This window comes from Scomber scombrus, chromosome 18 (assembly GCF_963691925.1).
Source record: "Scomber scombrus chromosome 18, fScoSco1.1, whole genome shotgun sequence".
Taxonomy (NCBI): Eukaryota; Metazoa; Chordata; class Actinopteri; order Scombriformes; family Scombridae; genus Scomber; species Scomber scombrus.
The window spans coordinates 20,426,471-20,496,383 of NC_084987.1; the positions used below are offsets into that span (position 1 = coordinate 20,426,471).

Sequence of the window (69,913 nt, forward strand, 5' to 3'; positions counted from 1 at the left end):
TGGGTATGTTTCCCAACCAAAGCCAAACATGCATTAAATGCTAAAAACATACTAAACCCTCATGGTTACCCTGCACTTCTACCTGCTGACTGACCATTCTGTTTCTGCTCTCAGGTATGGAGTCTTGCGGAATCCACGAGACCACCTACAACAGCATCATGAAGTGCGACGTTGACATCCGTAAGGACCTGTACGCCAACACCGTGCTGTCTGGAGGTACCACCATGTACCCCGGCATCGCTGACAGGATGCAGAAGGAGATCACAGCCCTGGCCCCATCCACCATGAAGATCAAGGTGAGCTGACTGCTTCAGATCAGCAGATTGTTGCTGTTAACACAATTGGTCAAATGCATATTTGAGCAAGTTGGTCTTGTATTCTAATGGGTCTCTTATGTTTTTTGCAGATCATTGCCCCACCTGAGCGTAAATACTCTGTCTGGATCGGAGGCTCCATCCTGGCCTCTCTGTCCACCTTCCAGCAGATGTGGATCAGCAAGCAGGAGTACGATGAGTCCGGCCCCTCCATCGTCCACCGCAAATGCTTCTAAACAGACTGTTCCTCCTTCCCCTCCCCAACCAAACGCCCAAACAACTTCAGCTCTGTGCAAAACAACCACACACCACATTTCTCATACACACTCAGGCGCAGAGCCTAGATGACCAACTCATTGGCATGGCTTCAGTTATTTTTGGCGCTTGACTCAGGATTTTAAAAAACTGGAACGATGAAGGAGACAGTAATGTTTTTGGCTAGGTTAAAAAAAGCACCCCAGGGTTCTGCAGTTGCATCTGGGGACTTAAAAAATGTACATTTTGTTTTTCTTTGAGTCATTCCAAATGTTTGTTAACTGCATTGTTCAGACACATGATTCCAAATGTTAACTGCATTGTTCAGACACGTATTCGCCTCTGTGAAGGCTGCCCAGTGGTTGGCGCATACTTAAACATGGTTGTAGTATCGCTTGTATGTAAATTATGTCTGGGTTTTTTGTACTTTCAGCCTTAAAAATATCTTGGTCCTGTTAATTTTTTTTTTGTTTTTGTTATGCAAAACCCAATCGTGACCTCTTCTCCCCGCTGTTGGAGGCGTCATCCCCGGGGTGGTGGGGTAACGGGTCTCGAAGTGATGGGGTAACATGGGGTGCCAGACCGGTGGGGCCAACCTGTACACTGACTAAACAATCCCAATAAAGTGCACATGTGTTCCGATGTGATGTCTGACTATTGTCTTCCTTGAAATGTTGAGTTTCATTAAAGTTACTGTGACTTCACTGCTATTGAAATCTGATCCTTTAAATTTTACAACAGGTTCAAGTAGCAATGTTGCTTCAGTGACTACATGCTAAAGTGTTGTACACCACACATGTCTAGTGGTCCAGTAAAAAATAACTGCTCTCACTTTGACCATAAAATAGCCTATTACAGAATTGCTTATTTTTTTACCTCACATTTAACATTTCTCAGCCTTTACATGTAGGCTTTGTAACTAACACTCAAATTTGACAAAGTAGGAAAAAACCAAGGGTAAAGTCAGATGCTGTATAATAGCTACTTTAAAATATGCACTTAAGCCACATTTGAGTTCCAAGGACAGTGCTGCTCCACCTCTTTATTCTAGTTACCATGAATAACATGAAGTTTAGAGGTTGAACACATTTTAGACAGTTGAGATCCACTTAGAATTTTGTCCAAAGAATACATGAGAGGAGTTATGGTCACATTTTGTGCACCACATAGAGGCAGTAATTTATGTTGAATTTACAGACATGACATGCAGTAGATTAAACTGCAGACTCTCTGAAGCACCTTTTTGTCTCACCTGTGCTCAGCTTTGAGGGCTTCTGCAGTTCACTGCAGTGAAGGAATGTCTGAAAACCTAACTACTTGCTAATGGGAGTTCAATTTGAAGGCTGTGCTACATATACTGTAGTTAAACTGTTTCATTACAGTTAAGTGATATTACATTTAGCTGTATTAAACAGCTGCAGAATAAATGTAGATATGAACAATCACAAGAGAAATTCAGGATTCTGAATGATGTAAGAAAATAGTATAGTCGTGCTGAAATGTTTTGTGAGATGTAAAAGTTCATCTAAGATCAAGGATCTAATGTACTTTAATCCTATATTGGAAGTCTGATCTGATCCTTACACGTTGCTTCTTAGCATACTGGAGCTAACAAGGGCCAAGTTCCAGGGCACAGCCTAGGAAATGAATGTTCCAATTTATTAAAGGGCTAAGTACAGAGTACTGTAAATGATTAACAGACATGCTCTTATGTGGACTTCCTCTCAGAGGTTTATCATCTCAGTCTTGGGCATGAAGGAAGTAAACAGTCACATACAGGATAATTAAAACATCACAAGTATTTTACAATATCTTAGATTACACAGAGTGGCTTTGTGGCTTTTCCAAACCACCTGATCTAGTCTCATGAGCACAGCCTTGTCAACAGTTCACATCCTCATCGCACAGTACTTCTCCACTTTTATCAGCCTTTATCATTTTTAGATAAGTGCAAAACACATGACCACCATTTCTTTATTTATGGTTTATTTGATAAGGACAGTTACAGTGTACATAGACAAACTGAAAACAGCTGTCCGATGCAAGTATCATCTTGTTTATAACAGATGTTAATTTGCAACAGTGGTCCCCAGAAGGGCTTTTTATAAAAAGAACAGATTAAAACATTGAGGTAAAAAGTATTTTAACTTATTAAAGCAAGATACAATCAAATACACATTTAGTAGGAACATAGCCACAGAAAAGAAGAAATGAGTAGTTATGTTGCTGAATTACCTAGGATTTGAAAGCTACTTTGCAGAATGAAACTTTACAGCTGTTGCTTGAAGCTGCCCTGCTGGATCTTCTGCAGCTCTGTAGTCCCTTGATATATTTGTAGAAAGGCAGAGCAGCAAGTCTGTTTAAACATTTAAACACAAGCTTTGCATAATGAAAATCAATAAAGTTTGCCAAGCATAAAATGATGGTACCTTATTTGCCTTTTTGTCCAAGATTTTCAAGGCTCGATTGTAAAGACTCTCTACAGCTTTGGTTCCTGACTGTTTGGCCTGGGACCAGGAGGTTAAACCATAGGACAGATGTGAGAATATCAATGAATTTAGGATTCTAGCACAATGCTTTTTATTGGAAAAACATATACTTTGTTTTCTTAGTGTTTAATGTCGAGCCAAGCTGATACCTTTTCTATATCAGGAGTCAATATAAAAGAGTTGTTGCTTCTGCTGCCTCTTCACTGATGTTTACATCTGTTTACATTGATCTATATCTTACTCGGCTTCAGGCTTTACAGTGATCTATTACCTGCTGCTAAAAGGTCAGGTCAGTCTGCTTGAATAGACCCCAGTGAGGTCAGTCACACATGATATTGACAGAGCTGAGATCAGTCACTAATTGTCACAAAAAAAGCTTTTGTTCAGTCGTCAGGCGTCTCGCCGTGACTTCATTTGTGATCATGCTCTCCTCGAGGTCATGAGGTCACAGATTGTTTATTTCCTAGCGATGATGTAAGGATGAGGATGTTGATATTAAAAGTTTTCATGATGGAAATATCTTTCTGTTTACAACATAGAACATGTTGTGTTTTTTTCTCTCGCTGAGGACAGGATAAAGATTCAAATACGATGATCACAATGACTTCAACACTTTATATTTGGACTCAGGCTCCCCCTATGATAAAACACAACCACATTAGATCTTGAGTTATGGACTCGTTTTTAGTTTGATATCTTTATAGAAACACTGAAATCAGGATCAAACTCTGAGTTAACAGCAGTTGCACAGTTTAGACAGCAGATGGCGTTAAAACTCCATTTAATCATGCCATAAAAAGTGATGCGTGACTCTGTACTACATGTGCACCACACGTTCATTTTCTGTCTCAACCCATGAACTCATATTAAAGCTTATGCAAACGTCTTCATTTAAACCCATGTTTTATGTGTAACGTGTGTGTTAATGTGTTTACCCCATCATAAAGTTGAATTTGAATTTGATGTTGATTTAGTGAGTGAAGGACTAGTGATAAAAGATAAAGCGTGCCACTAAAGCTGATGTTTTATAGCAGCTTTCCTAGAATGTTGGAAAAAGATCCTCTGCTGATACGAGGGCACATTTCCTGTCCACATCTAAAAACGGATCCACACCATTTGCATATTACAGAGATGGAAGAGGATAAGATGGATGGCGCAGCCCCACCCTCATGTTCTATGCATCATATCCTGTTTCTGTGTATGACACTACACATCCAGCACCAGCCAAAGTCACACTGAGTCCATTAGTCAGGCTGTCCCGGTTTCATGCAGCACTCCGGGCTGCACGAAGGCACCTGGTGATATATGATGAGCCTGGAGGGTTGTTTGAGGGAACACGGAGGCCTGTGCGCATGCATACAGAAGTGAGTGCTGATATGAATTCATATATGCATCCATTAAGTCAGGCTGCTTGCTGCAATCACACACACACACACACACTCTGAAGATCAAGTGGGATTGGTATTGGAAATTTATTCCATCTCACTGCAGCTCCCTCTGTGATTCTGCTGAGACTGCTTCCCTCTGATATCCTTTTACTGCCACGCCAGCAAAACACTCACTGTGCCTGGCATGTGTGTGTGTGTAGTTTACTGTACGTGTGTGTGTTTGTGTGTGTGTTGGTGCAACCATACTCCATCTTTTCTGCACTTGTCGAGGTTATAGTGCACGTGTGGGTGCTTGTTTGCCTGTACAAGATTACAGGTGTTAGCATTGCAGGTGTTTGTGAATGAGGCACTCTAGCTACTAGGTTCAAATATGTGTGTTACAGCACAATATCGTCCATTGAGAGATGACACAGGGGGGGGACCAATTTGTCAGAAAATGAGGCTGACAGTGTTCTGTACAGCTGGGAGCTTTACAGCAGCTCCATTGGTCAGGTCATTGAGCCACCCAGCATGCAGTTCTCCTCATTCCCCAACAGATGGGGTCGCCACACTGCGCGAGTATGTCTGTCTGGTAAAGTAGGTGAAAGGCAAATAGAAGGCTACCACAGCTGACAGAAGGAGGCCAGCAGAGAGTAATAAGAGATGTTCACAAATAGTAGTTCCTCTTTTTTATTTAAGCCTCAGAGTGATTTGCATTCTACTGAGGGTGACATGTTCACTGAGGGTAATGCACGGTTATCCCTGTGAATATTATTGTTTTTGATTGACTGACAGCAGACATTAAGTGTTGTTTTTTGTCAGCAAGGTTCTGACTGACAGGAGGAGGCATTGAAAACTGGCCATTTGGCTCATTTCTGATCTTTTGTCTTATTTCTATTTTTACACATCTCACAGTCAAAAATCAGATTGAAAGAATTAAAGAAAATCAGAAAAAATTTGTTTTTCTTTTATCAGATTTAAAAAGGAAAGGATACTGGCTGTGTCAGGGAGGTTAAAAGGTGTGGAGGTCTTTTTCTTGCGGTTTCAGTGGCCCTGACTCATTACCGCTGTACATTTATCCAGCAGCAGATGTTTGTTGCGTCAGTGTTTTATTATAGCTGTGGCTGGGCTGGATTTCTCGAGAGAAACCTGCAATTTCTCAGAGTTCTAACCGCACCACTCAGGCACAGGAACAGGCACCAAAAATACATACCCTGTGCATGCAAGCTTGCTCTTGCACCATGCATGCGCGGATGACAACCCGCCGTCCTCCTCCTCCTCCTCCTCCTCCTAACCCCCACATCCCCCATCTTGGTTCGCAGTGGCAGATGGGAATCACTTTGCTGTGACTCCCATGTGTGTCCTTGTCTCAGCAGCATTCTCCACAAATAAGAGTGTTTATTCTGAATTGATTCAAACTGAAATCAATTTGCAGTCTTTTCATTGTTTTTTTGGCAGGGGCATGAACACATAGAGTTACACTAAAGGATAAGTTCACACATTTTCAAGTCTGTCTTAAAACAATAGTGAGGTGCCCAAATTAACACTGAAAGACATTTTGTTTTGCTCTCTGTCATTGTTCCTCCTGCTGATAATGGCTTTTTAAATAACGCACTCAGTCACTGTGACTGATGAGGTGCTTGAGATAGTCTGAGTTAGACAAATCAAGATGCTTCCACAGATGTAGACTTTTCAATACAAAATCACCCTTTTGTTTTCCTGTTGAGCTGCAGGGATGACAGCAGCAAAAAGAGGAGATTTTGGTACTAGAAGAACAGCAACTTTGAAAGCTATCTACTTGATTGACTAATCAAGGTGGCTGATGTCTCATATTAGCTTCAGATAAAGTTTTAAATATATTTTTGCATGGAGGGAGGACTGTGGATTTTGTCCCTCAATCACTTGCATTAAAAAGACATTATGAAGGGGATCTCTTAATTGTCAGTTTGAACAGGAGGAACAATTACAGCAAGAAAAACACGTGTCAATGTGCATTTGGACACCTGACTATTATCTTAAGACAGACTTGAAACATTGTTAACCTACCTTTTAATATAGCAGATGTTGGGAATTTTAACTACAGGTCTTGGACTTGGTTTGATGTGGTTGAAATTGGGTTGACGTATTTATTTGTGTCGCATGTGTGGCTCAGTGCTGCTAACATAAACTACTCTTTGTAAGGTACGGGAAACACATGTAATCATATATATGCATGCATCTCACACGTTGCACATTCAAACATCCCGATACAACTGAGTTTAATGTAACTACGACAAATGCTGAAACCAGAAACACCATCACCCAGATATAAAATCATAGAAACTGGGAATAATTTGTGGTGACAGACAATCAGCATCTAGATTTTCTTTATACATTCATGCCATCTGACTACTTCATGCTCAGTTGTATGCCTGTCAGGGTGGAGTGAGTGTTTGTCCTCCAGCAGTAAGCTCCTCACCCTCCTCCCTCCTCCCACCTCCAGCAGTCCACCATAAAACCCTGCAAGGCACTGTCTGATGATTGACAGGTACCCCATGAGAGCTGTAAATGTGTGTGTGTGTTTTTTTTTCATGTGGGGGTTGGTGTGTGTATGTGTGTGGTGATGTCAATCATCTCAGACTCAGCGGCATGTTTATTACATATGTGTGTGTTTGCTTGTGTGCGCATGCACATGTTTGGTCCAGCCCATCAGAAAACATGACACTGCAATTACCCTTCTTTACAATCATGTTGGGATTTGTCTTGCTGCAATGCAGTGGCTGTACAGTGCCTGTGCAGAGCATGAGATAAAGTATGATGAATGATTTAGCCCTTTGGGGTAATGCAGGCACTGTGTGTGTGCATGTGTGCATGTGTGTATGTGCGTGTGTGTGTGTATGTGTGTGAGAGAGCAGTTTGGGTGGGGTCATATAAGATCTGGACTGTTGTTTATTGCCTCCTCTTATTTGTCAGTTTATGAAGAAAATGTATTGGGAATGGGAGCATGCATTCATTTATGTGTGGCGAGGCTTTAAGGTAGGTGCTTATGCAGGAGGGACATCTTCCAGGATTTATTTATTTATGTATTTCTTTTCCAGGGAGGAGTGAACCCCCAGCTGAATTAATCAGTGCTGTCTCTGTGCTCTGTCCCCTGTGGGTTAATGCAGCCACACACCCGGAGAAAAGCCTGGCTGCCAAATCAAATCATTTACCTGATCCTTCAACTGATAAGACAGAACTAACCCAAACCTCAACAATGATATTTGGACAGTGATAGGGCTTGAGGTTGATGTGAGATATGTTGCCCAGGTAAAGATTTAAAAAAGGGGGTAAAAAGGAGGAAGGAAAAACAGAGATACAGTCAGGGATTACAAATGTTCCCATTCTGTAATGTTTGGTTCCACAGAATAAAAACAAAGTTGGTGGAATGATAAATCGGCTGTGGTGTTGTATTGACTCAGCAGCGTTTCAGGCTATAAATCATGCTTTTCAGTACTTTTCCACTGCAGCCCCACATAGAGGACAAGCTTTGAGCTTCATGTTGGACCATCCTCAAAGAACCCAGTTGGTGTATGAGCTATAAAAAAACATAATCTACCAAATGGTCCCATCTGTTCCCGCTGTAACGCATCCCTGTGAGGGGCTTAACCTAGAAATAAACAGATATTAGATATCTGTGTTATTACGTCTCATCAAAAAGGTGAGAACCTGGATATAAATCACAAATCTGTTCTAGCATGAGTTCACCCTGCTGATATGTGGGTGGAGGGTGCAATTAGGAGTTTTGAACTTGTCTTTATGGAGTTATTTGTCAAATGTATTTCATTACGTTGCAGATATTCATGTTCACAGTATGTCAGGCTATCATTATTTAGGACAGCCATGTTGTGTCATTAATGACATAAGTCTGTGGTGTAAGCAGTAATGCAGGTCATGCTGCTGAGTTACAGCCGTGCGTAAATGTGCTTAAAATGCTGTTTTAATTTACACTAAACGCACTTAGAATGATTGTTTTTCATTTTTAAAATTCTGATTTAATTATGATTACGTTGATTAATAAAAGTGCAAGAATTACACCACCTAACACAAACAGCAGCCATACCCACCTCAAAGTGGAGATAACCCCCCACGATCAGCGCAGTATTTGACAAGAAAAACAACACCGCAAAGACGAAACCTGCCTCCTGCTTGTACCGTGAAAAGAGAGCAACAATGGGGCCCTAATCTGAAGGCATTGTCTGAATTCCCAGTCGGAGCTATTTGGAGAACAAAGGCGGGCTTGGTCCCCTCGGACAGCCTAGGACGGGACATCACTCTGATCTCCCTCCGCCTGGTAATTCCCTCCCCGGGTCCCGTCAGGGGTGACAGCCGCTGCGAGCAGACGGGTCAGCGGGGTGAGGGCTGTCGCTGCGCGGCCTCTTTTTTTCAGGTCGCTGGTGATGTCGATGTCCGATTGGGCACAAAAAAATAAAAAATAAAATACGAACATAAACCGAGGTGTGGCCATCGCGAGCTAACCGAAACACCAGAACAATAACAACAACAACCCACCGGGACCATAACTCCGGTGCTGCTGTGAGTTGCGTCCGTGGCTCCACTGTACTCTGCCCTCTCCTTCAGCGGTGTAGCTCTCCTACGTAGCGCCTCCTTTCCTCCAGCGGAGGGTCGCCTTGAAACCTACACAGTGAGGAGGAGGGGCTGAAGAAGTGGAGCTGTGGCTGGGTGACATGGGCAGCTTGAAACCGCGTCAGATTTTTTTAATCAACATTTTTTGCAACTATGTAACACGGAGCGGTTCACTTCAAAGCAAACTTGTTGATAATAAAAATATAGCCTTTATATATATTGATATATATCCACTGGAGTCGGTGCGGGCGAGGAGGAATGGAGAGATAGGGGTTAGTTCACACCAAAGGTCGACCCCCCCCCCCCACACACACACACACACACAGACACACACACCCTCCTCCTCTCTCCCCTCTGAATTTTAGCATAGCAGTAAATGAGTACGACACTTTTTCTCCTCTTCTAATGCAAATGTGTGTGTGCCCGCTCAGCTTCGGCCCACATTATGCGAAAGGAGACACCCTGCGTTGCTTCACCCTGTTCCGGGCATTTGCATACAGAAAGCCACCCCATTATTCCTTGGTTAGAAATAGTAGCGGGGAATAAAAAATGAAGCGGTCATGAACAATGACAAGTCTCAGTGTGTTCCTGGTTAATATGATAGAGGTCCAAGATGCCTTTGACCAAGTTAAATCCGTCTACAGCTCCAGAAAAAAGCACTGTGATGATTATAAAGATGGAGCAAAGGTCTCCCAAACTGTTACTGTAAACTCTTCATTTATGAGCCTAAAATGTTCAAATCGCTTGATGTGGGCTAAGTGAAAGGGCCAACACACTTCGTGGTGACTAGAACAGTCAAATTAAGATTATTGCTATTGCATGGACGTCCTCAAAGCCTGCATTCATCATTTTCTGGTAACCCATAACCATAATTATTAAAGCCCCAGTTAGGTCTGCCAATTATGGGGCAATAATTCGCAAATGCAGTCGCCCAATTTAATGAAATTAAATAATTTAGTTAGAATTAATAGAGAGGCTTTAAGAAATTCACAGATTGTTATCTTAAGTTTTTAATGTTGATGTTTCAGGCGCATTTATTTTGTTCTGTTAACGTTTAGGGTGGGGGTTGGGGAGGGGGTTATGGAAAGTAATTTACTCACTCAGGTAATTATCCACTTCCTCCTAGTGAGAATAAAGTAAACTGAGACCACATTAAAAACAAGTGCAATATTTTACAACGCCCCCATATTTTCCGCTTCCCAATGTTTGCGCGTCTATTATAATCAGCGTGTAAATGGGAGGGGCGTGTATGGTGGGGGTGGGTGTGTGTGTGTGTGTGTGTGGGGGGGGGGGGTCGCCTTGAAGCTAGCCCCCACCACCAACACCACCACCGCCGCCACCACCACCACCATCCCCACACCCTTGAGTTTTGATCACTCAGTCTTGAAGGGAGAGGGGACCTTGAAACTGCTCAACCTCCTTGCTCCATAATTGGTTTTATAGTGTTGGCGAGCGGCCAGTGTTTTTTTTGGGGTTTTTTCAACGCTGGGTACTTTGATTGACACTCCGCGTAGCCAATCAGAGCAGAGCTTGTTTAAGACGTACAGGGCTGGGCTGGGGTTGGGTGGGAGAGAGCGAGGTGGGCGGGGCTTGCAAAACAATGCTGTGTTTCATTGCTGAGGAGTTTACGGACGCGTCAGGGGCTCTCTCTCTCCCCCCTGTTATCCCCCAGTTTACCTTCGGACGAGCCTGTAATGGACTCCTCCAGTTCTCCCAGCAACCTGGACGGATTTTGAGAATCGTTTGCATTTTTAGCTCCTTCCTCAGATTTCCTCCTCTTTCAAGTAAGCGCTCGGCATGTTTTTTTTCCCTTCTTGTTTGGGTTTTTTCTTTTTCCAGCTGAAGTGTCAGACTTCTCCGCGTTTTAAAGCGTTATTTGGTTTGTAAATGTGAGTGAAAAGGGCGCGGAGGTTATTTCAGACGACCTTTTGGATTTTTACGGTGCTGTTGGCGGTGTGAAAAACCCTACCGTGAGACGTTTACTCCGAGAAAGTTTTTTGCTTGTCGTTAATGGAACCGTGAAAAGTTTGAAACGTGGCTGTGACGCCGTGCTCCTCCGCCGCCGAGCCGCATGGATCACAGCCGAGGAGGATACAGTGTAACTCGGCCCCGGACTCTGTTTAAGAGCGCTCAGAGGCAACATTTGTGTTTCGGTGTATTTTTTTTTTTAAGTGAAGAAAAGGTTTATTGTGATTTCGTGAACGAGCCATTCTTCAGATCCCGCCCGCTTGGATATCACGAGTCATGGCTGTAATGTGCTCGCTTGCAGCCTTTGAAGGTTAACTCGACTTTCGCCTTGTTTTAAACTTAAATCCACAGCGTGTTAACTCCCAGTGTTTAACTACACTTCATTTTTGGGGCTCTTTTGGATATGTTAAAAACTAGCTTAATAAGATTCCCCAAAGACACACAATTTGCCTTCAGCAATTGCTTGTTGTTGTTCTGCTTAAAGTAACTTTTATAGCATTTTTTTTTAGTTTTTTAATATTAATCTAAGCACATAAATAGCGTATCTGCGAAGATTATGGTCTTGCATCTGTTTTAAAGAGTCACTAAAATAGCCCTTTTACTGAATTAAGGCGCATTGCTCGGGTGGATACAGCTTAAACAGAATTATCCGTCCATTTATAATGGAAGGCTAAAAGACATTATTATACCATAATAACGCTTCAAACGTGGGTTTAGATGGTAAACCGACGATAACATTGCATATTAAATGAGGTTTTGGTGTTTTTAAGGGACTCAAGTGTTTACGGGCTAGATTGTGATTTCTTTCCTTGGACAGCACCCATGTCCAATTGCGAGGTAAACCGGACTAAATTCGCATCTGTGGGCAACAAAACACCGCTAAGCCCGCTGATTAATGATGCAGGCTTTTGCAACCTTATTTATTTTTAACCCGTTTGAAATTTATATTTGATGCGCCTCCAGTATTTATGGTGTATTGGCTTACAGGGCCTACATTGCTGGTTTACGGTGTAGGAAAACAGCGGGGTAATCGGAAAAGGTAGAATAGGTTATTAAAATTTGACCGTGTGCGTTTCCATCACGGGATCGCGGGGTGTCTTCATGGCCGGAGCAGAGCGGTCTCTCCTGGCTGTTTCTCTGGGAAGCGGAGCTTCGGAGCGGCTGCCTGCTCGGTGTGCAGTGGGGGTGGAGTGCCGCTGCTCGCTCGCTCACATATTAGATCATAATATTGTAGATATAAGTTAAAGCTGATTTAAGACCTATATTTTTGGTACATCAGGAGCAACTCGTAAAATAATACTGCCGATCGGCTAATAGTCAATGTTGAGTTTTTTAAGTGCTTTTCCAAACTGCGTCATTGCATGTATGGGCCGCCTGTTCGCTGAAAAGAGAAGAAATCCTAACTACCAGTTCCCAACAGTTTGCTCAGATTGTGTATCAAGCGATTTTTTTTCTCATGTTTTATTTTCTAGGTCAGCAGGATGGCTGAAAAGGAGCCCGAATCGCCTGGAAAACTAAAGACATTATTATAGCCAGTATTGGCTCTTTCGGAATAGGGGGCCTATCCGAACGGACAATTTCTTTTCTCAACTTTCCCCGCTGTGGATAATGGATGGCAGAGATTTTGGACCTCCCCGATCCGTCCACGTACCACCTCCGCTGTTGGCGGGGCTCGCGATGGAGTCACACCGACTCGGAGCAGCAGCAGCAGCCGGGAGGATCCCTCCCTCACCCGGTCACTTGGGCGCGAGTCATCCGCCGCCTCTCCACTCCGGAAAATTCATGCCATCGGCCATTAACCTACATCCACACCACAGTAAGTACATGTTGTTGGACTGCTTGAACGCTATAAAGTGAATGCTATAAAACGCAACCCTTTAATAATCAAATATTAAGTTGATATAACGCTGCGCAAAAATGCGCACAGTTTGAGGCTCCCAGTGGCAGCATGTGCGGTCATTGCTGGGATGTCGCTACGGTCTTGTGTGGGAAATGAACCCAGATGTAGATTTTTCATCAGGAGGAGTGGCAGTTATAAAGCTGTGACAAGTTTCAGATGTGAAAGTATGGTATCGTGTTAAGGATTCCCAGCCTTTGCAATGAGCAACACATAAGCGGAAAATTACTTGGCAGTTTGCAACACACACACAAACACACAGTCTGCTTTTAAAGCACAAACAGGGCTGGCTGTTGAGTGTTGTGGTGTGAGTGTTGTTGCAGCAGTGTGCAGGTCAGGGTGCAAAGGGCTTGGATTGCATGTGGACCATTAAACCGTCATTCCTGTGAGAGCAGATGCAGTGTGTGTGTTTGTGAGAGTGGGGGTGGTAGAAGTTGTGACCTGAGAGGGATGACAGACCACTTCTTGAGTGTTTGTGTGAATAGGAGGATGGCTGTGGTTAAGTTGCCAGTATTTGGAGTAAAAGCCACTCTTGTGGAGCATTTGGCAAATGGCTGACTCTGCCCCTTTTCCCCAGTATTTGAACCAAATCGGTAGGGCATCCCTGCTGCAAGTACATTATGGAATCTGTGTGTAAAGTAAGCTTGTATTTGTGGTGTCTTTAAATATATATATGTGTGTGTGTGTGTGTGTGCTCTTAAACATACATGTCAGGTCCACACTGGGAGGTTTCATGTGCAGATAGAATGTGGTTTAGTGTACACTAGGCTGAGGCTCCTTAAAGTGAACCCCTATGTGTTTGTTTACATCACTCACTACATGCCCTGTGTGTGTGTCTGTGTGTGTTTTATTCTATTAACTCATATTGTTGTCAACATTATTTTTGTTAATTTAATTGCTTATTAACATTATTTTTCATAATGATAATTGTGCTTTGGAAACATCTCTAATCTCATGCCAGTAAAATCCATTGAATTGAAGTGTGTGTGTGTGTGTGTGTGTGTGTGTGTGTGTGTGTGTGTGTGTGTGTGTGTGTGTGTGTGTGTGTGTGTGTGTGTGTGTGTGTGTGTGTGTGTGTGTGTGTGTGTGTGTGTGTGTGTGTTACCTGTCAGTCAGTAGATCATCTACAGTATGATATTCCCAGCTGAGTTGGTGGTTTTCCTTTTACTTTCACTGCCTGCACTGTGATGCAATGTCTGCTCCTGCTATTAGTAATGGAAGCTTTGAAATAACATTGTGCAATTATGTGTGTTTGCATACAGTTATGCGGTCAGTCAAAAAGGGGAAAGTCAAGCTGTGTGTTGCGCGAGAGGAAAAATAGGTGCGCCGTGTCTTTTTGGAAAATGGAAAGTCTGACAAACGCTCTCATCGAGTTACTTACATCCCCCCTGAAGTCATGTAGCTGCAGACACAGATACAATTACAGTTCCTCTGGTTTCTTTTCAGAGGTAAACCCCGGAGATAATAATAATTCAGCTGTTGAGCTGCGTTCCCTGTCCTCATCGCTTGAACGTGGGTTCTGTGCAGCGCTTGTCATTTGGAGCTGAAGGTAGTAGAGGTCTGGATAGAAATAGAGGCTCTGCTGGCGGGGCAGGGCTCTCTGATGAAGCGTTAATTTGTCACACCGGCAGAACCCACACACTCTACTCACACAGGCACACGAGAACCTGTCAGAGATGAAATCAGCTCACAGCGGGTAGCGTCGGGATGATTGATGGGTGTATCGTGGCAAAGAGATGTGCAGGTGATGTGTAGTAGATTTTGCAGCTACTGGAGTAACATGGCAATATTTTTCCACTGATCAAATCTGACTTTAAAACCCCTGCAAAATACCACTTGTTGGTAAAGTGTGTGTTGCGATGCCGTTTCCCCTCCTGTGGCTCCAAAATGAGCTGAAAACTGCTTGTGGTTGGCGTGTGTGTGTGTGCTCAGACTTGCTTGTGTAGCCAGAGGGTTTGGAAGTAGGTTTGTGAAGTGGAATTGACCCAACCACTGTTCCAGCCCAGATTGGCAGTTTAAACACTCTTTTTTTAAAACGGGACACATTTTATTCTGCCCACACACACACACACACACACACACACACACACACACACACACAGTGACCTTCTCGCTCTCTGATTTTCATCTCCCATACACACACACACACACACCACCAGCCTCCGCCCACAAAAACACGCCACTGTACGACACAGGTCATTTAGCTTTATGGTGCTCTCTCATATCAATTCCCAACACATTACATTAACCAAACCCGATTGAGATCTCAGTCCCATGCTTGTAATAACACCACACAGCCTTGTTACAGGATAATAACCTGTTAATTGCAGATGTTCCTAATGTTCCCACTTCTTTAATCTCAGTAAACGGTATGAATCACGGGAGCCCAAGTTGCCCCGCTACTGTTTTTGTTTACATGTGTTTGGTGGCATTCAAGACACTTCTTAAACTGTTGTTTTTGGCTGAGCTCTTGATAGCAGGGCGGACTGTTTATAGCTGCTAACACACCCTTATTTCCCAGGAGTCTCCTGTAGTTATTATTATTTTTTAGTTCATTTTTTTTAATAGGATTTCCACCTGACTTAATGGAGTAGAGAGTCTCCCTTATTTCCACATCTCAAAGTTGGCAGGTGTGTGTGTGTGAGGCAGCTAAACATTTGTTTTAAATGCACTGTGAAGCTAAAAATAGTTGGACCTGTAAAGAGTGTAAAAACATTATTTTCCATCAGCAAATCCCAGCTTTATAACCCAGCGCACCCGTTCCTATGTGTTCTTACAGGCTACGCCTGATCAGGATGGATGGATTGATTGATTGATTGACTTTGTTGTCCAAATCAGTGGAAATTTGTCCTGCTCATGGGTCGATTTTGGGTATCTGTGAATTAAATAGTACAGTCTAGACCCCTCTATATCGATAAACTTGACATATCTTGACATTGCACATCACACCTTCTAGAAACATGCAAAATATACAAAATACAGTAGTGCAGATGGGCAGGCAGCAGCGGAGCAAATCTTATAAAATAAATGTTCCCTGATGTGTGATCTGTATGACACAGTGAATAAATCACTTTTCGTATATTTTCCGTCTGGCCCCTTGGGACCCTGAATTGACAGCTAAATGGGAGCAAACTTTTGAGTGTAGTGGGTGTGAGGTATGTCCCTGTTTTAGCCTTTACCGCGTACAGAACAGTCAAATATGTTGCAGAGTTATTATTGTTTTTTGTGACATGCAGGGTCAGGTCTTAGTCACTGTTTATAGACCTAAAATGGCTGTAAATGCTCCTCTGTCTACTGGAGGTCTGCTGGAGCCTCCATCACCAGATTGAGGCCATCTGTCCTCTTCCCTCCCTCTCGCATCCGACAGCAGCAGAGGTCGGACCCGCCGAAGTGCAGCCGAGCAGAGGAGACGAGGCCCGAGATGCTTCTTACTGCCAAAACTCTTATCATCACTCCTAAAGGTGGAGGCGGGCGCAGAACATGTTATTGTTCAGGGTGTGTGTGGATGTGTTAAGAATCAAGATATCACACATGATTTTTAAAGGTGAAGATCACGTTTTTGGCACCTTTTGAGCAACCGTTTTGATGCCAGGCGCTCTTCTCTTCTGCACTACATTTTGCAGAGATCGGCGTGGCTTCTGTTTTGTCTTTTTTTCCTTGTTTTTCTTTGACCAGCAACTGTTCATGTCTTCTAAACAATCAAAGCAATGTCGCTGCAGCTGCAGAAAACGTAGCGCACATCACTTCCTGTGCATTGGCGTCTTTTTTCCGGGTGTTGAAGGCAGAAACCCTATAAACTGGGTGTTAGTTGAATCGCTGTGCTGTTCTATCAAATCGGCCGTTGCGGTAAATGATTACTTTAACTGTGTGACCTGATGTTAGAAGTTTTAGAAGCAGCATTTGGAATAAAATGAGGCAAACATGCCATTAAAGGTGGTGTATCTCTCTCTCTCTAATACACACACACACATACTCAATTTTAGTTTTCACAAGGGAGCGAGATGAGGAAGATGGGAGTGAGACACAGAGGCAAATGTAGGTGTTGCAGTGAGTGCCGAGAAGGGAGGTCAATAGATGGAGATGAAAACAGCCCAAGACAAATGGAAAAGGAGATCTAAATGGGCACGATCCCCGAGGTGGAAAGCAGCGTTTTCTTGTTTTTGAAGGATGAGAGCGTGGAGGTTGTTGTTTGTGTATGAGAGGGAGAGAGAGAGAGAGAGAGAGAGAGAGAGAAACAAACACTGAGTGGATGAGCGGATTGAGCTCTTGTGTATGGGAATAGGAGCATGTGATTGTGCTTAGTGCAGTTAGGGCTGGGGTTTCCCCCTGGGACTCGCCGCAGAGAGAAAGGAAGAGATTTATCCCGACCACAACACATTCATACACAGTTAGATAAATGTGGTAGCCCTTCAAATGTCCCCCCTCTTTCACTCTCCCTCACACACACACACATACACACACACACAGATGCACGAGTGTAAGTATAATTCATGCAGCTTGCGGGGCAGGCCAGGGTTGTCTTGGCCGATACCAATTTGTCTTCCACGCCACTCGGTAAGTGTGTCTGTTTACGTTAAAATTAATGTGGTGAGTGTGTTTATATATGTATTCAAGACACAGACCCCTGTGTGTGTTTGTGTATGTGTATGTGTATGTGTGTGTGTGTGTGAAGATGTTGCTCGGACACGTCCCCCTCTCAGATTAATTGAATCCTTCAGGAGAGAAAACAGGCTCCTTAAGAGAAAGCACAAGGCACTGCTGCCCTGCTACAATAAACCTGTCAAAGGCAGACAAACGACACACACACACACACACACACATACACACACAGGCATATGACGCACACACACAGCTGTCAAACATAAGAGTGATAGGCCGGTGTGTGTGTGTATGTATGTGAGAAAACGAGCGTGCCGCAGCATGTCGAAATACCCGAAGCATTAGCTAACTGGTTGACTTCTGCCAGAACCGTCCCTTAAATTCAAACAACAGCCTCCAGCACACAGAGGTCACACACTGCGTTATGTCTGTTTGGCTGCATGTTGAGTCTGTGCGGTTGTATTACATAAGATTATACAGTCATAAAATTCCTCACAGGATACTTAGATGGAACTCACAAGCAGGTACGACGTGAGGAAAAGTCACATTTTTTACGGTTACCCATAATCTGTTAAGCCAGTTGAGTTGCTAAGACGACCTGCACTTTAGACCACTGATGTTTATCATTTATATCCATATCATACAAAGATGAACTGATAAGCCGTAAGTCAGTAAACAGAATAAATGTCACCTTTCTGTGGCTTTGAGCACAGACATCAAAGGAACAGTTTCGATTCCTCTTCATTTTCTGTGAGTTAATCTTAATTTCCTTCACTGAGAAAAAAGTGTTTGTATTTCATCACACATTTATTATTATTTCTCAAATAGACACCGAATATGTTGCTAGACCCAAGCGCCACATATGTGAATATCTTTCTCACTGTCTTCAGTATTCGTTGCATCTGTGTGACAACCCAACTGTGCATGCCATTCAGCCCGTCTGCGTGTGCGTTCCCATTTGCTGGTATGGTATGGTGGAGTGTGTGTGTGTCAAAATAACACCTGCCACCTTCACGGGAGATTCCTGAGCGCGACAGCACGACACAGCAAGGCTCAAACACACACATGCGTTTTCCACCCGACCGCCAGAGCAACTTTGGCAACAAGTTTCTCAGGGCGGCAAGAAATAAAACGCTCATTCTGTGTCTCTTCTGTCATGTGGTTGAGATGAATATCAAAGAAAACCAATCTATGGTGTTCTGTGCGGCTGGGTGTCACTTTTTATGATTTGTTATTTATCAGTTCTTGAAGAGATTATTAGAAAGAGTGAAATGTGTGAAAACAGGGGAGCAGAGACACGTCAAGCGAGCAGTTTGAGATCATTGGGTGTCGGCAAATGTAATATTTTCATTCAAAGGAAATGATAAAGAAACACACAATATTCTGTTATCGCAGCCACGATGTGCATCTCATCTGCGGTGAGATGTTTCTAGAAGATTCACATCAAAAAACAGTACTGCAGACAGCAGTTCTTCATCTTGAATGATTGAAAGTCAGTCTGTTGTTTGCAAATGTATTTCCTTTGCAAATTCATTGCGTAATCTCTTTATCAACAAACAACACTGACAAGATAAAGAGCCATCAGATATTAACATATTGCAATGTGGTTTGCAAAACTAAAGGTTTGCATGTTGTAACATGAGCTTGTCATAAACCATGTTGAGAAATGGATTGTCTTCAGTTTGAGCTCGCAAACACAAACAAAAATAGTTTCCTCTTAACAACTCGGAACACAAGACACCAGTTGTGCTCTAGGAATGCAAATTTGAAGCAGTTTTTTTTCGATAGTATGACTAGTCAGTGGTGTTAACGGGAAATTTTGGCAGCTTATAAATAACTAACAGGCGGGTAACTATTTCTGAAACCGGTCTCATATTGAGAAAGACTGTTTCAGTCAGCAGCGATAAAACAGGCTGCAATGTAACCTGATGGGGCAATAACACCAAGCCAGTGCACGTCCACAAAAAGTGCATCTCACTACACGATAAGGGGCTGTTTTAGGCACGTACAACACATAACTCTACATTATATTGAACTCAGGTAGTGCTAGAATGGATCGAATAATATTCAGTGTGTCCTACATTTTTTCTTATTCCTGCAGCTAAAGTAAGAAAGAAGCTTACACTAAAGCTACAGAGTACAACTGTCCCAAAGTACAGAGTAGTAACACTGTCCTGTGAGAAGCGGCACTAGGAGCTCAATTTCTATCACTGTATCATCAGAGACCCACATGATACAGAATTCAAAGGAGTTTTTCATCTGATTAAGTCAGATTACCTGTAAGAAACTAATGAATACAATCAACATATACATAAAACCAAGAATTCTTGGTTCAGAATGATAAGTCGTGTCACATCTCAAAAAGTGAATGATTACAGCATTAAAAGACTGACAGCAGAGGTCTTGCATGAAATGTTTGTTCTTTTTCCTGCATGGCTGCTGGTAACCATTGGCGACCACTTTCAAAAGAAAATGCATCATTTCTGTGCCGTGTTAGAGGAGGCAAAACATTACTGTTCTGCTGTGACTTGTTAACATTTATGTAGATATAACATGGAGGATAAATGGACATTGTGTGAAAGAACTCCACTGTATACATATTGAATTCTGATATTATTAGCTTACCTGTAGTCATTTGCTGGTTTACTAGACTTGCTGGTTCTTCAGAGGCTCTTGTGGGTGTGTGTGTGTGTGCGCACCCCTTAAATGTGCTGGTGTGTTACAGCTGTACAAAAATGCCCCAAAAAGATCATCACAGCTGGGGTGAACACTCAGCTCTCTCAGCCAGCGTTAACTGAGTGGCTGCTTTTGTTCAAGATGCTAGTGTAGCATTAGCATTAGCCTCAGACAGCTAAACTGGACATCCGCCAAACAACAAATGTGGAATTTTTACACCTCTACGCTTCAGAGTTCATCAACACAACACAAGCGAGCAGAGGCACGCTGTGACTTTTCTCGTCGACGTGGGGAGGTGCGTTTGTTTTACAGTTAGCCCCGGTGTATTTGTCACCACCCATCACAATATACACCTGTACACCCAACTTATTAAAGAGTAAGAAACTCCACCTGGTGTGTGCAGTCTGTCAAATCCAACTGCCTACTACAGCAAACCTACACACACTTTCACACTTTACACCACACGTCCCTCGTCTTCTGCGTTATCAGTTAATATATTTATAATCAGTTGAATTATTAATAGCAATTAATGGATTATCAATTAATCATTAACACCCCTTATGTGCACATTCGGGAACCATTAACGCTCTTTGCAGCCTGAATGAACACACAGAAACACACGCTGTCAGATGTGTATGCAAATCCCACACATGACCCGCTTGTGTTTATGTGAGGACCCCTTTTTTGCCCTTGCTCTACAGGCAGGATTAATGGTTCCCAGTGTCAATGTGCCAGTTAGCTGCGGCAGAGACGGATAGCACGCCAGAGTTTTACTGTTTGAATGTTTTTCTTGTAGGGAATAAAATCCAGAGATCAATAGAGATTCCCCCCCAAGCTAACCCTGCTCTGAGTACCACTGATAGAAAACAGATGGGTTCACAGAGAGTTTGTGTGTGTGTGTGTGTGTTTCAGATTTGCAACAGTGTCTCTATCAGAATAGATCTCCAGCATGCCGCCTTCTTCCCCTCTCTGATATCTAGATACATTTCTTACAAGGATCTGAAAATGGAGGCTCAGAAACGTGTTGGGAGTCAGAGAGCGTGTTTCTTGGCAACTTGCTTATCCCAATATGGCAAACTAACTGTCTTGTGAAGTGGGAGCCAAATGGTGTGTGTGTGTGTGTGTGTGTGTCTGGGGTGGGAAAGTGGGATGGGATAGAGAGAGGAAGGAAAAGGGCAGAGAGAGAGAGAGAGAGAGAGAGAGAGAGAGAGAGAGAGGTAATGAAAGAGTCATTCCAAAACATTTAAAGAAACACTTCCCTCTCAGCTACCATTTGGATGTTGTTTCTGGAACGAGGAACATAAATGTTTTCGCTCGTTCTCCCCCTCCCTCTTTTTCCTCCCTTACACTGTTCAGGAAGGAGGAAGGGGAAAAGGGAATTTGGGATTGTGTTGGGTTTTTTTCCTGAACGCTGGTACAAAAAGTGTGTGTGTGTTTGTGTGTCTACTTTGCACACATGAATAAAGGGCCTGTAGGCGGCTGTGATGCTGAGATTGATCCAAACTCTAGTGTGTGTGTGTGTGTGTGTGTGTTGGCGAGACCCTGGTGTTTGGCCTGAAGGAATGGAAACTGCTGATATCCTACCAGGACCTTAGCATCCTTGACAGGTGGTGGTGGTTGTGTTGTCAGTGTGCGTGCATGCGTGTGTGTCGAGGGAATATGTCTACGTTTTGCTCCTCACACACACACACACACACACCAGGTAACAATTAGTAGGTGGGTTACAGGTGAGAGTAATTTGTTAAGACAACATTGTTGGCACGTATTGTGGCACATGTCGACACACACTGAAGTGAAGGATGAAAAGTGGCTGTAAAATGCATCTCTTAGCATTTTTAGCAGTAGATTATATTATTATGATCAGATTATATAGAAAAGTTGTAAGGAATTTAATTATTTTTTATCTCACTAGTCACAAAGAGCTCATTTCTTACAGTCACAGAGGAAAAAGTAGCAAAAATACAACTTTACTTAATTTACTAAACCTGAAACATGAAACAGTTAATGTCCATATCTATAATGGGACTGTAACCAATTTATTATTTTCATTATTGATAAATCTACAGATAATTTTCTTGCTAAAACATTTAGTCTATGATATACTTATAAAGAACTGTGGCAATAATGGCAGTGACAGTTTCTCAGAGGCAACAGAAATGTCTTCAGTGTACTAAGAGCCTAAAATATTATTATACTGTCATTTTCAATAACATCAGATGTTTGTATGTATGAAAAATAACTGGAATCAAAATATTGGCTAATTAATCAACTGAATAATCATTGCAGCTCAAAACCACAATGTGGACATCATCCATAAAAGAATATGTTAATAATAATATGATAATACCATGTTGACGCTGTCCCGTTGTCAATTTTTCATGAGCGAAGCTAAACGCTAATCCAAGGAGAGTTGAATTGAGGGCAGCTGGACTCAGCTGAAGATACTTGAAGACGTTTGGCTTCTCATCCAAGGAGCTGAAGAGGGAATTGAGGAAGCCTGTTTTGATTAGAGGTGAAATGTCTTCAAGCAGCTTCTAGTCCAGTCGCCCTCGATTCATTCAGCCCTCTATGGATCACCGTGACCTGCATGTCTAGGAATCTTCAGACTCATATTTTTTGTGGTAAATCATATTAGTTAATCCAGCCAGTTTTAATCGTTTATTTTGTTAAAAGTTATTATCTCAAACTATTTAGATTGGCTTTTGTTTTCTGCAGTAGCCATTCAGTGTACTTTACTGCAGCATCGCTCTGTGTAGTGGTTTTTATTGATAGTGGCAGACTCTCATTCCTGTGACCACAATCATTGATCATAAAATGCATCTTCAAATCAAAGACAGTCTTGTTTTTTATAAGACTTTTTTGGCTTTTTTAGACTGGATCAGTTTTAAATGCTGCAGGGAGTAAACATCCAACTTCTCAGCAACTCAACCAAATCTCTCTCTGTGCAGCATGAAATCAGACCGCCATCTCTCATGATCACGATGGAAAAAGGCCAATAATTGACTGAAGTTCTGTATTAAAACATCTCCAGTTTGTTTAGTCGCACTGTAAACAGATTCTGTCGTATTTCTGACAGAGCAGCTCCTCAATTGACTGTTTTGCCGTATTAAACTCCACTTGCTGTGTACCACAAGCGCCCACGGGTGTCGCCAAATCACCTGTCACCACTTTAAGAAGTAGGAACTCAAAAAGGAACAAACGATCAGTTTATCTGAGAAATTCACCACATGTGAAGATGCCCGGTTTCCTTTTTACTTGGAACAGCGGATGACTACATGAAGAAGTGGTAGTAGGTGAAAGCGGTCAGATAATGTCTCGCAGCATAATAAGCGTGAGTGCGTGTGTTTGTGTGTGTTGTGATGAATAATAGATGCTACTATGAGACTACACAGAGAGTAAGTTGCTGCTCCTCAGTGCTGCACACAGGACAGGGAGGTGTGTGTGTGTGTGTGTGTGTGTGTGTGTGTGTGTGTGTGTGTGTGTGTGTGTGTGTGTGTGTGTGTGTGTGTGTGTGTGTGTGTGTGTGTGTGTGTGTGTGTGTGTGTGTGTGTGTGTGTGTGTGTGTGTGTGTGTGTGTGTGTGTGTGTGTGTGTGTGTGTGTGTGTGTGTGTGTTCCCACAGAGTTAACGGACTGAGACTAACTGAAGGTTAATAACTGGCTGTGTGTTTGTTTGCGTCTTTTGCTTGTGTGTGTGTGTGTTCTCCTGCAGCGTCTCTGACTCAAAGGGCATTCACTGCAAACCCACACAGAACTGTTTGCACATGTCAGTGATCATACAGCGATGCAGTGCAGCCTCTTCAGCTACACACACACGCACACACACACAATAGACCCTGAGTGCACACATACATGCAAACATGGAGAAGCTTGAATAAATCTGTGTCTAATAGGACCTGGTGTGGAGGGATCCACCTACACAGTGGTTTTTAGAGCACTGCAATACTCCTGCTTGTGTGTGTGTGTACGCCTCTGTTAGTGATTAATTGGAAAGCTGCATTTGCTATTGATTTACAAAGGGTGTGTGTGTATGCGCCGGTCGCTGACGGACTGCGGTTTTAATGTACTGATTTAGATGCAGGGAAAACTCGGCAAGCACAGCATGTCTATCAGATTCCCACAGGACTAATACAGAAACACACACACACACTCGGCCCCTTCCCCCTCACCCTTATACAGACAGCACCCTTTCCCCTACACACATGGTTAGTTTTATCAGGGTAATGGTTGTGCAGTGCATTCAGTAATGGGCTGTGTGTGTGGGTGTGTGTGTGGGAAGGGGAGGAAACCTCAGCTAAACATGAAACCTTTTCCAGCTCTTAAGAGTTTTTGATTGAAAGAAGCAGAGCTGGTTCAAAGGTTCAAAGTTTGCTAATGGTCAGATAGTATGCAGGGCGTACTTTGTCTAATAAAAACAAGGCCAATAAAAACAATCGATAAAAGTACCATGTTGAGATATGGAATGTTTTACGAGGAATTTGCTCTGTGGATGTTGAACAGTGTGACGTCAACTCGCTTTGAATGTGAAGCGTGTGTAGAATGAATCATTCGTCCAAAGTTAAATAGACGGAGCGATGGTCGGTCTTGTGACATTACAGTTTCTGCATCATCAGGAGCAAGCTGATGTCATTTTATTGTAATATACACATTAGTGCCAACCAGCCCCCATATGTTGGAAACTGGAAGTTTGAGTGTTATCATACAGTCCTGAAATGGTTTACATGAGCTTCACTGGGTTTTCTGTGAATGTGGTGAAAATGAATTGAAAGAATGAAATCTATTGGCAGATTCTAATATACAGGTCTTAAATGGTGGTCATTTTAACGTTTTAAATCTAATATTTCCACTAAGTGCTGCTCTTCTTCTTCACTTGATGTTATTAAAGTCTGTTGTGGTGGATGGGAAAGTGTGTGGAAATATTAGATTCAACCCAGGCAACTATAGGAGGAGATCTGTAGGATCACTAAAAACCTTTCCAAGATACAACTGGCTGCCATACAACAGGATGAAGTAATTATGGAGTATTGTGGCTAATTCTGAATTCATAGTTGCAGTTCTCATCTTAGTTCAGTATCGATATTTAAATCAGACTTTGATTTTACGTTATTTCACACATGACAGTAAAAAAAACAGAAAACATAAGCATTTCTAGTGTCCATTAAATATCGATACATTAAGTCCAGGACTCAGATAAATATTTAACAACCCTAATGTTATAAATTGGCATTTAAAAAACTTGTCATGGATGATATGAGTTGGTTTCTTGTGTGTTTTTAACTTTTCATCTGCAGCATTTAAAAATCAAATAGATATTTTGTGGTTTATGCTATAAGTTAGAATATCTTTAAAGCTGCAATTCAAGTTGTGAAAATCAAGCTAAGTACAAGCAGAGTAGTAAGCCACAAGTGTTTTCACCCATTGATTGACAGTCATCAGCTCCCGCCCCTGTCTTTGGCCCTCTGTGATTGGTTAGAACGGGCGAAAACTTGAGAGGGGAATATCTCTGTACTGCTGCCAGGTTGTTTAATGACTCACACAGACGCCTTTGAGAAGAGCCTTGCACATTAACATATGCTTGAGTACATATTTCAGCTTTTTTTTTTAAAACGTACACCTTGCAGCTTTAAGTTTATGTGTTACATTAGGAAGTAGTCCAATTTCAAATTCAAATCAACACAGAGAAGCTGATCTGAGCCTCCAGACTGGACCACGCGGTACCTCCATTGCGGTTTTGAATCAGCGGTTTGATGAACTGTCCCTTTTTGTCTGAGTGCAGTCTGTCTGTGGTCTGTCTCGTTGAAATGGAGTGCACGGTGGCTCGGTAATAATGTGATAACAACAGGCTGCTCCCTCATAGAAACATCAGCGTGCATCGATTTTGCCACACACACACACACACACACACACAGCAAAGTGACAGCGCGTACAGTATATATTGATCGGCTTTGTCGTTTATTAGTTTGGTACTTGTGGTTACCAGGGTGACTGACTTTTTTCTTCTTTTTTTTTTTTAAATCCTAGGTGATGCCTTCCCGACAGGCTCCAGTCCCTTCCTGTCAGGTTTTCCGGGCCCATCCCCCTTGACCTCAGACCCCGCATACAGATCGGCCAACCCCAGCAGTCTGCAGATGGCGCAGCTCTGGGCTTCACATGCTCATGAAGGTAAATCCTATTTTGTTTCTTTTTCCCCTGTTTCGCTCTCCTTCTCTCCACATCTCACGCGTGCCCATGTTCTAATTCATAAGAAACTAGTGACACTTTTTTTTTTTCTCAAGAAATTCCTCTCAGTCGGCTCCCGTCCTGCTGTCCAATACCCAGGAGGCTCGTTCCTCTTCTGTTCCTCATTGCTTACACCAGCGGGATCCTGCTCCATTTCTGTCTCTCGGCTGGTCGCTCCGCACCTGGCTCTGTCCTAAATGCGTCTCTCGCTTCCCTCCGTCCTCAGCCGGTTCCTTACTCTCAGCTCTCTTGCCTTTACTGTAATCTGTCTTCCTCCCTCTTGTTCTTTTTTTTTTTTTCGTTGCTTTCTGTCCAACACATACTTTGTCTCTGTTTGTCTCTCTCTCTCTCTCCTACCCTACTTTTCCTCTAACATCTCTCTCCTGACCCAGCTTATCAACACATACACACACACATATCTCTCTGAGTGTGTTTTCGTCCTCTCCATGGACCTCTCCGTCCTCTCTCTCTCTCTCTCTGTCAGTAAGTGATTGAATCTCTCTCCCTCCTCATTCCCTCGTGTCCTTTTGTGTGTCTCCTTATCAAATCTCGCTGGCGGGGAAGGTCAGATAGAGAGGAATGCGCCTTCCTCCTTGTGAATTTTGGCGAGGTAAAGGGAAAGAAGGGCGAATGGATTCCATTTATTCATTTAAAAGCTGATTGCATCGCCTGCGTGACACAGATCTCGTTCAGTGCTCTCCAAACACGGCAAATCAGATCACGAGTGATTCCATTCATTTTCTTTCTCTTTTTTTTTTGTCTTAAGCTGACTTCCTTTACTTGAAGGACAGGTCACAACCCAGAAGATTATGTTTGATAATCAGCTTCTCATTATGAAACAAAAACATGTAGTAGAATATACTTTTCCTCACATGATACACGCTGTTTGACTTTATATTCAGTCACACTTTGGACTTAAAGTTGAGCCCGAATCAAAGCGTGAGCATGTGCAGCTGAACAGGCTGAAACCCTCCTGCTGTATAAAGAAGCTGCAGACTTTCTCTGATATGAATAGAAGCTTTCAGGGCATAAGAGAGATTCTTAATACAGTGGCAGCTAAAGTTACTAAAAGCTACTTTTCCGGGGAGAAGCTAAGAGACTTTGGATTAGGGGTGGAAACTATTACCCTGAAATAATATCACAATATGATAAACATATTAAAAATGATGCTGATGTTATCATGAAGAATACGATATGGCACGCACCTACTTTGGACGTACCTGGGATGCACCGCAAAGCTGTAAGAGATCAGTGTTTGCTGTAGTTAAAGGAAACTTTGCAGCAAAGCCATCCTGCACGCCTCTCCTCTCTCTTCACATCACTCCTCTTATATTTCTGTCTCTCCCACCACTGACACCCTCCTTCAGCGTCTCCATTTTCTGCCACTCAAAAACGGAGAGGAGACAGATTTATACTTCGCCTCTGCACGCAGGAATGTCGGCGGCGTCTTTTTGATGTTTCTTGGAACGGCCTGTAGTGTGGGAACGGGGGGAATGTCTCACCCGTCGCGGGTGGCGCGATGACACCGGCCCAGCGTCGAGAGTCGTAGCCAGCTCGCTCCTAACGCAGAAATCCAGAGCATTACACCAGGCGCAAAGCTTTGTCTATATTAAGACCCGGTCGCTGAGAGCAGCAGCTGGCTGTCAGGCAGACTCTCGCCCCCATACCCCCAACCCCACACTGACCACACCAAAACAGATACACCAGTGCAGGTGACGTGGAGGTGACTAAAACCCCCCTCATTCAAAAAATGACAAGACAAGAGCTCAAATATTTTAACTTGTGTGTAGATTCAGAGTAAGGTGATGAGTTTTCCTTCACTGATATAAATGAGGTAGACAAAAACACACATTTTAGGACCTGAAGCAAAGGTACCTGGCCGGATTCCATGCTGTGATTATGTGACACGCATTGTAACCGCTACCCAAGCACTCCCCTACTAACTGTTATTTTTATTTATTGATCAATCTGCCAATTCTTTTCTCAATCAGTTTTTCGGTCTATGAATGATAAAAGATAGTGGGGGGAAAAAGACTGATTCGAGTTGATGTCTTCATATAATATAATAATTATTATGAGTGTGTTTGTCAACCAACTTTTATATATAAAATGTGTCAAATTGTAAAAAAAGAAAAAAAAATCAATAATACTGATATAAAATACAGTAAAGTGGGGTATAATTGGAAGTAAGTACACTTTCAGTAGGATTCAATAAGTCTCAAGAATACAGACTACTAATAAGGAAGGTTTCATAAAATGAATTTACAGAAGTTGAATGTCATGTTTCTTTCCCAACAACATTCCAAAAACATGATACTCCAGTTTGTGACATAAAACCGTCACAGTAAAGCAGCAAATGGTCACATATGAGAAGCTGAAATCAGACAATGTTTAGATTTTTTTGCTTGATAAATTACTGAAACAATTAATTGATTATAAGAATAGTTTCAGGTTTGGTTTTCTGTGATTACAGCTCTAAATATCAGTAGTAACACTTTAAACCTCCAGACGTCTAATTTCTCCAAAGAAGCTGCAGTGTTTACCGAACTGAGCCGGAGAAGTTCTTGCATCATCACAGTTTCGTGATGTCATCTGTACAAACTGTTTTATATGACATGTTCTTTCCTTTCCGTACCTTCAGGCTACCCTCCTCTGCCGAGCAGCCTGTACTCCAGCCCCTACCTGTCCCTGGGGCACCTGGACCCTCCCTCACTCTCCCAGCACCCCCTCTACGAGTCTCACAAAGGTCAGTCTCTGTCACCCACAACACTCACAGAGAGAGAAGCGGCTAAATTTAGAGCTCGTACTCTCTCATATCCTGCACCGCATCAGTTGGGAGTAGGTTTTGTTTTAATTTTAGTGACGAGACTTGTAGGAACTGGTGGAACTGGGTCAACTCTCCAGACAGAAACGGGCGACATTTAGTCAAGAGCTGACCGATTTTGGCCTTGATTCTTTCTTCAATTCCAAGATGTAATGTATAGTAATTTTTATCTCCTCCCTGGATATAGCCGTTGTAGATCTCCTGTTGCTTCACATGTTTATTATGTTCACTTCTGCCTATGTGATGCGCTTCACTGTTATGTTGGTGTGTGCGTATGTTTTTTTTTAAACTCACGTGTTATGTTTTGTGTGTTTTTTAGAGAGTTTTTACCTGCCGGCCTCTTTGAGCCACCCCCCATCTGCTCCCCCGACCGCCCCGTCCAGCTCCACACCCCCTCAAAGGACGTCCCGAGACGGGGGCAGGGACAGGGACAGGCCTTACCGAGGGGAGAGGGAGAGAGAGCGGGACAGAGAGAGGGAGCGGGAGCGGTTGAGAGAGGAGCAACGGCCGCACAGCGTGGTGGACCTGACGCAGGACGGGAGGAGTGAGGAGGATCGCAGGACGAGGAGCGGCGACCGGGAACGAGAGAAAGAGAGGGAGAGGGAGCGGGACATGGAGAGAGAAAGCTGGTCCTTCCATCATCATCATCATCATCACCACCACCAGCAGCAGCAGCAGCAGCAGCAGCAGCATCAGCAGCAGCAGCAGCAGAAGTCACACTCCCACTCGTCCACAGTGGAGCCCAGGTCCAGACCGTCACCTACACAGCCCTTCCTCCCTCCAGGTGGGGGCGGAGGTGTGGGCAGGTTCCTCGGACCAGAAACAGACAGAGGGGGTCGGGAGGAAGAGAGTGGCTCCCGACCCCACCATAACTCTAACGCTAACTCAAACAACTCACACTCTCACTCAGACAGACAAAGGAGGAACGACTCTGTGGCCACGGCAGCTGGGACGCTCCACGTCTCCTACGCCCTTCCTCCCGCGCTACAGCCCTCCACCGCTGCTCTGCCTCAACCCCCCACGCCCAGAGATTCTATCAGAGAGCAGCGAGTCAGCGCACCGACATATGTGCCTTCTGTGGAGGTTTACGACGAGCGGGCCGGGCCTATCCAGATCGCCTCGCAGGCCCGCGACAACAAACACAGAGAAAGGGAACGGGAAAGAGAGCGCGAACGGGAACGGGACAGAGACCGGGAACGGGAGCGAGACAGAGACAGAGACAGAGACAGGGAGAGGGACAGAGACAGGGAGAGGGAGAGGGAGAGCTACAGGTTTCCTGAGAGGAGCCTGATAGAACATCCTCGACTCTCCCAGTCTGGCGATTCAGGCAATCAAAGAGAGGAAGGTTCTGTCATTTGTTCCAATGGTTCTATTGGTAAACGAGGTCAGGACGCGTCTTACTCGTCCAGTCAATCACGGTTCAGTCCAGACGCCAGGGACATGTCTAAACACTCGCTTCGATTGGGCATAGAACGGCCGGGGGCGGAGACTAAGTGGAACACCATCAGCCCAATGGCCAACTACGCCACGAGTCACATGGCTGCCCTTGCAGCCCAACACGGACACACACTCTCCTCCCCCCACAGCCAGCCGACACACACACAAATGTCCCACTCCCCTCACACAGCCCACCGGCCCAACAACCACCCCCCCCACTCCCACAGCCATTCCCCACAAACACACCCCTCCCAACACGGACACGGGCGTGCAGGTGAGGAGGGGAGTCAGAGACGCTACCTGGACCCGTCTGCGCTTTACCGACCAGGAGGGTCCAGTGGCGGGGAGCGAGGCGGGGAGCGAGGTGGGGGGGGCAGCAGCTCAGACCCCACAGAGGTTTCAGCCATGCAGAGTCTGATTAAATACAGTGGAAACTTCGCTGCCGAAGGTCCCGGATCCTCCAGGCTCGCCGCAGACAACCGAGGGCCCTTCGGCGGTCTAGGTAGCATCAGAATGGACGCTGAAGGAGAGAGAGAGAGAGAAAAGGAAAGAGAGCGGGAGAGAGAAAGAGAGAGGGAGAGAGACAGGGAAAGGTTAGCGGTAGGGTCAGGCGGGTCCGGGGCGTTGAGGGTGCCCCCGCAGCTGAAGAGAGAGCAGGAGCGGCCGGACAGCGCCCGCTCGTTCGGTCGGGAGGGGGAGGGCGAGGTGCGCCACCCTCCGGTCGGCATCGCCGTGGCCGTGGCCCGGCAGAGAGACAGCAGCAGCACCAGCAAACAGAACAGCGGACCCTCAGACACACAGAGACCCCTGCTGCAAACTGCTATTAAAGGTAATGATGTCTTTTATATCAGACACACGCTTCATCACTTCAGAAGTACAGTTTAGTCTCGCTGCTCTCTATCACTATCTTGTTTTCTGTGAGTCATTCCTGCATGTATGAAAACAACACATTTTCATCTGCTGTAAGTTTGAAACGCTTGAGTTCACAGCTGATCACTCAAGTCATATTTTATAGTTTGTGGAAAGTTAGCTCGAGTGTATTTTTTCCAAAGTATTTTCTTCCGGCGATCCACTGTTGCGTTCCTCATCTCTCCCTCTGCATCTCACCGCAGATTCTCCTTTAGTTAAACCAGCCAAGAGCAAATGATTCTTCATTTGGGTTTCCATGAATAATGAACGATTCATTTATTTCAGATCAGAGTCATATTTCCTCAGCCCTTTTTGACTTTGAGGCGCTCATGCGTGTAACGTGATTGGAATGGTAAAAACAACTTCTCACCCCCCCCCCCCTAAAATCGCTAATTATGTCACGGGATTTATTTTGTTTTAAAGGCTTCTTTTGGCGAGTCTGTGGGCTCTCTGCGCTGCATAGCAATTCCTGCCATAGTGTGCTCTATTCATGCACATCAAGGTCATTCAGCTACAGTGCTCCCTCTCTATTCCTCTGTCTTTCTCCTTGTTTCTGTCTCTCCCTCACTGTCTCTCCTCTTTTCTTTCTCTGCTCCAAGCCTTTTCTCTGTCCTCCCACAGCTCAGCCCCCCCCCCCCCTCTCTCTCTCTCTCTCTGTCTCTTGCTCTTTTCATTTGGCTGAATGTCTCTCTCCTTCCCCACCCTTCCTTTCCTCTCTGAGAAGGTCTTTGTAGAGGCACCTCCCTCCTTGTCTCACCTCAGGCCCCCTGCTCTTTCTCCTCCACTCTTTTCTTCAGCCTTCGCCCCCCCCCCCCCCACCACCACCTCACCACCTCCACCTCCACCCTCTCTGCATTGAACATGTCATTACAGAGTGCAGCTAAAAGCTACAAACAAGCCTTGAATTACAATAAGACCATGGGTGCGTTGCTAAGCAATGATCAGTCTTGAGAGTGACGGACTGTGTTAATGTGTGTGTGTTTGAGAGGAATATGAGGGATTGTGTGTGTGTTTGTGGGGTACAGTAGATGTTTGAGTGTGCGTGTACGTGCGCTCCAGTCGGGGGCGTTTATTCATTTCCTTGCTCGAGCAGAGTGATTGGTCTGATAGTCTAACAGTCCCTCGCTCCAGCAGCTCTAAATAAACAGCAGAGGGTTTACACAGAAAACACAAACAGACGGAGAGAAGCAGCAAGAGTTTGGGGAGGGGACGGGCTGACGATAAGAAACATGGACATAGATCGATAGGTTGATAAACGGGAAAAGTGAGGTATGGCAGGAAGTAAAGAAGTGGAAAGAGAGTGTGAGATGGAGGGAATACCAGCGATGGAGGAGTGGAGAGACGAGGAGAAAGAGGGGGCGTGCAACGCTAATCGCTGGCTTTCTGATGCATAGAGGATAGCATGTGGGACAGGCTCCCTGTAACCTTGGTAACAGTCTTGAAACCTCTCCTGCGGAGCATGTCAGGGATTGTTAAAGTCTCTTGTCCCTTTACGGGCTCCACACACACACACACACGCAAACACACTCACACTTCTAGCGCAGAACTGAAGGGTTCAGCACACTTGTATAAAACCTCTCTCTCCATCTCTGCTGCTCGGGGACCTTCAGTCAGCGTTGATGAGATGGAAGAGGGTTAACAGGAGAGAGCACGAAGAGGAGATCCTCATGTTTATTCTGGATTGCTTCAAGGAGTGAGGGGCATCGCCTGGTTCAGTGCTGCTGCTTTCCTCCTTTTTTTCCCCTGCTCTAAATCTGTCTTTGGCCGTTGGCCGTCATAGTAAGCAGGATGGTTTAAGTCTGTGTGTGTGTATAGTAAGGCAGTAGTGGTATGTTCACACATCTCCTGTGGCACTAGACTAATAACTGATAAGAGCTGACACTCAGAGTGAGAGCTGTCACTCCATTTGTGTGTGTGTATTTGTACAGTGTGTGCACACACTGTGCGTTCAGGCTGTGGCCCAACATCATATTTTTAGCTTCTCTCTCTCTCGTTTTGACACGCTCTGTTGTGTCACCATTATATAGCCAGTGTCACCTTGTCTTCTCCCCCTCTCTCCTCTGCTGTCATCCATTTTTCTCTCTCTTTTCACCCCACCTACCTTCCAGCTTCCACTTACCTCCAGTCCCTACCAGTTTATACTCATTCCTCTAAAGTGTATTAACATGTGGCTTCAGGGTTCAAACATCTTCAGGAACTTCAGTGATGCAGCTACTAAACAAATGTATTTATTACTGTTTTTTTTTTCTCTCTTCCCTTTCTACCTGAACCTGTCTCGCCTGCTCCTCCTCTGTCCCACTCATAGATGAGGAGCGAGGTGAGGATCGTGCGCGCCACCATGAAGACAGACTGCTTGCAGGCCGGCTCGAACGTGAGCAGGAGAAAGTGCTCAGGTGGGGGATCGAGGCTGAGGCAAAGGCATCTATTATTAATCATCTATTATCTATTTATGAAATCTATAAAAATGCATCTGGGGTTCTTCCAGAGAGTCCAAGGAGCTGGCAGAGTTTACCCAGATGCACCCTGCCCCACTCTCTAGCGGCCTGACACCCAGTATGATGACACCCAGCCTCATGACCCCCAACCTTATGGTGACAGGAGGGGCTGCCCTGGCAGGGGCGGGACGCTGGCCTCCCGACCCTTCAACTCTGACCTCTCACCATTGGATGCCCCGGCCTGGAGCCCCTCCAGTCTGGCTCTCCAGCTCACCATACAGTACGTGGACACACATATAATTTAAAAAGCTGCTGTTTCATATGAGTCAGATGTGTACAGATGCAGGAATTGTAATACAGTGAATGTGTCAGTGCCTTTTTTTTTTTTTGCCCTCTTATCAACTGAGTTATCAAACCTGCTGCGAAAAACAGACACTCAGCCAGATTAAAACACCAGCACATGGCACGCTCACAAAATCCTACATGCGCCCACGCGACCTCTTCTGATTGGTGCAGCAGGAAAGGGAGGCGCCCGCTGTCCATCCAGTGGTTCGTCCGGCCTCCAGGGGTCGAGTGCCACAGACATTCCTGAACTTTGCAGGACATTCCAGACCTGCTCCTCCTGCGCTCGCCTCCAGAAATAACAGCAACAGCACACACACACACATACTCAAATACTTTTGTAAGTTTACACATAACATCTGAAAACATGGAGACACCACCACACGCACGCACACACAGAGCTGCTCGAGGGCCAGTTCTGTCTAGACACTGAGGGCAAAGAAAACTCTCAGAAAAAGCTGATGTAACTTTTTTTTTTCACATTATTCCTCCATCATTGGTATAAATACTGGATGAAGAATGATACTGAGTAAATGTTAGTTTTAGCCTAGCTGAGGAAATGTTTTCATACTTTTTCACCCATTTCCTACCCACACCCCTTTCTTTGAATTCCTACCCCCGCTCCCATTCAGGCCTTGGTCCTTCTTCAATGCACCAGACCCTCCCCCATGGCTACCCACCCTCTCTGCCAGGCTCCATACCCCCTCCCTACCAGTTTGCCAGGGACCCACAGTCTGGACAGCTAATAGTCATCCCTACTGAACACCTGCCACACTACGGTATGACATCCTCTCTCAGTGTGTGTGTGTGTGTGTGTGTGTGTGTGTGTGTGTGTGTGTGTGTGTGTGTGTGTGTGTGTGTGTGTGTGTGTGTGTGTGTGTGTGTGTGTGTGTGTGTGTGTGTGTGTGTGTGTGTGTGTGTGTGTGTGTGTGTGTGTGTGTGTGTGTGTGGCCATGGTAGCAATGTTGATTTTATGACTTATAAAAGTACTTTCTGATGGGTTAGAACAAAAAAAATCATACCATGTTCATTTAGAGACAGATGTTAATATTAGTAATTACTGTAAACAAGTAACGCCAACAATATTGTAAGCCAACAATATTGTCAGCTGCCATATGGTGCTGTGAAGTGTGTGCCAGTGGTTTTTTTGCTCGACAGTACAAACATGAAGAGGGCGCTGTGATGCACTTTTACCATGATCATCCTCTCCTTTTTAAAGAGTAAACAAACACATGTGAAGCGTTCCAGGAGAGGGGCGGGTGATGATAAAAGTAGAAATGTCCTGACAGGGAAATGTAGTGGTTTATGGGAAATGTAGTGTTTATTTTTAGAAATGGAGCACTAACAGTACTGTCAACATGGCTTCATTTCTTTTATCTTTTAATACAATAAACATGATGAATGGATTTTTAAGTTGTCTGTCTACCCCCTCCCCCACTCCCACATCGCTCTGCAGCAGGTGATGTGCTGGAGCGCGGAGCCCCGGTGTGGTCGGGGATGTACGGTACAGGCAGCTCGCTGCAGCACGCAGCCCAGCTCCAGCTCCTCTCCCAGCAGCAGATGCTCCGACAACAGGAGCTGCTCATGATCCAGCAGCACACAGCGCAGGTCCTGGAGCTGCAGAGGAACGCACAGCTAGTCGTAAGTGGCATTTGTGTCATTACACGCATCAGTAACAAAACCTACATTCAAAGACATTTACTTACATACATATACACAATGAAGTATTGTGTGTGTATATATGCCTACATATTCACTCACAAATATAAAACGCAGCAGTGCCGAAGCCACAAAGCAACATGTGGTGAGCAGTGTGAGACTTTTCTGTGCATGATATTAGTGTCACATCACATCAAGACAGCGGTGAGACAAATACTTTCATATCACATACACACATAAACTCGAAAACAGGGGTGAAGAGCTGCTGTTAAAGGATACGGTGGATACTCTGTAATTTTTACTGTCAACAAATCCAATGAAAAAACAATAATGTGTCCACATTGCAATAGTTTCTGGCTCCCCTGCTGTCTGTGGCTCTCAGCCCCAAAACCATATTTCCTACTATGGTTGTAATTCTTTCAAAACACAAATAGTTTCTTCTTTTTTTTTAAGGCTCTGTAATTTCCTGACAGCGGGCGCTGTAGCTTTTAGTAAACATGGTTTAAAAAGGAGTAAATGGTACATTTGTTGGAATATTTTCAGCTGCAGATTAATACGCATTTGCAGGACAGTGTTTTTGGGATTGAGTCACAATAAACTGAAGCTCCTGTGTTCCTGCTATTGAAGGAAGCTTTCAGCCAGAACAACAGTGTCGCTCACTGATGTGTTTTTATTTATTTTTGGACAACAGTGGAGCTCTATGGCTGAAAGGAAAGAAGTAATCAAGCTTCGGTTACACAGTTCATTGTTTTTGTCTTTTCATAATAAGAAAAATATCCAATGTCACCCGACTCGGACAGTACACATAACCAAGAGGCGGTTATATAAGATGATCTACACTCTGCACACATTTTTACAACAAAAATAAAGTTGAAGAACACATTCAGCAGCCTGCAGCTACAGGAGAATGCAGTCATGAAAATCTGAACTATGCAGGCACACACTAATATTTAATCCCCTGAAGCTCAGTCTGTCAAATACTACACAGCAAATACAAGCCCCCCCTTCTCTGCTGTGTTTCAGGAGCGTTTGAAGGCCAGCGAGCACCGGTCGGAGATAGAAGACAAAGCAGACAAGCGGAACGCCGACCCCAAACCCCGCCCCTCCTCCATATCTTCCCCGTCTCCCTCGCCCGTCCTGCACCCTCGCAAGCCTCCCCCTTCGTCTCGCTCGCCAACCCCCTCTACGTCCTCCCTCACCCCGCTGCCTCCGCTCCCCTCGCCGGTGACCACGCTCAAGTCAGAGGAGGGGGCGCAGAGAACGTTGTCTCACCCACCGACGCCCCTGCCTCACCCGCCATCCCCCCGCTCAGCCTCGCCGCCCCCGTCCTCGCCGCGGCGGCCTAAACAGGAGGCGGCCGAGGAGGGGGAGGTGGTGGGGAGGAGGGAGCAGAGAGAGGGGCAGAAGCCGGCCTCTGCGCCCTTTCAAGGCCTCTACTCTGGTGAGTTTCGAAGATTTACGATGCGTTGAAAAGTCTGTATTGTTCTGAACACCTGTGTCTTGTAGGATGTTTGAGCTCACCTCTTAAATGAGCTTCACTGAAATAACATGATGGTGTGTAGATAAGGAATGTCTAATTGGAATCTTTCTATTTTTACTCCACTTCTATGACAGATGTCCCTCCAGGTTACCCTTACCAGTCCATCACTGCCCCATTCGGCTCACCTTTCCCTCCGTATCACATCCCAACACCCACAGCGGCAAACACTGAAGTCGTCCCGCCTCATCGCTCCCGATCTCCGGCCTCTCCTGTCCCTTTACCGTCAGCCCACCTCCATTCAAGGCTGCTGGACGCAGACATCAAGCCACAGAAACTCGAGGCATCAAAGACGGGGTCTTTCCTCAAACAGGAACCCGGCTTGGAACAGCATCAGCTGGACATGACGCCAGAACCTCTGGGTCCTCTTCGTCGGAGCCACAGCCCAGTCCGAACCAGCCAGGACAGAGAGGAAGACAGGGAAGCCCAGAAGCCTCAGCCGCTAGCTCTGCACGCGCCCAGTCCTCCACCACAGCAAGGCAAGAGACTGGAAGAAGTCAGAAAGGATGAGAAGGAAGGAGGGCAAATCAAAATGGAAGTGTCATCTTACTCATGTCAGGCAGCGTATCCTCTCCCTCCTCCACTGGCAGGAGCCGAGCCGAAAGCAGAGGTCATCAAGGAACCGGAGCGAACGCGATACCCATCATGCATCATTACAGACTCTGACAGCCAGGAATCAGCTCCGATGTGTGGGTCACTCGAGCAAGCCGCCAGCGTGCTCTGTGAACCACCACGGTCAGACACTCCAATACGCTCACACACTCCCAACCAGAAAGAAATCGCCACCGAAACTCCCGTTTACCCTCCCTCCTCCGACTCTCCGCTCCCACTTCTCATTGGTCCTGAGGATCCCATGGCAGGGATGCTCGCCCTGTTGACAGCCAGCGAGATGGCTCAGGCCGGCCGCCGCAGCCCGCCCGCCCCAACGCTCATACCGCAGACCGAAGACCTTCCTTTGGGTGCAGACTGCTACAGCGCCGGACCCCTGGAGATGGTGGCGTTGGAGGGGATGGCACTGCTCAGCCAGATGGCCCAGCGAGAGAGAGAGAGCATCAGCCTGGAGCAAGGTGAGAGGAGAGCTGAGAAAGTGAGAGATTAGAGAAAAATAATTTTTTTTTAATGTTCCTCTAATGTTTTAATATTCTCTGTATCACACCCAGATTTGGCATTAGAGGGTCTGGATTGTCTTCTTGAAGCAAGTAGACAAATTCTGTTGGAGGCCATAGAGAAACAATCCCACATTGATCTGCCCAGAACGCTGGACCCCAACAAGAAGTACAGCTGGAGGCAGAGGAAGGAGGAGCCGGTAAGATGAAGAAAAATGTTGCGGTCATTGAGGGTTTGCGAGACGTTGTGACAGAGTTCTCACTTGTTTTTCTGTACCCGTTTGTCTCCCCTCCCAGCAACTGTTCAGTAAAATGTCTCTGGACGTGTTGGACGCAGTGGAAGTGGAATACCGCGTTAGCCTGGCCGAGCTGCAGAAGACATATAAGGAGAAGCAGAGAGAGATGAGCAAGCTGCAGAGACGCAGAGACAAGCGGTGAGTGTTTTTCCATACGCTGTCAGCATGAATGCAGGCACACACACACGATAAATCTCCACCCCAGACACACACACACACACCTATAACTCTTTTATGCTTCTGTCAGTGAGCGGCAGCAGCAGGAGGATGAGAGGCGGAGTCTGACCCGACGGGGCAGAGGACGACCCAGAAAGAGGAAACACTTGGCCACGCCTCCCAAACTGGACAGCAGGCCTGGAAAGTGAGTGTTTTTGTTTAATTGTGCAGCTTTTTCTAGACGCATCTTCAGTTTGTTTTAGTTATGAAGTGCAAATATTATCATGTTTTAGGGTGGGTAGGACGGTGCAATACTCTGAGGATTCTGAAGCTGGCGAAGGGCAGAGGAAGAAGTTTCGGGTGTCCAGAGAAGAAGAGGAGACAGAGGTGGGAAGTGGAGGAGTGAAGATGAAAAAGAAGAAAAAGAAAAAGAAGAGCTGGAACGACCAGGAGCCGTCCACGAGTCACCCTCTGGAGGTAAGTCACTTGGAAGTTGTTTTTGATTTTGGCAGTTGTGTTGCGCCACTGTTGCGATTGATTAATGGAGCGTTTTTCTGTTTTCTGTGGTGCTCTCAGGTGTTGAAGGCGAAGCGCGGCCACGTGTGCGAACAGGAGCAGCTGGCGTCGGACTTGGACAGGGCGCTCTCGCTCTCGCAGCTCAGCTCGCTCGGCACGCCTCACAAGCTCAGCTCCAACTCGAAGGCGGACCGGCCGAAGGGCAAGTCCGCCGAGAGTCGGATGAAGGAGCGAGGCGTCCACTCGTCCGCCAAAGGTGGGAAACACAAGATGGCCGCCAAGGCTTCGGCTTCAGAGACCGTGCGGAAGGTGAAAGGTCAGAAGAAGGCCTCTTTGTTCTCTCCCATGAGATCAGAGCTCAGCAGCTGCTCCAACAGTGAGTACTTGGAGATAAAACACACAGCTGGTTCATGTCTCTTATGTGTTCAGATAAGAACTAATAGAGTCCAAGTAACGTTTTCAGACATCAAAACAGTCTGAGCTTTTATATGAATCACAATCACAGTTGCAGGTGATGCATACATTTACATTCAAAGTGAGTTAGGCCCATTAAAGATGTGATAAGTGTGGCAATATTCTTTATGATTCTTAAGCAGGTAAGTTTATTTTAGTGGTTTTATCTTGTGAGGCAGCTGGATTCAGCAACATCATGAGATCATGCGAGAATTCATATTGTCAGGCCTCAAGTTATGCATTAATCCAGCTGCTTCACAAGTTAAGATGGTTCGTCCAATCACTTGCCAAGTGCCTGTCCTTTTCTAAACAGTTCCCAAAGACGACTTTTCAGATGGTTCTGTGTAACAAACCATCTGGAGTGTCAGGTTAATAGTAGTTTGACTAAGTGGACCATTTTTTTTCTATTGTCAACAAATCCCGTGAAAAGACCCAAACCAACAATGAATTAATTGTCTGTGCAGCCAAAGTCTGATATATCTCAATTCTTTGCAGTGTAGAGCTCCACTGTTCTCAAAAAATATAAAAGAAACATGAGTGCGCCACAGTGCTGCACTGTGTGATACAGACATGAACATAGAGACTGTAGTGTATCTTGTCCCAAATACATCATCCTGCTGACTTACTCACTATAAATGTGTATTTATCCGCCGCTGAATATAGATCCCAATAAATGCACGTTTTACTGTAATGCACAATGGCTTAAAGCTGCAGCGGCCAGATGTTACATTACTAACTCTGACCTACATATTTGTGACCTGTTTTAAAGACTTTTCAGTTGGAAAACACATTTTCAGTTTGTGAGAACATAAAGACTAATACCAGCCTTATCCTTTAAAAGGGATTATTATTGTTAGCGCCATAGTAGACTATCCCACATTGAATACTTTTATTTCATTTTTCGAGGGTCTTTATTCATGTATCTATCACCTGAGGACAAGTCTTAGACTCTGGTATGTTTCTTTAAACCAAACCTTGCATGTGCTCTATCCTCCTGAGATCTGCATATTAGATGGGCTTGGCAGGATTATACACTTGCTGCAGGGTATTGGTTGAACACTTAATCATTGGCCCATTGTTTAAGGCTCGAACCCATCATGTCATCCAGTTTTGTTCAAAATATCACATTAATTCAGTTTCAAGTTTGCAGATTCCTCCAGCTTGCCATGTTGGGGTCAAACAGGGATCTTTCTTTCATGAATCATTAACCACACTCTCTCTGCACCAGACTCCGATTCAGAGGAGCACAATTCTGCTCGAGGGGGCTGGCCCCCTCTCTCAGGGACACGTTCCCACGGCAACCTGACCAGGAAGAGGCGGTCCGCGTCGTCGCCGACATCCCTGCTTTCCAGTCAGAAGTCTCAGAAGAAGAAACACAAGCACTTATCCCTGCTGCTGGAGGAAGCGGGCCTCAGCTCCTCCGACGACTCCTTCGACCAAGGTTACTGACCAAATCTTACAGCCCCTCGCTGTCCAGTCAGGCCCTACTGTGTCTTTGAGCCTCGTCACACAGCTTGTGTCTTTGATTGCTTTTCGCTAGGGCAGCTATTTTCAGACTGTGCTTTAGCTTGACCATCCCTACCTCTCTTGCTGCTGGCTTCTCTGCAAAGTTGCCTTTTGTTTTTTAAAGAAAAAGAAAAAAAAAAAAAGTTGAAATATTTCTATGGTGTTTTTTTATTGCCTGGATTGCAAACCGTTTTTTGTAGCATTTGTACATTGAAAAATTGTGTGAATTGTGAGATTTTTTCATAAAGTTGTATTGCCGTTTTGGTACCTATAAGCTTTATTAAAGGTGTTGATTTGATTGGTACAGAAAGCGAAGCGCTGTGGTCCTTGTGTCTGCTTCATCTGTCTGTCCGTCTCTGTCAGTCTGTCCAGCTGCCACTGCACCTCACACATCATTTAGAGTGCTCTGTTCCTCAAATATCCCATCAGCTGGAGAAAAAAAACCCAAAAAAAACACTGATCAGCTTCAGGCTTACATTTGGGAAACATTGTAGAAGATGAGTTGAGAGCACACAGAGCTTAATCTGATTGGACAGATGAGAATAAGTTTAAACGGTCTTAACAAAGAATTGAATGATAGTTGGCTCATTTTCAAATTTTTCTCAAGATGGTTAGTTACATTTGCATCCGACTAAATATTTATTGATGATGTGGTGGTTGATGATGTGTTACTACTCTATTCTAAACATGGCACAGTGGGTGATCGCATTATAGACATTTGGGATATTTGGACAATAGAGCTCCTCCTGTGTGTCTACTAAACCTTCAAATAACCCTTTTCCCTTTTACGTTGCTCTCTCAGACACCTTGCTCTGTCCTCTCACCTTTCCCTCCTCACCTTTGACCCCCTTCCTCCCTTCCCCTCCCGTCCTACCCATGATGCTTTGAGTGTCTCTCAGCCTGTTCCGTGTGCTTGTGCCGCTGCTGCTGCGACATTACAGAAGCTTGGCAAGGACTAGCGCAGCCTTGAGCCTATGCTACCTCGCTACGGCTAGTCTAAGCTACGGCTAAAGCGTTGCTAAAGCTAGACTGCTAAGGCCAGGCTGTGCTCTCGCCACCGCGCTGCCCCGCCCTGCCTGAGGCCACACCCCTGTCACCTGCTCTGTAAGTAGGAAGTGCCCCTCTTTTTTTTTTTTTGATTGACCGCTAACATGGACTATGCTGAAATTGAACTTTATACACAGAACATTAACGTATTTAGCTGTTTTTCTTTCTTATTTTTTCTTTTAGTTTTTGTACTTTTTCCACTCACAAATTAAAGCATTTTAACAGTATCCATGGTTACCCTCACTTTCCCTGCGTAATGTCTCCTGGAAGTTTAAGAAGGGAGACTTTTTTTTCAGTGCTCGGCTGGGACAGTTGAGAGTTGTAACCATGGTTACTCAAACTTCATATGACCATTATACCAAGGGGCCTCACAGGGCTGTCCTCTCAGTGCCTGCCTGTTGTACCGTCTGCCTGCTGCTGTTAACACAGTGGATTCACAGTACCACAAACGCACCAGATCTGGCTCCTTATAGACTGACATTTGTAAATGTGTATTTTATTCTGAAAATCTTCTCCTGCACTCAGTGGTGTGGTTGGATGTTCTTTCTACTGTTGTTGCAGTCAAATAAGCCACATAAAAAGTTGTTTTGGTTAAAGATCAACTTGACATAATCTCTTACTCTTTAAAATCAAATTTTAAAAAAACAATAGAAATCTTCATAAACACACACTACTAACAGCTAATTTTATGGCTGATATTTAACACTTTAATGTTCATGCACTAAAAAAATGAAAAAAAAAATTCTCTCTGTGGTGCTTGGCGGTTGAAGAAACCTGGTACTTTGCATCCACCCTCAATGTTAACACTCCTAACCCCTGAGGAGACGCTCCTCCTGTTCATCTGTTGGACCTAACTGCTAACTACCAGCAACACACAGCTAACCAGCAGTATGCTACAGTCTTTATGTGTGTGTGTGTGTTTGTGTGTGTGTGTGTCGCTGCCTTTTTGTGTGCTCCACTGGCCTGTCAGAGTTAGAGGAAGAAGTGGATCCCTGCAGTTTTTCCACTTTTCGCTCTCCATCACATCCTCTGAAAGGTTTTTAAATAATAAATTATATCTGAGTCAGAGTTTCAGCTCATACAGTCTGTGTGTGCGTGTGCGTCTCACATGCATGTATGCTGTAAATCGCAATTTTTCTTGCTGTATCTTGCTTACTCAGCGTTACAGGCTGCAGTGGTTTGGACAGTGTCACTATCCTCTTTCTGCTGTTGTTAATGATCAGCCTGTGTGTGTGTATCTGGGTACTCGTGTAGACAACCAGTTATTGTAAGGTCTTATGCTGAAGGGCTTAATTCAACCTCAGTAACTAGCGTCTTGTCTTGATGGATTTTCTTTTGTTACTTCATCTCCTCTGTGCTGCACTCCGTGTCAGTAGAAACAATAGAAAGTGATTTGACCTTTGGCCCAGACCTGCGCTGCTGCCACATTTGTCTCTGAGCTGAAAACTCTTTTGTGTTAAACAGAAACCTCTGAGGACGATGATGAGGATGAAGACAACGAGGAGGAGTCCGATTCGGAGGACGGTGGCTGCGAGGAGAGCGGTCTGGGTATGTTGGCCAGGTTTGCGGCTAGTGCGCTCCCTGTCAGCTCTGCACCTTTGAGCCTCCTCCATGACGGCAAACACCGCAGCAGGCAAAGCACTCTGGGTAAAAAACACAGCAGACACGGCAACAACACAAACATAAATCTCTATTCTCTATATTTACGTTCCAGCAAATGCAGCCGGTTCTGCTCAAACTCTGCTTTACTGATTTCACAGGTTCCCCTGACAGCGATTTTTGTGGTTGAGCAGGTTCAGAATTATGTTATTGATTCATTGTTAAATATTAATTCATTTGTAATTGTCACATCAGGGTGCATGTAATGATTCAGTCTTGAATTATGTATTAGTCTCAAATTGATCAATATTCCTATTCACAGAGTTATTGATTTCAGAGAATCTAACACCTTAGTTTATTACAGGCTTCATGTTTACGGGAGGATATGTGTTTGTGAGTTGTTACATCGTGTGACTCTCTCCTCCTCTCTTTCTCCAGGTTCGTCAGAGTGCGAGTGGTCAGACTCTGGCTCGGACCTGCGGCTGAGAAAGTTCCCGTCTCTGCTGCACGGCAAACGCTCGGCCCCTGAGCTCCCTTTGTTGCCCCCAGCAACCCGCCGCATCGACCAGACCAGCCCCACCAAGCGAGATGAAACGCTGCCGGTCAAACAAAAGCCTCTGACCAAACCGCGCCCCTCTCCCCGGTCGCCTCGGAGATTCAGCTTCGACCTCGCCAGCAGCTCCGGGTTCGGGGGCTTCAGCGAAGACGAGGGCTGGAACCGACGACGCAGCGAGAGGATATTCCTCCACGACGCCACCACCTCAGCCAGTCAGATGCCCGTGTCAACCTCTGCTTCCACCAGTCAGAGCTCCACCTCCTCTTCCTCCTCCTCCTCCAGCTCAGCCCCTCCTCTCACCCCAAAGCCCACCTCTAGACCCAAACCCACTCCGCCCAGCAGAGAGGTGAAAGATTTGGTGAAAGTAAGTCAATAATTCATCGGGTTGTTATTCACCAACTGAGACCAGCCTGAAAAACAAAAGAGGCTCTGGCCCCTTTTTTTTCTCCCTCATCTTCCTTTTCTTTTATGTCATCGTTTTACTCCTCTCCTCCTCCTTCAGACTTTGCTTCCCTCACATGCTTTTGTCTCCCTTGACACCTCTGTCTGTGTGTGTGAGAGTGTGTGTTTAAGTGTGTGTGTCAGAGTGCCAGCAGGGTTTCCCAGTACTTCAGTCACTGCAGCACTCCCCTGCTGACTGTGTCGTGTTGCTGACAAGAAAGGACAACTGCAGGCCGCCTGGCAGCATCCCACCCTCTGTGTGTGTGTGTGTGTGTGTGTGTGTGTGTGTGTGTGTGTGTGTGTGTGTGTGTGTGTGTGTGTGTGTGTGTGTGTGTGTGTGTGTGTGTGTGTGTGTGTGTGTGTGTGTGTGTGTGTGTGTGTGTGTGTGTGTGTGTGTGTGTGTGTGTGTGTGTGTGTGTGTGTAGATGTAAATCTGTCCAGCAGATCCTCAGTGCCATCATTCCTTCATTCATATGCATGTTTTAACTCTGTGTTGTGACTTTTTTTAACCAGAAAAAGAAGCTGAAGGACTCTCCTCTGCCTGTGAGCCCGTCCACTCTGTGCAGTCCAATCACAGACAGCCCCGTGTCTCTGAGCCTTAGCCCGGCACGCAAGAGCCAACCGAAAGCCAAGACCAAGGCCAGAGAGGTCAGTGGGATGATGGATGAGGTGCAAAGTCATTATCGATGTAAACTTAATTATCCTGGCAAGGACAAAACCAGAACATTTTAGTTATTAAGCATAAATGTGCACACACACTCTATACTTTCTAGACCACACAAACACACACAGACAGACGTGCACACACACAGTAACAATATGTTCCAAGAAAGAGGTTGCATTGCTTGTCTTGTAACATTTTTGTTTGGTCACTGAGAGAAAAAAGGAAACCTCATGTATTGTGCTGTTCATCTGCCACCACGCAGAGCTATCGAGAGTTTGTTTTGGAAACACTAAAGTTAGCTGAAGTGTTTTATTTGGGCTGTTTGTGGTGGTGGGTGAGACGTGTGTGTCAGCAGAAATAATTGTGTACTCACCCGCATAATTGTAATTTGTTAGTTTCACTTTCCAAAAGGTTCATTTAGTGAACCCGTCACCTATAAGCCTGGTAGTTTTGTTGGCTGACAGTTATACCTTGAAAAAAGTCAAGTTCAGTCCACATTTAGATGTTTGTGAGACAGATGTTACTCATTGATTTTTACAAAACATCTGCATTTTTGAGGAAAGCAACATTCAAAATGAAAGCTCTCGCGTGCGTTCTTGCAGCCTTCCAGGGGAGCGGTGAGCCGTCTGATGGAGAGCATGGCGGCGGACGAAGATTTTGAGCCCAACCAGGACAGCAGCTTCAGCGAAGACGAGCTCCTCCCGCCGCGCAGCAACAGCGTATCGGAGAGGTCCTCGACACCTGGTCAGTACACGCAGACACTGCTTACCACCCAGAGCTCACACGCTGATTAAAGAAGTGCATATTTATGAACTGCTCGCATGTGGTGTTGCTTTCAGCTCCAGTGCAGTGTGTGCTGGATAAAGACTCTCTGGTGGACGGACTCAGAGTTTTGATCCCGATGGACGACCAGCTTCTGTACGCGGGACATGTGAACACTGTACACTCACCTGACATGTGAGTACACACGAGCAGATATGTAAACTTTAGGATGTACAAAATGTAATGCAAGTGTGTGTTTTCACTACTAAAGGTGGCTGGGTGCAGTGATTTCCTGCAGGAAGTCACTGCACACGGCCAAGAAATAGTCCAACTCATAGCACCCAGAAAAACCACTAAAAAGTTGTTGTTTTTACACAATGGGTCTTTGTATGGATTAAATAATCAATATATATACCATCTTATTAAGTGAGCTTCAGAGAGCCAGGCTAGCTGTTTCCACCCGTTTCCAATCTTTGTGCTAAGCTAAGCTAACCTACTGCTGGCTGTAGCACCACATTTACTGGACACATATGAGAGTGGTATCAAACTTCTCAATCAAGTGAATATTTCAGTAACGATTCCCTCACACATGCACAAACTCGCAAACATGAAAACACATTTAGATCTCATTTTTGTCATTTAGCTGGCGCTCAAATCCAGAGTGGCTTAATTAAAGGAAAACAAACAGTCTAAAGCCCTGTTCAGACGGGATTAATATTCCAGGGGGGATGTGGGCATTAGCTGTGCTCTGTGCTGGACAACAACTGAGCCAAAAGTACTCTAACAGCGAAAGGCAACACATTCCTCTGCCTGCGTCGTATTAGATCAGTCGGAATCAAGGTAACGCGCGTCTGCCAAAGAGGCCACTGCAAAGAAAGCTGATGAAAGCTCTTCCCGTAATCCCCTTTCTGCAGATACAGCGTGGTGGTGGAGGGCGAGAGAGGGAACCGACCACACATCTACTGCTTGGAACAACTGCTGCAGGAGGCTGTGAGTAAACTGGAGATCTCTCACATATAAAATCTCTGCATTTATGGATAACTAAATGCTCCACAGCCATCTCTGTTTCTAGTGATACTCAAGATGGGAGCTACTTAGCAGTTAGAAAATTGGAGGGTGAAAAGGGAAAGTTGACAGTCCAGTATGCTTGAAACAAACTATGCTGTTCTGGTTAATTCCCCCCCCCCAAAAGAACTCTTTATCCTCCTTTTGCACATCTTTGTAGTCTCGAATAAAGAAATCGGGCCGGCGCACACTTTCTGTGATGCACTCGGAGGCCCTTAACGTGTGCGAGAGCGGCCGACGCTGTCTTATGTTGACATTTAGGAGTCCTTTTATTCTGTGTGTGCAGATCATCGATGTGAAGCCTCCATCCGTGCGCTATCTCCCAGAGGGCACCCGCATCGCTGCATACTGGAGCCAGCAGTACCGCTGCCTTTACCCCGGCACCGTCGTCAACGGTACAACAGCAGCACGCAACCACACATGCACACACACAACTGATATGACACGATTCATACTCAGCTTACTTGCATGGACAATTTAACTGGAACCGGCAGCACAAATAAATGTAAGTGAGAGTCTGATCTTGTGGAATCAGATGATAATGTGAACATCATTGGTATGTTCTTATCGGGCGCTTTAAAGTCAGGGTGGTTTAATGGCGCGCAGAAATGCAGTCAGATTAAGAGTGAGTGGGTGCGATGCAGTCAAATCAGAAGAGAGACACCCACACTCCACATGTGAACTTGTTATTTTTGCTTATTTTCAGGAAGTTCAGATGTGGACGAGAACGATGATCTCATCACGGTGGAGTTCGACGATGGCGACACGGGCCGCATCCCTCTCTCCCACATCAGACTGCTGCCGCCAGACTACAAGATCCACTGTGAGAGCGCGCGCACACACACACACACACACACAGGCATGCACTCACACAGTAACAGTAACATCTCACCCAGTCATGACCTCATTAGTTTTTTTTTTCTTGTGGCCGCTCTCAGTTCTCTGTTGAAAAGAGGAAGGAGAAGAGAGAATAACTCCGTTCCCAAACACAGACACACAAACCATGATATATTTACCGTGTGTGTGAGCGTGTGTGTGTGAGTGTGTAGGCCTTGGATCAAGCTTGTCTGCTTTTGCAAAACTGCTCTGCATGTGTGTGTGTGTTGATGGTTTTAGCACAAGTGTTTTCCCAGTAGAGTGCAGCTAACTTACAGATATTCCGGTACATCAGTACTCTTTTTCCTGGAGAGTGTGTGTGTGTGTATAGTTGTAGATGTAGATATATTTTCCAGGACTAAAGTCTGACCCCTGCTTCATGACTGTCCACATCAAATACAGAGAGGAAAATATGGAGAGAAACAACCAGAGACTCTTAGCTTCCAGAGATTGCAAATACTGAGCGCTGCCTGCAGAAGAGCTTGAAGCACATCGCTCGTCTGTATTTTGCATTACAGTCGTTCGCTTCGTGTTTACCTTTGTGCTTTCTGCACACCAGGAGCTTGAATAAATATTTTTCCTTTTTGCAAGCAGGGTGCTTTCCAACATGCTTTATGTTGAGGCTTTTTAGGGGGAATGAACACAATCAAAAAGACATACAGTAATAGTACAGAATACTTTAAGAGGTGGAAACTTTGCAGGCTTCTTGTGGAGAATTTTAAAAAGCTGAGATTTCCTGCAGTTTGTGAAGAAAGCACAAGGAGCACATGGGTTAAGTGTGAACTCTTGTTTCCGTCCAGGCGCTGAGCCGTCCCCTGCTCTGCTCGTGGCCAGCTGCTCCAGGAGGAGAGTCCGCAAATGCAGCAAAGAGGGCAAAGAGGCAGGAACCAAGCCAGAGGAGACTCCTAAGATCAAAGGAAAACCTGGACGCAAACCCAAACCCAAACCAGGTGAGATCATCAAACTGCTTCCTGAGAAAGAGATGGATGGATTGATAGAGCAATAAAAGTTTTTATCATATCATTTGACCTGGAAAATTTAGTTTAGTATCATCTTTACTCCACTTACTTATTTTTATACTAACCAGCCCTACTAAGAGATAATATCCACTGCAGAGTCTAATTCTACAAAATGTCATGTCTACTTTAATGTGTCATTTAAATAATTGGTCACAGAAACGATCAACCAAACGTGTCAAATCTCCAAGAAAGAGAACGTAAAGCTTCCCACAGGAGGTAAAAGTAATGGAGGGGAGTGCTTAAAATAAAACAAGTGCTCTGTGCATTAAACACTGCCATCACTTTTACCTTTATTTGAGCTGCACTGCCTTTTTTTTTTTCTTTCTTTCTTTCCCTTCTGAGAGTAATTCCATGGGACCAGTAAAGAGCATCTCCTCACACACTGCAGCCAAATGTGTCTGCATAACATCATAAAAAAGAGATGGATTTCACATTATTTGGCTCGGTGCTCATTATGGAAATACACGCTGTCTCTGTCTCCACTGACTGCTTTACTTTTCCAGTTAAAACAGTTTAAAAAGTCTCACACATGTGTTTGCTTTTGGTCATAATAACAGAAATCGGTTATATGTGGTTTGTTGCTGTTGTTATTTGACATGTTTATCATACAGACCATTAAAGAAGTAAAGTCAAACATATTTTTATCATGTTCCTCTTTTTTTGTGTCTTTTTTAAAACAATAGAACCAACAAAAATAGCTCAAGGCTCGGAAAAAGTCTTTCATCAAACGTCTCATATTTGACCGTCGCTGTCATCTCTGACGTCAGTGTAATGAATTTGCTCAAACAGCCTCTTTTTGTTGTTTTCCGTGGCGCTCCCAGCCTATTACTTTAGCTGTAATATACGGCATGTTGCATGTCTGATTTGCTGACGCTGGCCTTGTTTCTACTGGCTAAGCACTTCTGAAATGCAATGTTTTCATTTCAGAATTGTATCCTTGCTGATTTGTCCGCCGCTGTCGGCATGCGAGGCTGCAGACCACAAAAATCATGAAGCCGCACGATGAGCGCGTCAGCATATCCAGAGCAAATCCATTTATGGTGTGCTTTGGCTAAACTTTCGAATGTTTTCTTTTTTCCTTTTTCCAGAGACCTCCGCGAACCCAGATGGCCGAGACAAAGCTGATCCTCCGTCTTCCTCCGCCCAGCCCTCGGAGAGACCCCAGGCTGCCACCAAACCCGCTCAGGACAGGACTTCCTCGGTCCAGAAAGTGGCTCAAGAGAAACCCCGTCCTGCGTCCCGCCCATCAATGGGAACCCAGGCGAAACCGGGCCGCAAGAGCTCCACCACGTCCCCCGCAAGCAGCCCCACCCTCCCCTCTCCTGTCCCTAGGAAGAGCACTTCAGTCCAGTCTCCTGCTCCTAAACCAGCCCGCACCCTCGCTCCCTCTCTGTACCCCTCCACCTATGGGAAGGTCCTGACTGTGGACCTGTACAGCGAGCCCAACCTCAGCTCCTACAACAGCCAGCGCAGAGAGAGAGAGAACAACTGCAGCGTCAGTCCCACCACCAGCAGACCCATGTCCAGACCCGGTATGACATCATCTACTACACCAAAACCCAACGCTTCATCTACGCCGAGACCCTCATCTGCCTCCACCTCCAAAAACAAATCCTCCTCAGACCATCACAGCAGCTCCAGACCCAGCCTCAGCTCCGGACTCATACCCAGCCCCATCTCCAGGATGTCGACAAGCAAATCCGGCTCTTCTCTGACCCCCAGACCGTCATCGTCGTCGTCACTCTCATCGTCATCATCTGCCTCCAGGCCCAAACTAAAGATGCCGTCCGACCAGCTGTCCTCTAGATCCAGCTCCATCTCCAGGCCCAAGTCCAGCTCGGGGCAGAGTGACATCGGCTCCGTGGTGAGACGGAAGCCTCCGTCCGCAGAGCCCCTCGTGAAGCTCGACCACGAAGGCGTGACATCTCCGAAAACCAAGAAGACCAAGGCTCTGATGTTGCTGGAGGGTCGAGGGGTCCGGCGAGATCACACCCCCATCGCCACGCCCACGTCAGCGTCCAATCAAAAGCTGCTGAAAGCTAAGCCGAGAGCTCCGGACAGAGAGACCGGCCTGCCAGAGAAAGACTACAAAGCATCGATGGCGGCTAAAGAGAAAGCGGAAAACCGCGGGAGTGGCGGTAGAGGGCAGGAGGTGGACACGAGGGAGGAGAAGGGTAAGAAAGAGGAGAGAAAGGAGGTGGAGAAGAGAGAGAAGAGAAAGATGAAAGTGGAGTCTCAGAGCAGCAGCAGCTCAGAGTCGGAGGAAGAAGCGGAGAAAGGGAAAATGAAGCAAAAGAAGAAATGCACCTCCAGCTGCTCTTCCTCTTCTTCATCCTGCTCTGGTTCCTCCTCGTCCTCTTCGTCGTCCTCGTCTTCATCGTCGTCGTCATCCACCGATGACTCGTCCTGCAGCTCAGATGAAGAGAGGACCCCTACTCCTCCGCCGGGCCCCGTCTCACTGCCTCCGGCACAAGACAAGCCGAAGGAGGAGACGAAAGAAGACAACGACGATGAAGAAGAAGAAGAGGAGGAAGAAGAGGAGGTGAAAAAGGAGGTGGATGTAAAAGTGGAGGAAGATGAAGAAGAAGATGAAGAAGAAGAAGAAGAGACGTCTCCTCTCTCTAGATCTCCCTCTCCTTCGACATCCCCGACTCCTGCTGCTCCTGCTCCGGCCAAACCTGCTAAACCAGCCACCGGGAAGGGCTCCGGGCAAAGGGGTCGCCCTCCGAAACCCAAGCCCAGCGGAGGAGAGGGGAAGGTGGGGAGACCGAAGCGGAGAGAAGGGGTTCACCTCCCTACGACCAAGGAGCTGGCCAAACGCCAGAGGCTTCCCAGTGTGGAGAACAGGCCCAAAATTTCAGCTTTCCTCCCAGCCAGACAGCTCTGGAAGTGGTTTGGGAAACCCACTCAGGTGAGGAGAGAAATCTCACGTAATTAGAAAAAAAATGCTGCTGTCATTTTTGAGAAACACCAACTGCATTCATTTAAATCTATCCTCTGACCCCCACTGCAGAGACGTGGTATGAAGGGCAAGGCCAAGAAGCTTTTCTACAAAGCCATTGTACGCGGCAGAGAGATGATCCGCATCGGTGACTGTGCCGTGTTCCTGTCGGCCGGGCGGCCCAACCTGCCCTTCATCGGCCGTATCCAGAGCATGTGGGAGTCCTGGGGCAGCAACATGGTGGTCAGGGTCAACTGGTTCTATCATCCAGAGGAGACAAACCCCGGCAAGAAACTCACTGACAAGAAGGTAAGAGCCTAGAGTTTAAATGAAATGTAACTAAGCAGACCGGTTATGGTGAAGTGAGTGATTGAAGTCAATGTGAGTGCCACTTCTTAAAAAACTTAGCAGAACATCTTATTCAGCTGTGAGTGTTTTAAGACCTATTGAATCATTTAATTTTATGAAATGTAATGCATGAGTAGGATACTATTTTCTCCACTGCTAATAAAACCTACAATCCATTTTCTCTCTTCATTCCTCATTAAATACATACTGAGTGCATCATTAGAAAATGATGAGCAGACTATAGTAGTGTTTACCTGATTCCTTCAGACTAAATACGTTGTGTGTTTTGTCAGTTTGAAGCTTTTTCCTAAATCTAATACTTGTTTCCTCTCCAGAACTGGGATCAGATGTGTGGCCAGTCTTTACCAGCAGCTCTGCAATCCTCTATTCAGAGGAAAGACTTCATGGAGGTGAGAAAAAAATTAGTTATTTAACCTGTGTTGTTCAAACCCTGGGGCTTTTTTCTCTCATCTTAGTGTGGGAGTGTGGACAATATGGAGCCCCAAAACTGATTAAATGTAGTAAATTGAGTGTGTAAATATGAAATACATTCTTCTATTTTTCTATATTCTTTCTTCTCTTTCCCTAGCTCATTTTATTTTTCAACTCTTTAGTTTTCCTGTACAGCAGTCAGTGCACTTGATGTTATTCATCCATAATCTGAACTGCATACTGGTGTAGCCAGTATGTCACTGTATAAGCTCCTGTAACAGTCACTAAAGCATTTTAGTCGTTTTTTTTAGTTTTCAAGTTAAAGACACATAAAAGTTTTTTGTTAGGTTTGTTTGACATCATGGGAAAAATACGTTAAATCGCACTCACCCACAAAATGTCACAGATGACACAAAGGGCAACACTTTTTCCATTATATTTGATAAAGACAAATGAAGATAGAAACATTGTCTAAAATGCTTTAGCTACTGTTAGGAGGGTTTATAACATGGTTGGATCATCGCTGGATATAAATTGGGAAAATCCTGGTTCTGAACTTACCTGAAAAAGGGTTAAGACTAGCTCATGTTAATATCAGGAGGAATAAGTAAAGGTGATGAAATATCTAGCTTTATTAATAGTAAATATATCAATGTAGTTGTTGTCTCAGAAACCCATTTAGATCACTCAATAACATATACAAAGCCTTATTTCCACCAAGGTTAGTGCTGGACCTGATGGTTCATCTTGCTCTCTGTAAATAGATTTTATTTGGTAGTGTCTATAAGTGCAATATGTAGAAGGATTGTGTTGTGATGAAGATAACAGATATCAACAAAAGGTTGAACAGCACAGCACTCACTTGTAATTTAACTCAGACGGTGAACAGGTCAACTAGAGTGTGTTGCAATTACATTGGGCAAACATCTGCAACCTGTATTGACCACATTCACTAATGACAGTGAATTATCCTCTGAAGCAGGATCTGTCCCTGTGGGGTTTAATGATAATATTGTTGGAATAGTTAGAAAAACCACAAGTCCCGAAGCTGGCCTGAAGTTCATATAAGAGAGGGAGAATAAGATTTGGTTAGATATATAGAGACTGTTGAGTTGGCATTAAATGAGGTGGAAAAAGCCCTGAAGTTATTTTCTGAACTATTTCTCTCTGTGTCTGATCAATGTTTCCCATTAAGAGAATTTAAATAGCTCAAATGAAGGCAGTTTACAGTGAGATCCGTAGAATTTTCAGTATGTGTAAAAGAAACAAGCTTTAAAAAAAAGGGCAACGGATTCTAAAGGAACTGAAAATTGGCAAATGTAGTGCGTAATGAGAAATAAATCTACACAGTTAAACAGAGAGGAAAAAAGCACATAATCAAAACATCAAAACAAACTGTGGAAAACCCTGAATGACATAATGGGTACTGCCAAGAATAATACACCTTTTTTTCATTACCATCAATGGAATTTCCCTACTAAAAACAAGGGACATTGCACACCCTCGTTTTATGGACAAAGTTGATAAGTTAAGAAAGGTAACAGGTTCCTCTTGTGGGGGTGGTATGTTGTTTTGAATGATTCTATTTATGAGAAACAAAGGTTTTTGTTTTCAATCTAGTTTCAATCTATAAAAATTGGGAAGATGGAAAAAACCGACTTGCTGGCCTAAACAATGATAAAAAAGCCGCTAGATTAATTTCATTGCCAATATGTCATATTTTCAACTTGAGTCTTAAGGAGGGTTATTCCCTCAGGTTTGTAATCTGCCAAGGATGTACCTCTTCCAAAAAACAAATGAGAGAGATTCTCAGCTGCCAATAGCATGCTCATTAGTATTCTTCCAGTGTTCAGCAAGCTAATGGAAAAAGTTGTCCTTGAACAGATACTACACTATTCTTCACTTAATGAATTAAACTGTGGTTTGCAGCATGCCTGTAAGGCAGATTACTCTACATGCACAGCGCTGACTGAGATCATCCACGAATGGCTTTTTATACTGAAAAGAAAATGATCTCTATTTGCAAATGTACAATTTTATACATTGCATGAAATAATAAAACCGACTTAAAGAACACACCTAAAACTGACCTGCGGTTTTTGAATGAAGCAAAAAACTAAAGTGTGATGTTCAGGGCCAAACATGTCACTAATAATGATGATAAGCTGGGCCTTTCACTCAAAGCAGCTATTACGGGAGAAACATATTGAAATATTGTTTAAAAAAATGGATAGGCCATAATAATGGATATATTGCATCAGACCCCTGCCTCTAGACTGCTACTGACACAGGCACCTGTTTTATCTCACCTTGATTACTGCTCAGTGGTCTGGTCAGATGCAGCCAAAAAAGATCTGTCTGAGCTCCAAATAGCCCAGCATAAAGCTGCATAGCTTGCACTGTCCTGTCCTCTAGGTGTGAGGCAGAGTACAAAGAGTGTATAGAGTGTATCAATCATGGCTGAGAGTAGAGTAGAGGAGAGGCTGGCATGCAATCTAATGGCTTTCATTAGGAATATCAGCAAACAGCCAAATTATCTGTACTGGGAAATAAGTTGCAGTATGCATATCTGTAATGTATAGAGCCATCACAATATGAAACAAGTTACCAAATATAATAATTGAAGCATCAAGTAAGGCAAGTTTTAAGGAAAACTACTAAAAAACACATAAATAAAAATGAACCAACCTGGATGAAACACAATGAGATGTGTTGTGGTTATTGAGTTTTGTGTTATATGTAATGTGTTATATTTTGTTGTGTGTGGCCCCAGGAAGAGTAGCTGCTACCTTAGTGGCAGCTAATGGAGAACCAAATATAGAAGAATATGTTATGATCACAGTCACCAGATCTTAATCCAGTTGAACACTTATGACAGATGACATTTTATTTCTTGCTTGTCTGATGGTCTATTACTACATTTCATCCACTCCTGGGCTCATTAGGACAACATGTGAAAGCAGTTAATTGTCCAGTTGGGTAGAAAAGAATGAAATGTTTCACACGCAGCACATCCAGCAGTTTTAGAATAACAACCCTCTGTGTCTGTGCCGCAGCGAGCCCTGTACCAGTCGTCCCACAGCGACGAGAACGACGTGCAGACGGTCAGTCACAAGTGCCTGGTGGTGAGCGTGGAGGAGTACGAGCAGATGACCCACACGCGCCGCTACGCCGACAGCGAAGACCTCTACTACCTGGCCGGCACCTACGAACCCACTACGGGCATGATCTTCAACACCGACGGAGTCCCGGTCATCTGCTGAAACCACCGAACTCCAAACCCAGCCCAGAGAGCCTCTCCGGAAAAAACCAAAATAGTGACACGACACGACGACTTTTCAGACCGCGCTCGGAGTCAAAGCCGACACGCGGTTCTTCCCCATCCCTCATCCCCCTCCCCCCCAAGTCTAATCACTGCTCTTCACTCATGATGGATCTTTCACCCACCATGACTCTAACAGCATGATACACTTCAAACAGACTGTCATGAACAGCTACTACTACAGAGACGGGAGACACTACAGACAGTATTATAAAGGAACCTGAACGTCTCCTGAAACATTTGCACACACAGACTCCATTTCAACACAAAGACTGTTAAATGTGCTCGTGTTCACGGGAAAGATTCAGAGCACACGTGAGCACTTCAGTCTCCTTTTTACATGGAAATATAACCGGCATAAAAAAAACACGTGTACACCCACACCTGCACAGACACATGTAAATACTCACCCCTCCCCCACGTAACACACACACACACACACACACACACTTATATAGAGGAAAATATGAGTGTTTTATTTTCATGTAATAGATTTATGTCAGAGTACTTTTTACTAAAGAGGTAACAGTCGAGAAGCTTTAATGAACTGTGAATGATGATACAGGAGAGAGGCCGGCGTTGCGTGCGCGCCAGGAGATGTGATGTTGTGATTATGATGTTGCCGTGGTGATGTTACAGTCATGTTACAGTCATATAAAAAAAAAAGTCATGTTACAGTCATATAAATGTATCTACAGAACAGCAGGAGCGACAGACGCATAGAGAGAAAGAGACGCACAGAGAAAAGAGAGAGTGAGAGGGGTAGAGACTCCTTCCGTTGCTGTCCAACATAGAGCACTTAAAAAAAAAAAGAAAACACTTAAAGTCTATCCTCCTTTAATTTAACCCCCTACCCCCCTCCTCAATTCCCCTTGACAATCCTAACCTCGGGGAGGCAGCCTGTCCGTGCGCTACTAAAACTTCTGACTCCCTCAGAGACTCAGGCTAAAGAGAGAGGAAGGAATCTTGTACTATTTAAAAGCACTTCCCATTTTCATCTTTGAGTTCCTTCTCTTAAAGGAAAAATCCACCCTAAAAAAAACACTTAAACACTATGATTTAAAAAAAAAAAAAAAAAAAAAAGATGATGCTGTTGATGAGTCTTGTGATTTGTCCGTTTTGCACTGAGGTCGAACAACTATACAGAGAAAAATAGACCCTAGAGTTTTTTCACCTGGCAGAAGCATCAATATGAAGATTCTGGATGGTGTTGAAAAGCATTCTGGGAAATGTACAGACAGTTTTTGACAGATAATACATCACTTCATCACAAACTAACTCCAGTAACACAAGCTGATATATTAACAGTGAAGGTGGATTTTTCCTTTCTCTTTAAAAAAAAAAGGTGTTTTCAGGGTTGTAAACGCTGCAGTCGAGTCTAAGACGCATCAAGGTGGTGGCACCGATGCTCAGTATGAATCTGCCAGCACTGATTAAATCAGTATCATTCAATTTTAACAGTCTTCTTTCACAGTTTGGCTGCAGTGTTTGCAACCTTTGTGTCCTGTGTTAATGTTATTTTGTTTTTTCTCTTTTGCTTCTGCTGTTTTATGGACGTTACCCCCCCCCCCCCCCCTTTTGATCACATTTCTACCCTCCAAGCGATCAGTTGTATTTGACATGAGTGCACTTTGAATAAGCTCCGCTGCAGAGGAGACTCTGCGACTGGGAGGTCTCCTACGTCTTCCTAGAGTATTTACTTAAAAAACCCTTCCTCCCATCGCGTTCGCCGCCTCTCCTCTGCACACCAGCGATGCCCTCCCCTCCCACCGTAGACGCAGAGAAACAGACCACGTCCCTTTTTCACGCGTTCTGCTTTTTCGGCTTTCTTTTAGCTGCTTATGAAATGGTTTCTATGTGCCTAGTTTGACCGTTTTCAATTTTTTATAGGGTGAGACTGTTGAATGTTGTGCTCAGGGTTGTGAGCGTTTTGGGGCGGCCTTACTCTCCCAGGCCTTATGATGATGATTCGCCAAATCTCTCTTAGGTCCCGCCCTCCTAGCCCCCACCATTATAAAGGTGCCAAGGAGGAATCTGATTGGTATTCTACCCAGTCTGCTGACGTGGGGAAACACCTGTCTTGATTTGTAGTTAAAATAAGCCCCGGTATATTGTGTATAGTGCGTGTATCAGATATATCAGCATCTATATGCAGTATGTGCTGTATGTAGTATACTCTATATCTGTGAATTATCATGTTGATTTTACTTGTATGTTTCTTACCATGTTGCCCTCTCTCTGCCTCGCCGCAGAGATTGCAGATTGTCTTGTTGATATTCAATAGGTTTAATATTTTCTACTCTCTCTCGAGATCTTTTGGTTTTGTCAGATTTTTTTAAATTTTTTTATTATTTCTACTCACTCTGAGGTGGCCGAGTGACATCTGGAGGACAACCCCGAGATGTTAATGTCACGTTTTCCCGCTAAATGACAACAACAACAAAAAGGATCAGTGTAGTAGTAAAGTTTGTTAATGTGCTGCTAGTCTGTTAATACTGAAAGCCCGTTTTTAAAGAGGTTTGACCAGGTACAGAGTCACTATGTGTACTGTTGTCTGAAGATTTTTTGTGTAGATTTGCAACCTTGAATGAATCGATCGATCAACTGATGCCAGAGAATTTTATCTTTTAAACTCCCCCAATTCCCCCCCCACCCAGCCTGCTCCTCCAGCTGCTGCTGCTGCTTTTTACGTCCCCTCGGGCCGACACCCGACAGACGATCCCTCCCGGAAATTCACTTTTCCTGCAGACAAAAAAGTTCAAAAGTTTTGACTGACAGCCAGCCAAAACGGATCCCTCGGTGTACACAGGTCGTACAGGTGTCTGCAGAGTGAAACAAGTTAAAGTGCCCGTTATGAATGTTTGTTTACCCCTGGAGCTGCTAAAGCACTTTTTTTCTGTGTGTGTGTGTGCGTTTATGTGTGTGTGGGTGTGTGAGGGAAACTGATAAGACATCACACTCTCATCCCTTGGTATTACCACATACACACACACACACACACACACACACACACACTTCCACACCTTTGTAACCCTTGAAGGTGTGTGTTATTGCCTTCCAATCACTATTTGCCCCCCCCCCCCCCTATATCTCCATCCAAAGCCCAGCCTTAGGCCTTCTTACAGGGTCCAACACACACACACAAACACACACACACACTTATTCCCCATTTCGCCTTCATTTTCTTTTCGTGTCATGCGTTATAAAAACCTGGCTTTATGTTCTTTTTATCACCGTTTGTGTTTTTTTGTCGATTTTGCTGTGATTTTCTTAATATACATCTCTGTACTTTTTTTTTTTGTTTTTGTTTGCATGTTTCTGTCATTTTTTTCCCCTTGCTTCCCCTCTCTGAACAATTGTCCACGCCTCTTAAGCAATACTGCTGAAAGGCACTGGGAGCTAGCTGCTAGAGAGAGAGAGAGGATTGGGAGAGAGAGCAAAAGAGAGAATGAGAAAGAGAGAGAGAGAGAGAGAGGTGGACTGGAGGCTGGTTCTTCGTCTGCTGTTCCTTCAGTATCGTTATCGTCCTGTTACAGACACACACACGAAAGAAAGAAAGAAAAAAAAAAAGATTATTTTGAAAATAGAAAAATCATCTAAGTTTTGTAAATGATCCTTCACTGTCGAGGGGAGAAAAAGCTATCAGAATATACTTTGTACACATGTCTAATCTTGTAAAAAATGCAAAAGAATACATTTTAGAAATAAATCTGAAACCAGATATATTCTGTCGCTCTATACTGTATGTGTAAGGTTTTTTTTTCTTTTTTTTTTTACAGACAACAACCACGTTTATCAGTGTTTCTTTCAAATTGTTTTAGTAACTCAATATTTTATAGTTAATCAATAAACAGATGGAACTGTACTTCTGGTGTCCTGTGAGTCTCTGGCGTGAAAAATGTCTTCTATCGATGCTTTTGATGACATTTGTGTTTCTGTCCTACTGCTAAAATGCTGCACTTCAGTCAAATATTTGTAGTCGAGCATGAGATCTTCACAAACCGACCTGAGAGATGTTTCAACATGATATACTCACATCCGCATTCCAGCTAATTCCACTTTCTTTCCTCTCCATCACTTCGCCTCCTGGCACTGTCCTCACTGGAGGCCCAGAGGCAGCTCACTCACCTAAATTAGCTGCCTTGATGTTAAGTGTGTGTTTTTTTTTTGTGTGTTACTTTTCTGCCTGTTTTCAGTTTTGTGTGGACTGCCCCTTTAATCATCAGTTGACTCTCCATCAGGCCTCCATTTTGGCAGCCCAGTAATGAAGCTGCTGGTTGTGATAAAATGGAGGAAAGTTCAGCTTCCTCTGCTGAGCTGCAGAGCTGACCGCGGGAGACACATTTTCCACCGCTGACCGTTCTTGACTCTGCCCTCAAAGAGCTGGCAACTGTGTGTGTGTGTGTGTGTGTGTGTGTGTGTGTGTGTGTGTGTGTGTGTGTGTGTGTGAGTTTGTGTGTGCCTGCCTTTTGAATTCCAGTGTGTCCACGTGTAATTAAATCTTTGCTGACATGAACTGAGTGTGTGTTCCGTGTTCCTGTTTTACGGTGAGAGCAGCAGTCAGGAGTCCAGCCGCCTCTCTGTTTCCCCCAAAGGACCAACATCAGCATAACATCAGAACCTGCTGCACGCTTCTTTCTCTGACACACACACACACATGTACAGTACACCAGCACTGCAAGGCATCCACACATCCTAACACACACAGTCTTGTTTGCATCACTATAGAGGACATTCATCATTTCCTGACATCTTATTCAAACCTTAGCCATAACCACCCACTCTAAGCCTTACCTTAACATAATCTTAAACTTACCATAACTTTAAACTAAGTCTTCACCCTAAAATAAATGAATAACATAAAGGGGACTTATTTTTTGTCCCCATAAAGGAGGTGAGTCCCCACAACGTGACTGTATAAACAGATTCAGGTCCCCACAACATCAGGAATACCTGGACCTCACACACACACACACACACACAGACAAACACACACACTCTTCCTCCATCCTGCCTCAGCAGCGCCATACACACCCTCCTGTGGGTGTGTAAGCATGCAGGGTTCTGATTGGCTGATATCACATGAACAGACGCTTTCTATTGGCGGAGGAGTCATTGCAGCTTAAACCCAGAGAGCAGAAGGAGCCGAGATGCAAGTGTGTGTGTATGTGCACATTTTTGTTACGTCACAGGGACCTTTTTTTCTGACACAAACACAGACATTGTTGGGACCAGAAGTCCTCGTGAGGACCAAAGCCTGGTCCTAATGAGGCAGAACGTCATTTCTGAGGTCCTGGTTAAGGGTTAGTGTAATGCATAAATTGGTGATGGTTAAGGTTAGGGTTAAGCCACAATGAATGGAAGTCAATAAAATGTCCTAACAATGATAGCTGCATAAACAAGTGTGTGTTTGAAGTCATTACTGCTGAACCCCTCCTCTTGTTCTTTCTTTTACTCCGCAGCTCTTCCAGGCAGCTGTGTATGTGTGTTTGTGTGTGTGTCACACACACCGGTTTCCCAGGAGACAGGTATCTGAGTGAGGGGGCGTTCAAATGCACACCGAGCACAAACAGTTTGAAAGGCTTGTTATTCAGACTGGAGTCTGCTCTCAGACTTCCAGAACCTTCTGTGTTTGTCTTTCAACTCTGTTTTGTCGAAAAGCAAGAACAGTTTTTGTACGTATACTTCCATACTGACTCTGTTCTGCTCAGATTACTTCATTTGTGTTATTCCACCTCTGTTTCTCTCTATCTTGGTTTATTCAGGCTGACATAAGGAGGCCTACAAGGACACAAACAGGACGTCCAGTACAAGATTGTCAGACACATCAGCCTGGAAACATCTGAAGCTGAAATACGTTTTTAAAATATCTGATGTTATCAAGAAACTTCTTTCTTCATTTCTTGAATCCACACAAAGAAATAGTTCTGCAATTTGGTAAATACACTTGTTCGCTTTACTCATAAGATTGAGATGAGAACACAATGCCACTCTCATGTTATGTAAAGTATGGAGTGATGGTGAGTTCCGTTTGTACTCAGAAGTTGGAATTTCCGAATTCCCAGTCAGATATTGCAACTGGAATACCCCTTGAAGTTGGACTTCTCACTTGGAAGGTCAGACGAATCTCATCAGACCCGACCTCAAAATCCAAGATGGTCGCCCCAACGCATCAACAGTGTGAAAATCTCATGTCATCTCACTCTTAGCAAAAACTTTTTCCAAAGTGTTTCACTCCGTAATCATGAAACTTCTGCTGTGAATTCACTACTGTCAGATGTCTGAGTGCTGATGTCTGCAGTGTCTGAGGTAGAGGAAGATCACACAGGAAAACTTCTAACTATAGAAGTTAGAAGTTGCTTGCGATTTTTGTAGGTCTGTAACTATTGTATTGTATTTAATTAACAGAATAATTTAAGTTAATTTAGGTTTAGTTAAACGTTTGTACTAAAGGGACAAATTGAGGTGTGGAAGAAATATATTTTCTTCTTTACTAACCCGTTAATCACTGTATGACCCCTCAGATCTTTCTGGCAACCCCTCGGTGGAGGTCTGACCCTAGATTGGGAACCACTGAAATACCACTGAAATATCAGCCAGAACAGAGTTACTGTTTATTCTGTAATACATGGTTTTCCCAAAGTAGTTCAACACATTGATCTAATAAGGTGGAAGTCCAGATGTTACAATAAGAAAAAACGATTCAGCTACAGCCTACAGAGACATGATTAGTTCGTATGATGTACGATGTACGTACTCTGTATGAGTCTGTGTGTGTGTGTGTGTGTGTGTGCGCGTGCTTGTGTGCATGCGTGTGTGTGCGTGTGTGTCTGTTCTTTGTTTTCTCTGGCTTTTGATCTTCCTCTCTCACCCCTCAATGTGAAATGACAACTGAGCCTTACAAATATTAGTTCAGAGTGTGATCCCACATGGATGTGTGTGTGTGTGTGTGTGTGTGTGTGTGTGTGTGTGTGTGTGTGTGTGTGTGTGTGTGTGTGTGTGTGTGTGTGTGTGTGTGTGTGTGTGTGTGTGTGTGTGTGTGTGGGTGCATGTTCATGTGTGTGATGTACTGCATATCAATTAGCTATCTATTATTCATGCTGACAACGTAATGAATGAAACATCACAGTCTTTGTATTTCAGGCATGTTTACTTGTCGCTCTCTCTTTCTCAGAATCTCTCTCACACAACACACACACACGCACACACACGCACACACACACACACTTACACATACAGCTGCCGTTGTGGGTATTTAGACTGGAGTGACAGAGTGACTAAAATCCCATTGTAGCTGTGAAGACGAGGTGATGCCCACTGAATACCTGACAGCTGAATCCAGCTCAAGACTCTCAGCTCCTTTTAATGAAAGAGCAAGGACATCTTTTCTACTGGAGGTGAGGGGGGTGCATGTTCCCCTCACTTTAACGTCTTTCCTTTGATTTAGTCTCTAAAATTTCTCTAAACAGTGTCCTCTGACTGTCTAGCTGCCAAAATCCAGATAAGAGAAGAAGTGAGCTTCAAGAGGCTTTGAGAGCAACAACAAGTGCTTATGGAGCCCCCCCCCCCCCTGGGTTTTGCCTCTCAGGCTACACCTTAAACATTATTATTAGTGGAGCTTTAAAAAGCAGCTTTAAAAAGAAGTTCCACAGACACCACACATGGCTGTAAAAGGTACCTCCACCTCATTTGCATCTATATTTAAATGTACATTTAATATTCTTCTAAAAACTTGAAGATCAGTCAAACACATGGATGGACCCTTGATCAGAAAGGGGCCCTCAGTGTCGCCTTTTTTTGTAATTTGTCAAACTCCACAGATATATGACTCAGGGCTTGAGCCATTCTCTTGATGTTGATACTATATATGGAGTTACAAGGTTTCCATCTGACAAAAGCATCATCTAATCGGAATAAAATAAAAGTTGTTTCAAAGAAAATTTAGTTTGATATTTGAATGTTTTGTTTGTCAATTTGACGGCTGAGCAATTGATGATTGATCAGCTGGCCACAATGCTCTGTGTTGAGTGTGTGGGGAAAATGATCAAATTGCATTAAATTGCCCTCAAACAGGTTTACAGAATAAAGTCCCAAACCAGTGTAACTGACTCACTGCACTGTTGTTGACACAGTTTTCAGTTTCAAAGTTAGCCAGAGTTCATGCTCTTCATATAGAATGAGGAAATGGGGATTACAGTGTTGCATTACACTAATGTGTCCTTACATACTGTTCAGGGTCAAATATGACCAATTTATACATTTGAGAGCTGTAAACACACTCTATTCACATTTCTTTTAGCCTGCCTTTTCTTAATGTGAACCACAGTATACAAAAATGGAATAAAAATGCATTTAAAAAAAAATGTTTGTGGAGCTGATTGACACATTTTTATTTTTTTTAAGCAAATGTACAATTTTGACCTGTGTTTATTAAATAACATAATAAATCAGCATTAAAACATGTTTTTTTCTTTCTTCATATTCTATAAAATGTTCTCTTGGACCATAAAATAGTGATTTTTGAATGTCTTTTTTCCACAAGATGAATAAAAAAAGGATTAATCAAACATTTATTAATGACTGATTGGGTATTTATGAATGTGAATGGGTGTAGAGACTAATTATGGGTCAGAATATAATCAGTATTTAAGGGTTAAAGAGAATTTATTGAGCAACAGATTCATGGTGATACAGACTGAGTGACCACAACCTGCCAATGAGACCAGTGGACACACAAGCCTGGCAAACCTGACAAAAATCACTCTGTTAGCCATAAGATGTAGAGACAGAGTAACACTTCCTGCTGTACTTCAGCATGAAGAAAGACAGAAGAAAGAAAAAAAATCATAAACTGTTACACCAAAAACAAAACTCAATATTTACATGTGAAACAGATGACATGAAGCAGCAACATCTGAGTCAGAGCATGTCATAGTCCCAGGGAAAACTGGCAAACTCCTAATTCCTCTTATTAGTTTTGATTTGACTCTCACCATTATCTTTAAACCCCACCCCCCAGACCAATTTGAGAACATCTTCTACTTTGTGCACTGGAGGTTTCAAGTTTTCATGTCACACTCATGTTACTATATACTGGCCCTCCATTGGCTCGATATTAGTTGTGATGTCACAAATCATGCTCATACTGCAGGTCTGCGCTGTAAACTAAGATTTAAACATGAGCTCAGAGAAACTCTTCCGCTGATGAATGTGAAGACAAACTCTGCACATACATCATCCTGCACAGTGAAGCTCAAACACTCAACTAAAGGAACAAGAAGGAAAACATATTTCAGACGGGAAGGGGCTTTAATAATGGTTATACCCATAAAACAAATTTGAATTTGAAATATGCTGAATAGTAGAGGAGGGACGTGTTCTCCAGCTCAATGCTGCCACCTGTAGGGGAAAGCTGATGCACATCACCCCAGAAGTTTTCTGTCATGTTTTTCATTTGTATGTGTTGTTATACTGGAACAAAGTGTTTTTATTGTTCTCTCACTATCTTATTTATAAGACCTCTCTCTCCTCTATATCCTAATCATCCCAAACCTTCATATTTGAGACATGTTTCTTTATCTCTTTTCTCTCTGATGCCTTTCTTCTACCTCTTCAATGTAGTTACACTCTCTCTCATAGTTCTCTTTATCTCTCTTCACATTATATTCACATTATAGTTTTACTGTCGCACTTGTGTTAAGTCAAGTCAATCTTATCTAGTGTTCACAGCTTTAAATCATAGGTTTGTCTTAGATTGTCTATCTGTTCAACATATGTCACGTTCTATCTTTTGATTCTTTATCTAAAAAAGAAAAAAAAACTCCACAACAGCAACAACAAAAAAACCATTGATGGAAAAAGAGGAAGAAGAGGAGGTAGGTGAAATTCCCTCCAGGATGGGTGAAACACGCAGTAGAGGCTCTACGTCCAAAATTGACAAATGTAGCAGTTGTTCAGCTACATCACAAAGTATCGGGGTGCATATTAAACAAGTAAAGTGCATAACACAGTGTTAAGAGTTTCAGATAGAGCGTGAAAGCCTTTGCAGCAGAGATTTGGAATGAAAGGAAATTTAGCAGTGAACACGAGATGCAGAACAGGAGTAGGAGGACCAGAATTAGGTCATCAATTAAACACGGACAATTACACAAGTACAGCTCATTACACAGGCATTTAGCTGCTGCTGCTGCCTCTCAGTACCGAAAACAAAAAAAGGGAAATGAAGAATAATGGTAAGAGGAGGATTAGTCAATGACTGTTTCCTGAGTGTAACATTTCATCCAGCACAGATGTCACTACAGAAAGAGAAAAAATATTGATACTAAAACAATAGGCGTCCCACTTTCTTCCAAAATGGTTGAATATATTGGCAGAGACATGATGTGAATGTGTGAGCATGATTTAAATGTCTGCGTGGAAGTTTTAAATCAGATTTCCAACAAAAATCTTTCCCTGTCAGTGAATGTACTAAGAGTTATCTAGACTGGACACATCTCCTTATGTTTGCCCATTCTCATCTCAGGTTAAATGGTGTTTTTATTAATTGAGGTGACACCTTTGTATTTTTTGCTGTCATTACATACACCATTGTATGCATATATATAAATATCTGCTTATAATTTGATATATTCTCTAATTGTGACCTCTTGATCCCTTTGTAAGATCTGAATGGTGTAAAATCTGAAAAACACCACATTTTACACATATCCTTCAATTACCATTGTGTACAAGCAAATCCACTTGTGAAATGTCTTACATAAACATCAGTTGCCCTTCAGTTCAATGTCTCTCCCCTTATGGATTAGGTCACTTAAAGGACTGAGCAAGTGATTAATGAGAGGCTGCCTTACATCCATAAAGCTTATCTACTTGTTGCTGTCTCTGTTTGAGTGTTTAAGCACTTCACCTTTCCATTGATTTTTTTTATACAGTTGTTGTTACATAAGGAGGTTTACTCATGCATCCAGTTAAATAGTACACATTTTCTTGCTAAGAAAAGAACAAAATAAGTGTGTCCAGCGACTTAAATCCAAAGTATATGAGTCATCAACACAGTCATTTTTTGCTTGATGCATGAGAGGGATCAATTGGTTTTGTTCAGACTGTAATTTGACTTGTTCTGTGTTTTAACTGCTTACATTGTAACTCTGAATGCATTACAAAGAAAAAAGAAGAAAGAACACATTCTTCCCACATATCTCCATCATAAACATGGTGTTCACTTCTCAGGTCTTTCAACATGACGTCCTTTACAGCTCAGCAAGCTGTGAAATACAAACTTAATGTAACGTGAAATAAATGATCAAACTGTCAGTGTGCATATTTAAAGAAACAGTTTCACATTTTGGGATAATGTACTAATTAGTTTGCTTGGACTTCTGATAAGACATAAAGACAGTACACAGCAGTATACTACATACAGCTAGCCTGACAGTATGCATGGATTAAAGAGACAATATATAACTTCTTAATTAGTGAGCTTTAGGGTTGTTACCTTTGGACAGAGCCAGGCTAGCTAAGCTAATCATCTCCTGGCTCCAGCTTCATATGTGCATGACAGTGGTATCAGTTTTCTCAGTTAACTCTAAAGAAAGCAAATACCTATATTTCTAAAAAGTAATATTCCTTTAACATTTGTATTGCTTGAAAAATAAAAAAAGCCCACTTTGTGAAAGGAAGTTGGAGTTTTTTTTGGGGAACTTGTTAATTTTGGGAAACATCACAACAATATCATTAGTGTGATGTAAAAAAGTGACCAATCATCATTAGTTGATGGTAATCATACTGGGACTTTACAATCCATTGAAGGAGCATATGTTGAGCTTTAAGATGCAGAAACATTCAGAGTGGAGAACAGACCTCTTCCACTCTCTTTCTGCATTCCTCCTCTCCTCCTCCCTACAATATGTGGAGCAGAATGACTAATGATCATTCGCTCTGACACACGCCAGAGACTTTCTTTCCCTGCAGCCACATCCAAAATTAGCAGACACACACGAATAAACACGCGCAGATGCACAAACACCCATATATTCATGCACACACATAAACTCTCTCTCACACACACACACACACACACACACACACACACACACACACACACACACACACACACACACACACACACACACACACACACACACACACACACACACACACACACACACACACACACACACATTCCATTAGAGACCAGAGGGGCATCTCAACCAGAACACACTGACCTCTATAACACTATAAACTAAATAGAGGATGTGATTGATTTAAATGATTCCTGTCTGGTCTAAGTTATGTTTCCTGGGCAGAGAAACTGTACAGCAACAGAATGGTCAAAGGTAAAAAAAAAAATGAGTGTATTTATCTTTATGAGAGCATCTTTCTTTCACTCTCTGGGGATCTCTGACACACATATGAAGCTAAATAAAGGCACAACTTCTGATTACAGATGTTCTCGACCACAAGCCATATGAACCTTGATGCTGTTCTTCAAGCAACAGCTCTCTCTGCTGGTTATGAGCTGCTACTACAGATTTCTGTCATGCACTACTGACTTCATTTCATGTAGCGATCACATCAGTTCACATCTTCCTGTAGCCTCCTCCAGCTGGAAGGTATTCAGATTCTTGCTCAAGGACACTTCAGCAGAACAGAAGCTTGCTGTGATGGGACTGAGGGGGAGAAATCCTGTTTTTGTCTGTTGCCCAACTCTTACAAACTTACCAGAAAGAGGCTTCAGAAGAAGTGATCTGCTCATCCACTAATGTTTCCTGTTTCACACAAGCCCACATATCTCATAAATTAAATAATCAAACTAAAAAATAACAGCTGGATTTGTAAAAGCTCCAAAAAAAAGAAAAAAGAAAAAAAGATTTTGTGAGGTCTGAGGTTTAATGGTGCAGACCTGTTTGGCTCACAGCTATTTAAACAGGGGGAAAAATCTGTCTGACTGAATGTGGTTGCTTCCTGTTTTGACAAAGAAGACAAAGAATCTCTGATCTAAACCATAAGATGTGAAGACAAAGTCATTTTTTCTGCCATCTAAATATGTAAGAGCAGAAATAGCAACGGCAACCGCAGCAGGCACATCAACAACACATACATGGAGGCGGGAGACAAAGATGTAAAAGAGTGTTTTATTGAGTGCTGATGGGTATGACACAGAGCACAAACTGAAACAGTTTTGGGAAAATCCCGAATCTTATGTAAACCAAAATCACAAAGCATAATCATAAAAGCAAAAAATACTTTATTGGCATCAGTACTCTCACAAATTGGCAA

The 69,913-nt window shown here is 44.0% G+C and overlaps 2 protein-coding genes across 2 annotated transcripts in view; both read left to right on the forward strand.

The window, feature by feature from the left end:
- Positions 1 to 1,216, forward strand: part of actb2 (actin, beta 2) — a 4,326-nt gene extending 3,110 nt beyond the window's left edge. The window contains exons 4-6 of the mRNA XM_062438420.1: positions 1 to 3; positions 115 to 296; positions 407 to 1,216. The exon at positions 1 to 3 is cut by the window's left edge and continues 436 nt beyond it. Coding sequence (XP_062294404.1) covers positions 1 to 3; positions 115 to 296; positions 407 to 550 — 329 coding nt within the window. The 3' untranslated portion in view covers positions 551 to 1,216. The remainder of the gene's footprint in view (positions 4 to 114; positions 297 to 406) is intronic.
- A 9,465-nt stretch (positions 1,217 to 10,681) lies between these two features.
- tnrc18 (trinucleotide repeat containing 18) lies at positions 10,682 to 60,371 on the forward strand. The gene is made up of 30 exons (XM_062438294.1): positions 10,682 to 10,814; positions 12,471 to 12,814; positions 26,190 to 26,330; positions 29,029 to 29,133; positions 29,531 to 31,477; positions 33,863 to 33,950; positions 34,043 to 34,272; positions 34,967 to 35,113; positions 35,791 to 35,975; positions 37,017 to 37,434; positions 37,608 to 38,597; positions 38,691 to 38,836; positions 38,934 to 39,070; positions 39,180 to 39,293; positions 39,382 to 39,565; positions 39,665 to 39,980; positions 41,286 to 41,498; positions 44,075 to 44,257; positions 44,648 to 45,129; positions 45,720 to 45,854; positions 46,473 to 46,614; positions 46,710 to 46,827; positions 47,547 to 47,622; positions 47,984 to 48,092; positions 48,404 to 48,520; positions 49,374 to 49,523; positions 50,681 to 52,503; positions 52,606 to 52,842; positions 53,217 to 53,291; positions 56,370 to 60,371. Exons 2-30 carry the CDS (start codon positions 12,607 to 12,609, stop codon positions 56,574 to 56,576), a joined length of 9,423 nt encoding a protein of 3,140 aa, XP_062294278.1. The 5' UTR covers positions 10,682 to 10,814; positions 12,471 to 12,606; the 3' UTR covers positions 56,577 to 60,371.
- The last annotated feature ends 9,542 nt before the right edge of the window (positions 60,372 to 69,913 follow it).

What these genes read in the sequence shown, in the direction of transcription:
- tnrc18 (XM_062438294.1), top strand. Translation starts at nt 12,607, where the DNA reads ATGGATGGCAGAGATTTTGGACCTCCCCGATCCGTCCACGTACCACCT. An exon ending in GAGCAGGAGAAAGTGCTCAG is followed by an intron (nt 33,951 to 34,042) that starts GTGGGGGATCGA and finishes GGGTTCTTCCAG; the next exon opens with AGAGTCCAAGGAGCTGGCAG. An exon ending in GGTTTGGGAAACCCACTCAG is followed by an intron (nt 52,504 to 52,605) that starts GTGAGGAGAGAA and finishes CCCCCACTGCAG; the next exon opens with AGACGTGGTATGAAGGGCAA.